Source organism: Malania oleifera, chromosome 4 (genome assembly GCF_029873635.1).
Source record: "Malania oleifera isolate guangnan ecotype guangnan chromosome 4, ASM2987363v1, whole genome shotgun sequence".
Taxonomy (NCBI): domain Eukaryota; kingdom Viridiplantae; phylum Streptophyta; class Magnoliopsida; order Santalales; family Ximeniaceae; genus Malania; species Malania oleifera.
In genome coordinates, this window is record NC_080420.1 from 80,171,155 (window position 1) to 80,243,243 (window position 72,089).

The 72,089-nt window shown below is 37.1% G+C and overlaps 1 protein-coding gene across 4 annotated transcripts; it reads right to left on the reverse strand.

Moving 5' to 3' along the window:
* Positions 1-12,755: 12,755 nt before the first annotated feature.
* LOC131154516 (nucleolin 2-like) lies at positions 12,756-22,465 on the reverse strand. Of its 4 annotated transcripts, none has more exons than XM_058107330.1 (20): positions 22,205-22,465; positions 22,053-22,101; positions 21,757-21,947; positions 20,714-20,794; positions 20,422-20,568; positions 20,234-20,347; positions 20,025-20,156; positions 19,773-19,907; positions 19,313-19,447; positions 19,069-19,164; positions 18,441-18,536; positions 18,226-18,354; positions 17,331-17,399; positions 17,152-17,237; positions 16,960-17,077; positions 14,670-14,758; positions 14,491-14,581; positions 14,310-14,401; positions 13,638-13,924; positions 12,756-13,006 (listed from the first exon to the last, which is right to left on the reverse strand). In XM_058107330.1, the coding sequence occupies exons 1-20, from the start codon at positions 22,235-22,237 to the stop codon at positions 12,981-12,983; spliced, it is 2,196 nt and encodes a 731-aa protein (XP_057963313.1). In that variant the 5' UTR covers positions 22,238-22,465; the 3' UTR covers positions 12,756-12,980. The 4 variants fall into 4 exon arrangements, with proteins under 4 accessions (XP_057963313.1, XP_057963314.1, XP_057963315.1 ...); XM_058107331.1 differs by having other exon boundaries at positions 20,234-20,326; positions 22,205-22,433; XM_058107332.1 differs by lacking the exon at positions 20,025-20,156.
* Positions 22,466-72,089: the final 49,624 nt, after the last annotated feature.

Genomic DNA, 72,089 nt, shown 5'->3' on the forward strand with positions numbered 1-72,089 from the left:
CAACGAGGTGACGTGGCTCGTCGACGAAGGTCAGTGTATAAGTAGCCCTAAATGCGATTTTTCAGCTGATTTTTTACCGCAGGAATTCTCTCTCTCTGCTTTCGGTTTTCCCTCCTTCTCTCTAAGATTTTGGGTCGATCTTTTGCCAATTCAACTATCTAAAGCCACCACGACACTCTTGGGAAAGTTTTCTACAAATCTATTGGAGTGGATCGTTGGTAGGGCTAGTTCGGAATCCATCCCAGATCCATAGTAAGGCTTTCCACTCAGTATTTGACTTTCCAACAGTTGTAGAAAACGTAATATACGTAAAAATACTGAAGTTTAGTTCTGGGGAATATTATTTTCAGGGTGTTGAACAGGGAACCCTATGGGTGCAGGACTGTTTATCTTAGGGGTTTTTCAGGAATCAGGTAAGGAGATAAACTAAACTAGCTGTTTATGAAAATTATAAGTATGATTTTATAGCATTTGATTTCAGAAAGATATATGTGTGTGCATGTGTGTGTGTGTGTATATATATATATATATATATATAATGTTGGGAAATACTGCTATAAATGACGATATGTTCTGAATATACGTAATACCCATTTTGTGTGGCATGAGTAGAATTTACGATGAATAACTGTTTTCTGGGAACATGATAATGATATAAATTTTTTTATAATGAAAAATCGGCATATGGGCCGAGAGTTTTATATGATTTTTCGGTGTATAGGCTGAGCAATGGATATGCTTTGTCGGTATATGGGCCAAGCTATAGATATGATTTGTTGGCATACGGGTCGAGCTATGTTTAATATGAAATGCCGGCGAACGGGCCGATGATTTTCATGATGTATATACATATACAAAATGATATGTTGTTATTAACTTGTCAAATATTAGTATGAAATATCGATGTATCACAGTTTGATTATATGCTATATGTTATCAAAACCTAGTTGGCTTGGTTTAGGCTAGCACTTGCACAGTACCGATGTTATGTGTTTATGATTATCATGATATTGTGTTAACGTTGTCGTACAGGGCGGCTTGAGGACGGTTAGTCGATGTGGTTTATAAGAAGTGTGTATGCTCCTAGTGTACGGACCAGGTCTGGCAAACCCATTGGACTTACAGACTGTACTTTTGACTTGGCAGTGGTCGGCCAACCATTGTCAGGTCCCGCCTTCGAGCCATACAACCCAGTCATATGGGGGTAATACATGACAACAGTCAGCTAACCTACTAGGATTGTTTTCATATTATTATTATATGAGATAGATTATGCTATGAAAATCTAGTATGTTCTGTCATGTTATGATTATACATGTTTTTGCCATAAATGATACAGACATATTTACTAGATATGCTTATATATACTTTTATGCATAACATGGATAAACTCATGTTGTCACACACTAGTATTAGTTTATTTCCTTTACTGAAAGGTGTCTCACCACAAATTATATGGTCATTTCAGGAGCCCCTGATAGGAGAGCAGATAAAGCTCCGCTGAAATAGATGCAGTTAATCTGCCCTTTTAAAGGGTAAGTACTTTGATAGGGTTAGATGGATTTTTTTTATTTAGAAGTGACCCTAGGTCTCTTTTGGGTTGTATATATATAAATACAATGGATGTAGTAACTCTGGTATTGTGATGAGTGATGTTGGGTATATGGTATTATATGATGTGTATGATTTTATGTTTCCTGCTGCTTAGGCTTCCGTGCAGTACTTCTGATGTATCCCTGATACCCATGGGTTCAGGTTGATTATGATCTGTTGGGGTTGTTATAATGGTTATATTATATGTAAAAAAATGTGGAAATTAAGCAAGTCGTTACATAAGGTGTTTTAAGTGCGGGAAAATTGGGCACATAAAATCAAAGTATCTGGAGTGGAAGAAAGGGAATGCAGAAAATCAAGAGGGTTCATCAAAATTTGTAAATGTAGTGAAAGAAGGAGACTCAGATAGCAGTGATGGTGATATGTTTTCTATTTCATCAGGTTCAAAATGCCTCATGGATTCTTGGATCCTAGATTCGGGATATTCTTATCACATAACACCAAATAGATTTGGTTCAACACCTATAGGTTAGTAAATACTGGTTTTGTTCTAATAGGAAATGATGCTTCATGCAAATTTATTAGAATAGGGAATATTAGAATTAAAATGTATGATGGTGTTGTGAGAACATTATGTGATGTAAGGCATGTACCAAATCTACGAAAGAATGTGATTTCATTGAGCATTTTAGATTGTAACGGATATAGTTACAAGTCTAAAAGTGGGATAATGAAGGCGTGTAAAGACGTTTTGATGGTGATGAAGGGACAGAAGTTAGCGGAAAATATTTATGCACTACTGGGTACCACAATTGTATGTGAAGTTGCAGCTTCAGATTTTGATTCAGGTAATACTATTTTGCATAAAACAACCGCGCACAAGACGGAGGATATTCTTAACTACTTTTATTCAGATGTTTAGGGACCAGTGAGGGTAGCATCACAGATTGTACATATGTACTTCATGCATTTATCATGAAAGGTCTTGGTGTACTTCATACAGCACAAGTTAGTCATGTTTTCCAGGTTTAACTTGTGGCTGAGATGGAAAACCAGACCGAGCGAGACATCCTCAGGTCAAACATTAGAATTAAGTACACAAGTGTTCAAGGAGTTTTGTTAGCAGCATGGCAGGTTGTATACAGGGCTTGTAAGGAACTTCTTGGTAAATTCAGTTAGTTTTATTTGTAACTCTTATACTTTTGTTTTTATAAGCATAGAAGGAAGAAGGAAAAACATGAAGGGGGCAGCACAGCAGCCTCATCGACGAGGGCTTATGTTCGTCAACGAGGGAACAGTAGAGGATCATCGACGAAGGCTCTGAAGTTCGTCGATGAGTAATTATCGAGAGCAGGAAATTTTAGACTTTTGGATTCATCGATGAAAGTTTGTTCTCGTCGAAGAAGGGTATTTTTGGTCTCGTCGACAAAGCCCTGTGTTCGTTGACGAGAGGCGCCTGGGCTGCGAGCAGTTTTTCAGAATTTTTGAATTTTGAACGTTGGGTGGTTGGGCAAATAGGGGGAAACCTCCGAGAAACTTTTATACATGTTATTCTGGGCATATATGAGAGTAAGAATGATCATTAGAGAAGTGTATTGTGTACATCTTGATTTTATTAGTGAAAATTTGTATGTCATTGCTTCCGTGGATGTAGGCTTTGCCAAATCACGTAAATCTTTGTGTTGTTATTCTAGTTGTGTATTTTAATTTATTTTTTGTTTAATTTCTGCTGTGCATCTTCATTATCCAATCCATTAGCACAACAAATTGGTATCAAAGCGAAGTTGTTATAGCATCAGGATCATCTTTTGCAAGGTTTGACATCGTTAAATTTGATGGAACCGGAAACTTTGGTTTATGGCAGAGGAGAGTACAGGACATTCTAGTGCAATAAGGAATGGCTAAGGCTCTGCTTGATACTCAACTGGAAGGAATGGATGAGACAACATGGGTAGCTTTGAAAGCAAAGGCAACGTCTATAATACGTTTTTGTTTAACTAACAAAGTTCTCTATTGGGTGATGGAGGAGGATTCTCCAGCGGCTATCTAGCAAAAGTTAGAAAGTTGGTACATGTCTAAATCCCTCAATAACAAACTTTTTCTTAAGCAGTGTTTATATTGGCTTAAGATGGTAGAAGGATCTAATCTATACATTAATGCGTTTAATCAAATCATAAGTGATCTTATGAGAGTTGATGTGAAGTTTGATGGGAATGATAAGGCTTTGATGTTTTCAAATTCCTTGCCCTCAACTCGTACCTATGAAAATCTTGTGACCACTCTTACGTGGGGAAAAGAAACTCTTGATTTAGAAGAGGTAACAAGTGCCTTATTGAATTTTCATCAAAGATTGAAGATTTGTGAGGAAGGAAAAGGACTTGTGATAAAGGGTAGTAATGAGCGAGGCAAAGGAAAGTTTAAGAATGGGTCTAATCAGAAATCCCGAAATCAATCTAAGAAGAAAAAGGAAATTCGGTGTTATAAATGTGGTAAAAAGGGGCATGTGAAACCAGAGTGTCCATATTGGAAGAAGGGAAATGCTAACAAGCATAAGGGGATTTTAAAATCTGTGAATGTTGTTCAATAAGAGGATTCAATGGATGGTGATGTTCTATCAGTTTCAGTAGAGTCGGATAATCTAATGAACTCTTGGATACTTAACTCGGCATGTTTTTATCACATGACTCCAAACAAGGAGTGGTTCAGCACTTACAGGTTAGTAAACTCTGGATCAGTTCTTATGGGTAATGATGCTTCTTGTAAGATTGTTGGCATAAGAACTGTAAAGATAAAAATGTTTGATGGTGCTATAAGAACATTGTGTAATGTAAGACATATACCAGAGTTGAGAAAAAGTTTGATATCATTTGGCACTTTGGATTGTAATGGCTTCAATTATAAGAACAAAGGTGGAGTCTTAACGGTATTGAAAGGTAATTTGACAGTAATGAAAGGGCAGAAACTGGATGGAAATATTTACACGTTGCAGGGAACTACTGTTGTAGGTGGAGTTGCAGCTGTGGATGTTGAATCAGATGAGACCGTCTTGTGGCATATGCATCTTGGACATATAGGAGAACATGGCATGAAAGAACTACACAAAAGAAAATTGTTGAAAGATTTGAAATCATGTCAATTGGAATTTTGTAGATTTTGTGTTCTTGGAAAACAAAATAGGGCAAAATTCAGTTCTGCTTCTCACAAGACGAAAGGAATTCTTGACTATGTACATTAAGATGTTTAGGGCCCAGTTAGAGTTGCATCAAAAGGTGGACATGTGTATTACGTGAGTTTCATTGATGATTATTCACGAAAGGTTTGGGTTTACTTCATGCGTCATAAATCTAGTATGTTTGCCAAGTTTAAAATTTGGAAGGTTGAGTGGAAAACCTGATGGAGAGGAGAATCAAATACTTAAGGTCAGATAATGGGACTGAATACGTTGATTCTCAGTTTATGGAGTTTTTTGTGGAGCAGGCCATCAAGAGACATTTTACAGTTCGCTAGACACCTCAACAAAATGGTGTGGCAGAACGGATGAATCAGACTCTTGCTGCTAGGGTTCGGTGTCTCAGATTGAATGCAGGACTACCAAAGAATTTCTAGGCTGAGGCAGTTAGTATGGCTTGTTTTCTGGTAAACCGGTCACCGAGGGCATCATTAGCGGGTAAAGTGGCGGAAGAGGTTTGGATGGGAAATGCAGTAGACTACTTTGGCTTGAAGGTACTCAGGTGTCCAACCTATGTCCACGTGTCTAGTGAGGAGAGGTCCAAGCTTGACCCAAAGTCTCGTTATTGCATCTTCCTAGGGTATCTAGAGGGTGTGAAGGGGTATAAGTTGTGGGACCCCAGTGGCAGACAAGGTGGTGATCAATAGAGATGTAGTCTTTGATGAGAAGGCTATGGTGAAGCGTACTCAAGAGTTTGATGGTAAAAAAAACAGGAGCCAGAAAGCTGGGGCAGTGATGAACATGTTATGCAGGTGGAGTTGGAAACTCAGGGCAATGGAAATGATCATGGTCCCATGGTTGCAAGGAGCTCTAGCTCAGGAAACCATCAAGTCGACGATATTCCTATACAAAGATCCGAACGTGCTATCAGGCCTCCATCAAGGTTTGGTTTTGATGAGTTAGTATCTTATGTTTTTCTTACTTGTTGTAACAATCCAACTACCTTTCAAGAGGCAGTGCATGGCTAGGAGAAAGATAGTTGGATGGGAGCGATGATTGAGGAGATGGAATCTTTGCATAAGAATCAAACTTGGGACTTGGTGGAGCTTCCAAATGGAAAGAGACCGATAGATTGAAAATGGGTGTATAGGAAGAAGGAAGCAATTTCAGAAAAGGAAGGAGAGAAATTCAAAGCACGGTTGGTGGCAAAAGGATACTCACAGAAGAAGGGAATAGATTATGATGAGATCTTTTCTCCAGTGGGTCAACATACTTCTATTAGAATTGTGTTGGGGTTGGTAGCTCATTACGATCTTTATTTAGAACAAATGGATGTGAAGACGACGTTTCTTCACGATGACTTGGAGGAACAAATCTACGTGGTACAGCCAGAGGGCTTTATTGAATTAGGAAAATAAAATTTTGTTTGCAAGTTGAAGAAGTCTTTTTATGGGCTGAAACAATCTCCAAGGCAATGGTATAAACAGTTTGATTCCTACATGATCAAGATTGGCTACGAACGGTGTGAGTATAATTGCTGCGTTTATGTGAATAAACTTGAGGATGGTTCTCTTATTTTCTTGTTATTGTACGTCAATGACATGTTGATAGCCACAAAGGATTTAACTGAGGTGAATCAGTTAGAGGATTTGTTGTATAAGGAATTTGACATGAAGTATCTTGGTTCAACCAAGAAAATACTTGGGATGGAGATTCGCCGTGACAGGATTGTAGGGAGATTATGGCTATCTCAGGGCGGTTATGTGCAGAAGGTGTTGGAGAGGTTTAGCACGACTGATGCAAGACCGGTGAGTACACCTTTAATGAATCATTTTAAGTTGTCTACTGCAGATTGCCCAAGTTCAGATGAGGAAATTCAGGACATGTCAAAGGTCCCCTATGCTAGTGCTGTGGGGAGTTTAATGTATGTCATGGTATATACAAGACCGGATTTGGCGCATGTGGTAAGCGTGGTGAGCGAGTTTCTCTCTAATCCAGGAAGGCAGCATTGGGAAGCCGTTAAATGGATATTCAAATACTTGCGGGGTACATCAGGATATGGCATCATGTTCGGCAAGCAACAGGGTTGTCTTTTAGTTATGAGATTTGTTGATGTAGATTATACTGGAAATATGGATGATAGAAGGTCTACAACGGAATATGTATTTACCCTTGTAGGATGATCGGTATGTTAGAGATCCATGGTACAGTCTCTAATTGCATTGTCCACAACTGAGGCAAAATATATGGTAGTTGTCGAAGCTGCAAAGGAAGCCTTATGGCTTACTAATTTAGTCAGAGAGTTAGGAATATAGCAAGATGGTGTGGTGCTGCATTGTGATAGTCAGAGTGTCATTTACTTGGCGAAGAATCAGGTATATCATGCTAGAACCAAGCATATTGATGTGAGATTTCACAGGGTTCGGGAGTTAATCTCTTCAAGTGAACTTGTGTTAGAGAAAGTTCATACATCTGATAATGCAGCAAATATTCTGACCAAATCAGTTACTTCAGAGAAGTTCAAGCATTTCTTGGACTTGCTTCATGTCTCCAAGTGATTGAAGGGAGACAAGATCAAACCTAACGTTTTCAAGATTAAGGTGGAGCTGATCATGTTTTTTGGAACTCTCCTAAGGGGCGTATAATCACCAAGATGGAGATTGTTATTTTTTGCTCTTATACTTTTGTTTTTATAAGCATAGAAGGAAGAAGGAAAAACATGAAGGGGGCAGCACAGCAGCCTCGTCGACGAGGGCTTATGTTCGTCGACGAGGGGACAGTAGAGGATCGTCAACGAAGGCTCTAGAGTTCGTCAATGAGTAATTACCGAGAGCAGGAAATTTTAGACTTCTGGATTCATCGACGAAAGTTTGTTCTCGTCGACGAAGGGTCTTCTTGGTCTTGTCGACGAAGTCTTGTGTTCGTCGACGAGAGGTGCCTAGGCTGCGAGCAGTTTTTCAGAATTTTTGAATTTTGAACGTTGGGTGGTTGGGCAAACGAGAGGAAACCTCCGAGAAACTTTTATATATGTTATTCTGGGCATATTTCAAAGTAAGAATGATCATTAGAGAAGTGTATTGTGTACATCTTGATTTTCTTAGTGAAAATTTGTATGTCATTGCTTCCGTGGATATAGGCTTTGTCGAACCACGTAAATCTTTGTATTGTTGTTCTAGTTGTGTATTTTGATTTACTTGTTGTTTAATTTCCGCTGTGCATCTTCATTATCTGATCTATTATCACAACAATTAGTATAACGTGTTTCTTTATTAACTGATCGCCAAGGGTATCACTAGATGGGAAAGTTACAGAAGAGGTGTGAACAGGTAATGCGGTAGACTAGTCCGATTTGAGAGTGTTTAAATGTTTAATTGTGCACGTTTCTACTAAGGTGAGATCTAATTTTGGTGCAATTTATAAACGGTACATATTTCTAGGGCATAAGAAAGGTGGGTTCAAGCTGTATGATACAATGGCAAACAAGTTGGTGATCAATAGAGACATGATTTTTTGTGAGAAATCCATGGTGCAGCATATTCAGGTAGATGAAGAGAAACAAGTGCCAAAAAACTACAGCAGCAATGAGTATGTGAAGCAGGTGGGTTTGGAGAGTCAAGGAAGATATGACATTGTTCATAATGCAAGGGGTTATAGCTCGAGAGACCAATAGGATCACAATGGGCCCAGATGCACTATCAGGCCACCGCCTAGGTATGAATTTGATAATCTAGTGTCTTATACATTCACAAGTTCCTACTATTTTTTAAGATGCGGTGCATAACAAAGGAAAAAATATATGGATGAGTGCTATGGTGGAGGAGTAATGCTATGGTGGAGGAGATGGAGTTACTGCATAAGAATCAAATGTGAGAGTTGGTGGAGCTTCCAGAAGGGAAGAGGGCGATAGGATGCAAGTGGGTGATTTTTCTATTGTTTTATATGAATGACATGTCAATTGTTGGGAAGACTTTGATTAAGGTTAGTCAATTGGAAACTCTGTTGAGAAAAGGTTTTGAAATGAAAGTTTTGGGTACGGTCAAGAAGATTCTTGGGTTGAAGATTCGCAAGGGCAGAGCTGCAGGAAGATTGGGGTTATCTCAAGGTGGCTTTGTGGACAAAACTGCAAGGATATTGTGGTCATCTCAGGGTAGTTTTTGGAAAAGGTGTTGAAAAGGTTTAGCATGGTTAAATCGATCACCGATACACCGTTGGCGAATCATTTTAATTTGTACGTCTACCGCTCAGTACTCAAGGACAGACGATGATGTTTAGGACATGTCAAAGGTCCCCTATGCTAGTGTAGTGGGGTGTTTCGGCAAGCAATAGACTAATATGTTAGTTGTGAGATTTGTGGATGTAGAGTATGCAGAAAACTTGAATAACAGAATGTTTACAATAGGGTTTGTGTTTACTATTGTGAGAGGACCTATTTGTTGGAAGTCTAGGGTACAGTCTCAGGTTACATTATCTACAACTGAGTTGGGGTTTTTGGTAGTAGCCAAAACTGTCACGGACAAGTTCAAGCTTTTCTTGGACTTGATTTTTGTCTCTAGTTGCTAGACGGGAGGCAGTACCAACCTATTGTCCCAAGTGGAGCAGTGAGTTATGTTTTCGATTTTCTCCTAAGGGGCGTATATTCATCAAGGTGGAGATTATTGTAATATGTGGCTCACATGTTGAGGGGAATGCATGTACAATGAGAATACATGGTAGAAAATAGCAGCTGAGGTTTGCAGGAGCAAACCGTCAAAGATTTTGTCAGGATGAGAAGGAAATAGTCGACTATTATGTAGTGTTTTATCCACTGTTTGGTCTCAATATTAAACCGTCAATGGTATGTCTGCAACCATCAATGGTTTGACTCGGTTTCTCAGTGTTGGTTTTTGAATATTGAACTGGGAAGTTACATAGGTTGGGTTTCAAGGAGAAACCTCCGAGAGGGTTATATATGTATACATGTTGTAACTCTCGAGTCTTTTGACAGAAAATAGTGAAAAATACTGCCGTTTGCTCCCGTGGATGTAGGCATTGCCGAACCACATAATTTTTCGTGTCATTGTTTTATTGATTTCATTATAATCTGTGTGATTGTGTTTTCTGTATATTTTACTATTGAGTGCTACATTGTGAGCTCATTTGTTTTCGCTACGCATTGATTTGCACAACAAGTCCTCTGTAGTTTTATCGGCTTAACCCACGAGTTGGTGCAACAAAACTTCACTTTGACTTGTCTCCCCCAGGATACAATAGTCTCATTTGCATCATATGACCCAATCCAATTATGCACAAATGGAAGAGTCCAAAGGTCCATAAAGAACACCTTTCTTAAGTTCTCCACCTCTCTATACTTGGATGTAGGATAGGATAATAATAGTGATGTGAAGGGAATTGTATGTAGAGATGTATCTCAAAACTAACTTCTTCGGGTATTTACAGGCATACAAAAACCTAAAAACAAGGTTTAATTAATATATTGAATTTAAGAAACACCAAAAAAAAAAAAAAAAGGCAACCTAAACAAGTAGATATCTAATTCTAATGTTTGTTTTTTTCAAAGATTCAATTAAATAAGAGTCTTACTTCAAGGTACTTATCCTTTCTAAAGACTTAATTAACTAAAAATCTAACTCCAAGATACGTTCTTTTTCAAATGACTCAATTAAATAAAGTCTAGTTCCAAGATGATTAATCGTCTTTGACAATATAATATTAAAATAAACTTCTTTTTTGATAATATAATATTAAAATAAAATAGCACAAGGGATGAGAGGAAGGGGAACCTAAACGCCATCTGCCTTCTGATGAAATGAGCATTAGCAGATTAGCAGGTAGACTTTTGAGGATGGTCGGGATAATCAGCAGAATATTGAAATTTTCATAGGAGGACAAGGGTATTTTAGCCTTTTAAGTTTCTTTTGATTCATGATCCCACTTCCAGAAAATGATAATTCGCGGTAATCACATTCCCCCGCTGGACAATTTTAGATGGTCGGAATATTATATTAACGTTGTAAGCCATATATGGGTATATTCTTATTTTATGGGAATACTGTATTACTTATATTCACATTACCAAATGTCCCCAAAATTTTGATTTGTAATTTAGCTGCATTTCAAATGTATCTTGCTTTATAAAAATATTGTTAAAGTAAATGATCAGTCTCCATCATTAATGGGATGATTGGATGACGGAGCCCCTCATCTGCGTTTGATACCATTTGCTTCGCCTTCCGGAGGCAGAGGATTGGTTGACAGCAACAGTACGTGGGTTGGGTTCTTTTAACGTTCACCCTTTCCCTGCCCACATTTCGCTCACTGATTGGGGAAATTTAAAAAAATTTTGTTTTTGTTTTTTTTTTTTTAAATCTAAAATTATAAATGCTGCCTTTAAAAACATAAATCTTAAATTTTACAATTTCAAACTGAAACTTGTAAGTTTAAACAAGCATTCGATACAAAATTAAACTTAGTATTATTTAAATTCATGCCATTGTCTTTTAAATGTGTTTGCCATCGTGCCATTGTTCGTGTTTACTGTTTAGGGCAGCAAACAAGCCAAATCACTCTCAGGCTTGGTAGGAGCTTGTTCGAACTCATTTATTATCTAAATGTGCGAGTCTCGAGCTTAATTTTTTTTGCTAGATTTGAAAATGAACCGGTAAAGGACTCGAATAGGCTCATTTATTAGGCTCGTTAAGGAGCTCATTAATAGGTTCATTGAGTTGACCCAATATAAAGAGTCCAATATTGGCCCAAACACCCATGTATAAAAGGAGCAAATCTTGGCCGAAGTTAATGAAATCAACCCAAATTAATTCAACCCAGAACCTTGAAGATGAATAGGGTTCAAAAGTTGAATGTTTGCCCGGTTCACCATTCACGAATCACAGATCACACATCACACTGACACTGTATGCAGCACGCAGCCTACGCCTGCGGGCCATCTTGGATCATCGACAACAAAGGAGATCATCCCTTGAGATCATCCCTTGGGCCTTCTCCATTCCTTCCACTCTTCTACCAACAACCACAAAGTACACTCATCGACTACGAAGGCCACCACGAAGGAGATTGGTCACCATATTAACAATCAATCGTAGATCTCTCTATGAATTGGAGCCTTGGAATTGCAAATCTATAGTTAGTACATTTTCCCCCAGGGCTGCTACTCTCAGCGACTTATTGTGAAATGAATAACTAGGGCATTAGTGTGAAATGAAGAACTAGGGCATCGATTGCTTTCCCATGAACTGGTAAACCCTCTGACGCCTTTATGAAATAATAAGTTCAGCTGAAGGACAAGACAAAACCCTCATTCGGCTGTTTAGCTTGTAGTTGGTAAAATCACTGCAAACCCCCACTCCTGTTCAGGTGAATTTGAGTGCCAGGAAAAATTGACACTGTATTTAACCTTCTGTTAATCTCTTAATTTTTTCAAATAAATTCATGAGGTTTCTCTACAAACACTCGAAACGTCAGCTTGGTCATCTTTCACTTTAGTGGCACAAGACAATTTCTTTTTTGCTGCATTAGTACCTAGAGCCACTTATTTTGCTTGTAAATGATATGTAGATTTTCTATTGAGAAACTAACGCAAAATGGTATTTTGGTTTGAATTACTGGTGGATTTTTTGGTTTTTATTATTTTATTTTGTTTTCTCCTGAGCCCAAGCCTGAGCCGGCAAATGAGTTGAGCCCAAATTCAAGCCCGAGCCAGACTTCAAGAGATCAAAATGCCAAGCCCAAACCAAGCCCAAGCCATTATTTTTATTATCGAGCCAAGCTCAAGCTAGAGCCTGACTTTCCGAGATCCAAATGCCAGGCCCAAGCCCAAGCCCAAGCCCAATCCGAGCATGCAAACGCTCAGCTCATTTGCAGCCCTAGACCATGTTGGGAGGAATTTAATGAGGTTATAACTCTTATATATAATCTCTTCAATTAATTGTGATTATATCAGCCAGCTTCAAGAAAAAAGCTAGTACAAAAATAAGAAGTTTAAAAAGAACAAAAAATTCCAAAAGTAAAAAATATATAAGGATAAAAATCAAAATCTCATTCCAAAAAAAAGGCACAAACATGAGTAGCAGCAGCATAATATAAGAGGCAAGATGTACTAACAAAAAAATTACCCACTGGAGGAAGCCGAAAACAAAAAATTAAAAAACTATATATCCTCCAAATAAAAATTATCATACTGAAACTTGGATGTAAAAACTGGCAGGCAATGTCCGACCTGCCAAGTGCCCCTTGCTACATTCTAATCATCAAAGGTTGTCTTCTTCCCTGCAAGAGTAGAGGGAACCAAGAATCAGTAGGGAAAATTTTAAGATAATATATGGCTGCTCACAGGCGATGGCAGTGATCACAACCAGCAATGCATTAATATTACAAATCTCAATTCCTATACATTAGGATCTGCTATCCTAGGACACAATGGCAGCAGCCATATTATGAGACATGGCATGTAATGTACAATTGGCTATCCAGAAAAAAATTTCTGTTAGTTCATAAAATGCAATATAAACTTCCATTGGAAACTATCCCCATGTTTGGGAGCTAAGGATTCAGATATTTGATTTGGTTTTTGTATGGATTTGAATAAAATGCTATACAAAAGACTGAGTTTCACCCAAATCCACACAAAAATCCAAATCCATGCTCCTAACCGCAACCTTTGTTTCATGGCAGATAATGCCACAATTACTGTAATACATGACAGAATTCACAGCAATCTATCTACTGACCCACCCAAAAAAGAAGGGAAAAGAAACAACAGAACAGAAAACAGATTTTCTTTAAAAAAAAAAAAGTGGTCTCAATGAGAAAATGCACCCCAGAAAGGGGGAAAAAAGAGAGAAACAGCACACAGATTTTGTCAAAAAAAAATGTCTCAATGAGAAGATTAAACCAGTACCTGCAGGAACAGCACTTGGTTTATTGAAAGACCCACGTCCTCTGCCACCAAATCGGCCACCCCCTCTGCCGCCACTCCTCCCACCACCTCCACGCCTTCCACCAAATTGGCCACCATCTCTACCACCACTCCTCCCACCACTTCTGCCACCACGCCCAGCACTGTCACGGCCATCACCTTTAGGCCTTGCCTCATCCACCATCAATGAGTAGCCTCCAAGTTCAGATCCACTAAGTTCCAAAGCTTTGTTGAAACTATCAGCATCTTGAAAATCTAGGTAGGCAAACCTACAATAACACAGGAAAAAGTTGGAAAGAAACAGAAAATCACAAGCTAAAAAGAAGTGTGAATCAGCGAGTGATAAGGGGATGGAAGGTTCTATCCGAGTAGGGGATTGATTTTGGTTTATCATGCTCAAGTTCAATGTGTTTATTTGAGGAAATAATCCAAAATTTTCCTTCAGATTGTGATTACCAATACAAATGCATTACAATTATTCATTGCAATGCACTAACACAGGGCAATTTACAAGTTAATCAGAAGATGATGCTAATAATCATTCCTTAAACTACCATGGATGGTCACATCAGGGTTGCTCCTCTCAAAAGACATAGTTTATAAATAACCATAGCAAACAAATACATTGTTGAAAGGAACAGAAGAACAGCATACCCCTTAACATCTCCAGTCTCATAGTCTTTCGGAATGGATAGCCTAGAAATCTGTCCGCAAGACCCAAAATGCTCTTCAAGGGCACTTCTAACCTGCGATACATGTATATGTTCAGCAGAACCCTCCAAACTAGAGAAGAGGTGGCATTGAAAAGTAGTACATTGGAAATAACTAAGATTACCTCATCCTCACCAACAGATTTATCAAAACCTCGCACAAATACAGTCTGACTCTGACCTTGCCCACCCTTCTGATATGAGTTGCTCTCTTTCCTGAAATTTTTAATACCACCACAAATTTTTAACCAACCAAATTCAGTTGGCACTAATTAAAGTCAAAAGTATGACAAACCAGCAGTACCCGCTATATGGAGTATGCGAGCCCCTTTCACGAGCCATATCAAGTTTAACAGCACGACCAAGCAACTCTTCATTATTCAACTCAAGGGCCTGATATGAGAGAGTATATGGAGTAGAGTTAACAAATTTGCACCACTGTAATATTCAAACAACCAGTTCATTCTTTTCACAAAAGAAAAATGATTCGTTTGATGGAGTGAGGCCACAACTCCACAGCAATACACTATCACAACAAAAGAGAAGCACAGAAACAGTCCGTAATTCAGAACCACCAATGAATCAAAACTACTAACTTGGATACCACAAGCATTTCCATCATAAAAGCCCTCATGGAGAATTTACGGAGTCAATTTCAAATTTCAGTAAAATAAAATAAAATGGGTTGTAAATCAGACACCTAAATTAAATAACAAAATCATTATTTGATCTATTTCTAAAGGAAGACTTGGTGAAATCAGATCATCAATCTGATTTATATCAGGTGCAAGCTCACTGCAATCGCACTTTATTCTGTTGAGAAGCAGGTTTCCTTATAGCTGCAGAAAATAATAGAAAATATGTTTTCATATGGCTATTCACGAATCCACAATATCTAGATCAAAGTAGTCCCCATCCCTTAAAATTTTATGTTCTCTCTATCTCAGAGTCTCGATGCTCATTGTAAGAAGACAACTGTGAGAAGGAATATTATGTGATAAAGGACTTTCCTACAACTTTGATGAATAGAGCAAGTTCATTTGCCTTTTTTGCTTTTTCTGCATTTCCCATTATGATTCATCAAGCCTCCAGTATTGCAACATAAAATCAATCTTGTATTATTAAGGCAGTCAAGGCAGTTACAAGCATTGAGAGAAGGTGACCAGCCCCCTCGCCCCTGAAAATGGCCTGATGAGGTGTCCCCAGTCAGGCATCACATAGGTGAGCACCTGGCCCAGTGTGAGACACATAAACAACCAGGGATGTGCCCCTCTGATTAGATGTAATAGAAGGCATGTGGAAATTTGTGAAATTTACGCAATATGACTAATTATTGAACTAGTTAACAATGCTCCAACATAATCCGATTAAATAACACGTGTATAGCATATATACATGTGCGCGTGTGTGGCCGTGTACCTATATCACAGAAATCTTACACCTTCTCGCCTTCCCAACCCAATACTTCATAAAAATAACATAAGAAAAAAATATCAGCTTGTCTAAATCCATTGGAATTACTAATGTTTTAATAGGCATAGGCGTAGGCGTAAGGCGAGGTGTTTTAGCCCTCCAAAGGCGAGGCGTAAGCCTTAAGGCGTTGGGGGTAAAGCCTTTTGAGAATTTGTTTTTTAAGATAAAAATTTGTTAAATAAATTATATATATGTAAAATAAAGTAAAAATTAAGAAAAAAAAAAGAAAAACTAGATGTACTTCGAAAAATACTTGTTGACCATTCAAAAATTGCTAACTTGAATACATGGCATAAATCATGACAAGAGATAGCTATGTCATTACAAAGTTCAAACTATTTTCATGACTTAAGATACAAGTTCAGTTATTTTGAAAAGGTTGAGGTTCAAGAGTTTTAGAAATAAACTCATATTATGACATTCCTTTTGTACAAACATGTAGTTAAAATTTTCTAACCAATTCTAACTTGAGAATCACACACCCAAAATGCGCAAGCCTCAACTAAAAAGGCGCAAAATGCGTGCTTTTTTGCAAAAATGCGTAAGCCTCAGCATGTAATGCGTCAGCCTTTTTGGGATTTGGTATTTTAGAATGAGCCTCAAGGAGTTTTAAGCATGCCTTGCCTTGAGGCAAGCCTTGATTGAGCCTTTTAAAACACTGGTAATTACAATAAAGTTTGTTGCACTACATAGTTTCTATATTGGTACAACAAGGTTGGGTTGTAGGGGTATTATCAACAGAAGGATTCCATGATGTATCTTTTGTATGAAACCAATAATCAACCAGAATAATGAATAAATGATACTTTCCAACCATTATTACATTTTTTAAATAACAATACTACAATTCAAAACATCAGCATATCTAAATCCATTGTGATTGCAATAAATTATACAGCACTGCACAATTATTATATTGGTATGGCATGATTGGGTTGCAGGCCTATCAAAGAGAATCAGTGCAAGGATCACATGATGTATCTTTTTGTATTAAATGAACAAGCCAGATTAATGAATATATGATAAGGTCTAACCACTATTACTACTGCTATTACATAGAAGACCCTTCTAACTAGAAAAGTTCACGACTATGTTGGAGGCGATAATAAAGAGAAGTTTACCTTTTGTGCTGCTTCAGCTGTGTCAAACTCAACATGACCAAAACCTTTAAACATTCCTTCTGGATTTACTGAGAATCGGACGTCAACAATTTCACCAACATCCTTGAAAAAATCTTCACTGTAGGGATATGACATCATCAGATCAAGGTCATCTATGATCAATGCATCAGAGTTATTTGAAGTAATACATACATGTCAGCCCTTTCAACAGAGAAAGACAGGTTTCCAACAAATAGAGTTTTTCCTCCTGAGGTTTGGGGTGTAGCAGGTGTTGCAGGCTGCATAAAAAAATTGTGTTCAATCTAGTTGTCTGGCAATGTAAGTCAATCCAATAATACAATAGCCAAAAAAATGAACTGTTAATCACATACTGCCTTCTTCCCAGCTAGCTTGGTATCTGATTTTGGCAGCACGGCATCTACCATTTCTATATCTGTGCCCTGCCAAGGAAATTTTCAACCAAGTTGGGCATTTTTGTCAAACAAAAGCTCCTGGAAAACAATAGAAGTTATGACAAGTACACTAACAGTGTTCAGGACAAATGAGGAAAATTACACAATTTCTGAAGTAAAATATCTAGTGAACTTCAAAAGGCTCAGCAACAAATGAACAGCCCATTTCCTTCACACCAGCTAGCAAGTAAACAATATAGACCGCCTCTAAATTCATATGAACCTTTTCACACATATCAGTTAATTGAGCAGTTAAGTCACAATCCTTTTTTGGATATCTATGGAGAAAAAATAGATGTAATAACATATAACCTGATGAAAGACCTATAAATCTAGATTTTGTCTTTTCATGGATAAAAAAAGTCATTAAATATATTCATGAATCACTAATTAACTCATGAATCAATATTTTTCTATGGATGAGCCATCCTAATCATTCAGCTAATAACTTATCTTTTATTTAACAAGCTGGGCTATAATGTGATAAGCTAAGTACAGCACAGGAAAGCAGTTTTAATTAACACAACCTTGAGTGATGATAGCAAATATAATAAATTGCAGTGGAACATGTTAGATATTTAGAAAATCATAATATCAAAATAGTGGGCATCTCACATGATGGCACACATGAAATGCAAACATACTCTTAAATGGGCGAGCATAACATGGAAATGCAGGTCCAATTATTAGGACCTTGGACGTTTATTGAGTGATGTCAGATAAACACTAACATTAGCAAAAACCTCAAGAAATTCATGCATATTTAGGATAAAGTGCAATTTATTAGTAAATGATTTAAGGAGATAAATTTTACATTTTTCTTCGGAGTCCTCGAAGGCTTCTCAGGCTCATCATCAGAACTCTCATCAGAGCTTTCCTCCTCACTACTACTCTCCTTTTGGATGGTCTTTGCACTTGTTTTTCCAGCATTTGATGCAACCAACTACCACACAATTTCACATGTATAAACTCACAAACAATTGAAAGGGCAACAAGTACATGAAATTTTCATAAATTCACTAAATCTACCGGCACTTTCTTCTTTTTCTTTTGAGGTTCTTCATCACTTTCCTCAGAACTTTCATCCTCATCATCGCTGTCATCCTTTTTAAGCCTTGCCTTTTTCTGTAGGCTCCAATGGCAAAAGGGTAAGCAACAAAGTTCAACACAATAGAAACACCAACAACAGAATAAAAAGAGTAATATCTGTCACAAAGTTTTCAGCTTCAGGGATTACTCATAACTTGGATCATCAATTACAATAAAAATAAGAATAATTGTCATGGTAAGATGTAAAATAGATGGAAGTTTCCCACATTTGATTTATCACTCATGAACATATTAGCTACAACACAATCAAGCTATCAAAAAACCTGGCTGGATTCTACAACACAATCAAGCTATCAACCACAAGCCTATGGTTCTTGAATATACATCGTGTAGTATAAAGTAAACAAGGTCAGTGCATTATGACTATAGTCTCTTTGGCGGAGATCTCTTAGCAACAGCAGAAGGTTTGGAAATCACCTTTTGTCACAATTTTTTATCATAAATCTCAACAGACCAAAACCGTTATGAAACTACAGTCTAGGCACTTAAAGAGAAAATGCTAAAATTTATTTGCTGGAAAATGACACTTGAAATAGAAAGAACTCACCTTTTCTTCCTCAGAATCACTGTCAGAGGAGCTATCACTAGACTCTACCTTTTTTTTGGGAGCTGCTGCAGAAGCATTCTTCACGACAGGTTCTTCCTGCAGGGATAATCCATGCAGGTTGATATATTAAAATCATAACCAGCCAAAATATTTTTACTGCATAAAAAATAATTAAACATAAATTTGAACTAGCATAAAAATGAGATTAGTGAGATCTGAGCACACAACCATAATACGTTCTCACCTCATCTTCATCAGAATCGCTCTCATCAGAGCTGTCACTCGACTCAGCCTTTTTCTTAGGCACAAAAGGAGCAGAATTCTTAGGGGCAGAGGCTGGCAACTTTTTTGGCTGAGAAGTAACCTTTGGAGGATGTTCCTACATACATGCAGAACACATGCAAGTTCAGAAGCCAGAGAAGATTTTATTTGACTAGGATTCAGATAGATACACATAATTTAGAGAATGATGAGCTGTCTAAAAAGAAAAATGTTCACAACCCAAAGCAGTAGCTTCTGCATTTTTTAAAGGTACAAGTCATACAGAATCAACAGTAAGAGTAATAAAGTACAGAACAGAATTGTATAACACAATACATAATTTTAAACAGTTAAATTTTCAATTTCGCCAAGAAGACATGCATAAAGCTCACAAAATTATATCAAAACCTCCAAGCCCAGTTCAGAAGTAACACTACACTCACATCTTCGTCGTCAGAACTACTGTCTGATTCTGAACTCTCACTTGATTCATTTTTCTTGGGAACCACAAGAGATCCGTTCTTAACAGCATCAGCAGGCAATTTCTGCGGTTGAGTAGTCACTTTAGTTGATTTATTCTGCATGTTGGACAAATTATTAGCCTCTTCACAAAATACTTGAGCCAATCTACAGAAATTTAGTTTCACATCTGAGTTCCTCTAAAGCAAAGAGTAGTCAGTATTAACAGTCCTCACAGTTTCCTCATCTGAGGATTCATCCGAGTCCGAATCATCACTAGACTCATCACTTGATTCCTCTTTCTTCTTGGGAACAGGAGCCAGACCTTTCCTACCAACAGTTTCTGATGCTTTCTTAGCAGATTTTTTCTGCAAACAAATATAAATATAAATAACAAAATTTGGTGACTTAGTGAACAAGAAACATCCAATGACCAAGCACTTGCATCATCCTCATCAGAATCACTTTCTGAGTCAGAACTGTCACTTGATTCAACATTCTTTTTCATGGGGCCATTCTTGGCTGCAGCAACTGGTGCCTTTTTGGATGGAATAGCCACCTATAATAGAATAAACACTTCAAAATATGGACTTCCAATTTGGATACTACACAAAGAAAATGAAATCTGCTCACATCTTCATCAGAATCACTTTCTGAGGAACTGGAAGAATCAGAACTGCTACCCTGTTCGACTTTAGTAACAGGGGCAGCAACAGTCCCATTTTTCGCAGAAGCTATTGGCTGTTTTTTTGAAGGAATAGAAACCTTGACAGCAGGCTCCTGAATCAAAAGAAGATAATGTTAAATATGTACTGAGCAAAACATTTTCAAAAATATGGTGGGACGAACAGGGCCTGCATAATTTGATTGGGCTAGAAAGGATTGGATTAGAAAGATAATTAATGAAGTTCAAGTAAATGCTCACTTCATCAGAAGATTCCTCACTACTTGATTCTTTAGCAGGTCTCTTCGCCACAATTCCACTCTTGCTGGTTGCCATTTTCACCTGTCAAATTATAAATTGTATTAAACAGAGAGAATAGTAAGTATGGCTATAAAGAGGAAGAAATAATGTCTCACCTACCAATACACAAAAAATGTCCAGATGCTAAACAATCCATAAACGTACACAAAGCCTCACATGATAAACTACTTTCCAAGTTCCTTTGCTGAATTACAATGTACTCATAGCTCCTTTAGTTTGCCTTGCTAATGGCTTCCTAAAATTGCCCCCAAGTGGAGAAAACTTGAGCTACTGTCTAGGTGATATTAAAAAACAATGCAGTATGACTTCTTTCTGTTTATTGTGAATTTACATACAAGTATAATATTAAACCTATGAAGATCTATGTAATTGAAAATTCAAAGCCAAATAATCCACTAGTCCTACTTATCACAGAAAAAATCAATAACACACTCACTTATGCTTCCACCTAGGCATTTCATGAGTATTATTATTTACAATCATGTGTGTCACCTCCTCCAGCAAGCGATTCGCCTCCACTAAGATAATATACTTTAACAAAAGAACCAAAAAAACATAATCTAAGCTGCTTCACAAAAAGCTCATTTCTCGATAGGTGAAAGAATGAGCCAAATACACCAAAGAGAATGTACCCACTTATTTGTCAAAACATTTTAAAATTAGAGAAAGCTGACGCAACTCATAGGTGAAATGCAACCAAAATTTTGGCAACACTACAAAGACAATTAATGGCAAAATTTTAGCATTATTATAAATTATTTTAAGACTCTTCAAAATATTACGTAAAATTATTATTTCAGAAAATGAAGTAATAAAATTTGAATGATGGGTGGAACTTCTGCAAAATCGATTCTTCATCACGTCCCCAAAATATTAAAAATAACACAAAACAATGAATGAACAGGTGAAATTGGAGAGACACGGAACCTAAAATAAATTTCATTCGTTATAATTAACACAAAACAGATAAAAACTAAAAAAACCTTCTGTTCTTGATCAGATTCTGATGAAAAGTCGTCTTCGGAGCTACTAGTCTCCTCTTTCTTCGCCTTCTTATTCTTCTTTGCCTTCACTTCGCTCTTCTGCTTCTTCACAGCTTGCTCTTTTAACCCCACATCAATCTTCTGCTTCTTCGCGCTTTTCTTCTCTATCACCTCTTCCGCCTCTCTTTTACCTGTATGTAAATCATCCCGTATCAACAACCCAAACAACAAACATAAGAATCACAAAGCACTGCCAAACCAACGCAGGAACACTTCCACACATCGAACGGACAAACCTTTCTTTCCAGATTTGACGGGTGGAACCACAGCAGGGGCTGCATCAACCTACACGAAAAAAAACACGTACCAAAAAAATATCAAATTAAGAGAAACATCAGAAGTTACACAAACTGCCAATATTGCAGAGAAAAGGACGAGAGCAGCATACCTTGGGTGTAGATTTCTTGCTTGATTTACCCATTTAAGAGCGTGAGGAAGATCCGAAGGAATTCTTCGAAAAGTTTTAGAGGCAGCTCGAACTCTCTGCAAAACCCTAAATTTCGAGAACTAGTAGGGTTTTAGGCAGAGAAATAAGAGTGAGAGACCCGAACGAGTGTCGCGGACCCTTTATATAAAAGGCATGTCGGCTTCGGTCTTGGCCGGCTGTTAGGGTTTCGCGTTTTAGCTCGAGGAGTGGTGCATGAATCTTAACCTGTCCCCTTTGGTCTCATTTTTATTTTATTTTTTTATTTTTGTTATAATAGAGAAAATAATACACTGATGTGAGTCATTAACTTTTTATTTATTTTAATTTTTTAATTGTTCAGATAATAATTAAATATAAGTTTTAAATTTTTTATTCTTATGATAACTTATAGTCACATTAATTTAATATTTAGAATTCATCCTTTCTTAATATTTAGAATTCATCTCTTTTCATAAATTAAATTGTTATGTGCATAATTTATTGATTAATAATCAACATAAATTTGTTAAATAAAATTTGGAATGAAATTAAAAGATATTCTCATGTTTTTCAAAAAAAATTTGAAAGATAATAAGAATCATATGAAAATTTTTCTTGTTAATATTCAACCCTATATACAATACAATTATTCCTAAAGTACTAAAAATGAGTTTAAAATAATATAGTAGTGAAGTAAAATATCTATACTTGTAATATTAAAAAGCATGTCTTTGGCATGGTTTGCCACAACCTTACCTCTATCTTTAAGGAAAAAATAATTCATCATGATTCCAAAGGCCTTCAAAATGTCGATTTTAATTTTAAAAATTTTTTGAATTATTTTAATTGCCTCCTTATTTTTTGATTGGTTAAAAATATCACTATACAATCAATCACAAATATTGTGAGTCAATCAATGGCAATTTACCTCATCCTTAATTTCTTCCCTTTGGCACTCAATCTTTCTCTCCATATTTATGATACACCCTATGTCTTTTACTCAAATCAATTCTCTATATCAAGCACAACCTACCCCCTCTTGCCCCTCTCACTCTCACATCAACCAACTCTCTATATCAAGCACAACCTACACATTTTCTCCCCCCCCCCCCCCCCTTGCCCCTCTCACTCTCACTTTATCTCTCTCTCACGGGCGATCGGTTGTATAGAAATCTGATTCTACATTGCTATTATTCTCTCACGCGCAATCACATCTAGAGATCTCCCCCCCCCCCCCCTTGCCCCTCTTACTGTCACACTATCTCTCTCTCACGGACGATCGATTGTGTCGCGATGTCCCAGAAGGAGTCCTGGGAGATGAGAGAAAAAAATATATGATTTTTGAAAATTTTGAAATTTGGAATCATTATTAACCTATTTTTCCTTGATGCGGTTATAACACCTAATTACTACTCATTTAGTTGGTCTCTAAACTAAAACTAAGTCGAGGAACCAATAATCTCGGTCTGCATATACTAGGATTGGGATCGGGAATTTGGTTATGCGAGGTAAAGGTATTCGCACCCCCTACACACTCGTTCTACGAATGGTACCTAATTAATTAAAAATTATCCCCAAATTAAATTTAATAACCTTTAATTTACTACTTTTGAAAATTAAACAAAAACAAATAAATGGATGAATGTATAGAATTAACAAGAAATTGGAAAATCCGGGTGTGACTTAGGAATGTCTAACAAGATTTCCAAAAGAAGGGACCTTGTTAGAAAAACCTCTCTTAGAGCCAATACAGGTGAGGTCTAAAAGTACCTCTTTGCCTTTTTCAAAAAAAATAAATAGGGAAATACCCCCTCCCTCAAAAATTGAGAAAATCATTGAAGTATTTATAAGAATGTTTCTAGATTTTATAGAAATTTTTTTTATAATTTTTAAACATTTTTTCATAATTTCCTGGGATTTTTAAAACATTTTTTCCTTTTTTTTTTTAGCTAAAAATGACCCAAAAATATTTTTTTTCTGACTTTCAAAATATTTTTATAATTTTTTATCCAATTTTTTGGATTTTTTCATAATTTTCCCCATTTTCTCCATTTTTAAAACTAAGTAAATAATATAAATAAAATAAATAAGAAAATAACGAACCGATTTGACCGGTATGAACTAGGTCGACTAGTTCGAGAGGGTGGTGGAATCAACACTACATGTCAACTCGTGATGAGGACACGTGGCCAAATATACATATATATATATATATATATATATTATATGTTGACTTTTTGAGTCCAATCCCTATTTTGATGCTGATAAACTATCAGTATCTTATGTGTACATTTAGTGTGTAAATAGGTTTTCATTTCAGTACGAACATAAGATACTAAAAAATGGATGTCAGTTAGAACATAAAACTCACACTCTCCTGGCTTTTTTCATGAAGGTTAAAGAGCAAAGAAGATCAAGAAGAAAACATTTGATTTTATTTGTATAATGCATTCAAGTTTTTATATGTTGATTTGTAATTACTGCATACATCCTGCATGATATATCTTTATGCTTAGGCAGAACCGTAGACAGACCTTATGGTTGACTTGGGTCGACCGATGCCAAATTTTTTAGGGTAAATAAAAATGCCTAGACCTTAGAGAGACCTTAGGTCCTTGCACTTACACTTAAGAAAGTTCCCATTTTCACATATGCTATCAAGGGAAATTTATTTTCAAAAATAGGACTTAACTACACAACTTTAGTGTGTTCGGTCGACCGAACCTCCCCACGGTCAACAGTTGACCATTTGGTTGACCAAATATGAAATGAACTTCAAAGCTGTAGTCGACCGAACTGGGACGTGGGAAATTCCCAACGCTCCGATCGACCGAACTCATAGTTATAAAATGACCTGGTCGACTGAACCTAGGAAATTGGTCAGCCAAACTTGAGCTGGTCGACCGAACCTCAGAGGGTTCAAAATCGCTCTAATATGGTCAACCAAACTCGCAATTCAAATTTTCCTCAGTCGACCGAACTTGTCAATATGGTCGACCGAACCTTCAATATGGTCAACCGAACCTCTTGGGTTCCGAATTTTTTAAAGGCTTAAATGTAATTAACTTTTAATTAAGCAATTTGGAAAATACCCAATGTGTCCCCAACGGTCATAATTTTCGGAAAATCTATAAATAACCCCTCCATAACTCAAATTAGTAACTTTGATTAACTTCAGATTTTTCTCTAATCCTTTGTTAATCAAAGTTCCCCCAAATCAAGTTTTATTTGTAAAATCATTCTTTTGGGGCAAAATTTTTTAAGCAAATCTCTCTCAACTCTCTTTTACTTGTTTATTTCAGAATCATTTTTAAAGAGAGAATTTTATTTTGGGCGTTTTATTTGCATATACTCTCACTTGTTATTTATTTCCCGAAAATCATTTTTGAGAGTATTGATTAGGCTTTCTCCAGATTATTTCTTTAATAAATATTTTCGAGAGAAAATTATTTACAGCGCAAATATTTTCTTGAGCTTAAATTCCTAAATTTTCCAAATATTATTTATTTGCAAAAATATTTATAGGAGAATAATACTTATTTTTCATACATGTATTTTATTTGTACAAAATTATTTGATAACACCTTTACTCTATTGAGCATATTTCATATCATATTATAGAGCATGTATTTTGAGTTTAAATGTGTACATTTCTGCTTATATTTAGAAGCATTTTATCATGTACAAAAATGGTTTTTATTGTATCGGTTAGGTTCAGCTCGAAATTGAACTGGGGAGTCACAGCCCCGTAAGTGAGACCGGTTCAGTTCAGCCCGAAAATTGAACTGGAGAGTTTTAACCCCATAAGTGAGATCGATTCGGTTCAACCCAAAAATTGAACTGGGGTTTTCCTCGCCCCGTAAGGAGAGGATGTAAAAGGCTTTTGCTCTACCCGTTTAAGTGAGCAGGGTTAGTTTAATCCTTAGGGGGTATACCCAATGTGGGGACGTAGGCTGGTTTGGCCGAACCTCGATAACAAATATCGTGTGTCGCTCTCTCTCTCTCTCTCTCTCTCTCTCTCTCTCTCTCTCTCTCTCTCTCTCTCTCTCTCTCTCTCTCTCTCTCTCTCTCTCTCATTTAATTACTACACTTTAATTCTCATATGTGTATGCTTGCTTGTTCACTGCTACAATTATTCGCATGCACACATTTAATTTAAATGAGATATGTTGCTTACGTGTATATCTGCACTGATAGCTTAATCATTTTACATACACGTTTGCATTTTGAATGGGGTATGAACTGTGGTGAATTGGTGTAAATGTTTAAATTAGCTGAAATGTTTTAAAACCCAATTCACCTCCTCTTGAGATCACACCAAAGTCAACATTATATATATTTTTTATTTTCTGAAAAGTGGGGTGACGACATGCTAACGTCACCCAAGACACATGTCAACACCCAGGGGATTCCCCTTTTTTATTTTTGAAAAATCTTCAAAATATTAGGGATGATACCATGCTGATGTCACCCCAACCACGTGTCACCTATTGGGTGGCTTAAACTCATGGCCTAGGATCACTGACGTGGCACAATTCGGGTTGTCTAAAGAAAACATAGATCGGACGGTCCGGAGATGGCCATGTCACCCATAATTAGAACGGACTAGAATATGCCACGTTTGACCCTATGGTGGTGACACATGACCCATTAACCCTTCATATAAAAATGAAAAATTTTCTTTCTCTCTTATTTCTCCTGCATATTTTCTCTCTCCTTTCTCTCTTCGCTATCTCCCTTTTCTCTTGTTCCTTTCCTATTCTCTCACCTCTTCCCTTCTTGCTAATGATTTCCCGAACATCCACTCTTCTATTTCTTTCTCGGTCCCTTGAATCCTTCTCTTTCTCTTCTCTTACTCTCTATTCCCCCTCTCATTGTTTCTCGAATAGGTTCTCCCTTTCTTTTATCCCCTCTATGGTGCATCCAAACCTCCTTTCATGGTCCTTTCCCTAAGATCCAAGAAAGATAAGACCTTCGCGTTTGTGGTTTTTTATTTTAACCTTTTTTTTCACATTTTTTAGAATCACCTTTTTGATTTGGTTTTCGTTTTGCATGTTGGAACAAGAGGAGGGGGGCTTTCGGGACCTAGAGCCTGGGATTAATTTCCTCTTCTTTCTGTTTTTTTTTTTTTTTTTACACTTTTGCATTTGTGCTCTGAGTTTGGGTCTCGGTTAATATTCTGAGTTAAGATTGAGCTGTGTTCCGAGTTGTGTTCGAGTTGTGTTCTGAGTTGTGTACGGAGATGAGTTCGAATTCATGTTTTGAGCCGAGTAGGGTTCAGGGCGAGTTAACTCGCTTGGAACCTGTTTGGGTTGACTCGGGTGAGTCAACCCATTGGGTTGACTCGGGTGAGTCAACCCATTGGGTTGAGTTTGGTTTGGATCTGGGTAGTGTGTTTGTGAACCCTACGGGCTCTAGTTGGCTTGGATTGAACCTAGGGCCTAGACATGGCATAGGCTATTTTGTTTCGTATGTTTAGGCTTGGGTTTGTTTTAAGGGCATGGACTTTAAAAAAATATAGGCCTTCCATTTTGTTTAAAAATGTGGGCTTGGGATTTTTTTTAAAAAAAATTAGGCCAATTTTGTTTTTCAAAACAAAAGGATTGGGCTGGTTTTATGTTTTTTTTAAAAGCTAGGCTGTTTTTATTTTTTTGAAAGAAAGGTGGGACGTGATTTGGTCTTTATTTTGGGCTTGGGGTTTTGGAAAGGTGGGACGTGGTTTGGTCTTTAGTTTGGGCTTACTTGGGGTTTTGGTTTTCAGTTTGGGTTTGAGCTTCTAGGTAATTAAAAAAAGGTTGGGTCGAGATTTTTTTAAAAAAAAATAGCGGGCTGGTTTTATTTTAAAAGAACGGTGAGCCATGGCTTTAGTTTTTAGTTTAGGCTTAGGGGTTTATGGGTTTTTTTAAAAAAAATAAAAAATAGACTTGGGTCGTAGGGTTAATTCAAATTTGGGTTGTGGGGTTAGTTAAAACATGGTCTTGGTTCTGGGTTTTGTTGTTATAGTGGGCTTCTGATTTTAAATGAATCTGGGTTGGTTTATTTTAAAAGGTCTCAGGGGTTCAGGGCTTTAAACCTGGGCTAGGTCTTGATTTTAAAACATGGGTCTGTTTAAGAAATGGGCTTTGTGGTTATGGTGGGCTTTTGGTTTTAAACGAATCTGGTATGGTTCATCTTTAAAAGGGTTGGTTGGTGGATCAAATTCGTGAGTCAGATCTGATTTGGATTAGGTCATTGAATCAGGTCATATGATGGTTTGGATCGAATTCTGCATGCAATTCATATATTAAAATACAGGGAACTTGATTGAGAAATTACCTTTGATCTTTAACTCTACCAACATTGAGTCCTTCGATATGGGATTGCCCTCCTGGGTGGATGCTAGGGCTTTTGAATGTTATTGCTTGTCTACTTGTGTGTTGGATTTGCTTTTTGAATAGCTCCTCTTTGTATGTATGTGGGAACCAACCTTTGAATGTGCCCTTCTGTATGAACTCCTCCAAAATTCCCACACAATTTGCGTGGGAGTCACCCTGCACTAACTATCAATTCTTTCCCTTTTTCTTTGATTTCTCTCTTTTCCTGAGTGTTGGCGTGTGTTTCTTCCTTAGAGAGGCCTCCCATTTATAGGGTTGGGGTCTTCAACCTATTTAGGCAATAATCCCAACTTTCATTCCAACCCTATCCTTATGTATATCTCCCATGTACGTGCCTCCCATCATATAGTAATAAATCCCTTTATGTGTGAGATTTTGGCCGATTCTCCCCTTCCTTATGAACATCTCCCATACGCATGCCCCCCATCCTATAGCAATTGATCCCTTTATGTGTGAGATTTGGCTAATTCTCCCCTTCCTTATAAGTTTGTGGCCGAAGATATGAGGGCTACAGTTCAATCTTTGAAATCCCTCCAATTAATTGCATGATTGTTTCAAATTTGGTTTCCTTTGTAAGCTTGATCTACCCTCTGTTTTTTTTTTTGTGTGCAGGTATCCTTCAAAGATGCTTGGGATATTCCAGTGTGCACAGACTGCTTATTCGATCCCCCCCCCCCCCGGTATTTTTGTTAGGATTTCCTCGAATGTATTCTCCCTATTTGTATTTCCCGCTTGTATACCCCATTGTATTTGTATCCCTTGTACTGTGTATTTCCCTTGTTGTAATAAATACAAGGACTTGCTTTTTTTCTTTTTTTTCAATAATTGCTTTACGGGACCCGGTTACAAAAGGAATTATCTTAATTTCAGGAAACAAAAGGACTCAATTTTAAAACAAGAGGACTCAATAAAAAGGCCTCAATTAAGAGGACTATTAGAATTAGTGTGATCCCAAGAGGGGGGGTTGTTAGCCCTAGTGGCTAAGGGTTCTCATCCCAACTTGTTTTGATGACAACAACTCATTAGTGATACTTAAAGTATACTAACATTTTTTCCTCAAGTTCAGCTCAGATATACAGGAAAACTCCAAGGCAAGCATAAGGGTTAAACATGTATCGAACAAGCAAAGAGCATATGACCATCAGCAAAGTCCAACATACAGCACATCCGGAACTCAACCCTCAAGCAAAGCACTTATGTTTTCTACATATATGTATTGGGTTGTGCATCAGATTGACATTGTAACTTATGTGCATATGGTATGTTCAAGAGTATCCTCCAAGAGATGAGCAAATCACACATGCATATAGTTCATAATAATTTAGAACATAATTATGAGTTCACACATGCATGTCAAGACACTTAAACTGCATAAGATGTCAAAATGGCTTTCAAATGTATTTTGTCAAACCAAGACATCTTTAAAATTGGTAAAAGTTAATTCTAGACAAGATGGAACCTTTACTTAAATAAAAACTAATTTTTAAACATATTCACTTCATATAAGTAAGGGGTTCATCGACAAATACAGGGGATTCGTCGATGAACTAATGAAGGGATTTCGTTGATGTACGCAAGTGAATTGTCGACAAAAAGATACCTAGACCACCTAAAATTTTAGAACAGGTTCGTCAACGAATTTAGGGGATTTGGCGACGAAGATATAGTGGTGGTTTGTCAACGAACACAGGGGACTCATCGATGAAAAGAAACCGAGACCTACTTGAACTCAAAATAGAAGGTTCGTCGATGAACACAGGGTTTCGTCGTCGAAGGCATGCATAAGACTCGTCGACAAAGGTGTGAATTCGACGATGAATGTTAGGCTGCTGACAACATTGAATGCGTATTAACGACTAGTTTTCGAATTGTTTTATGTCTATTAATGCCCAACGGCTCTCCAGCGCATTGCTCGTCCCTTTGCCCTTAAATATGAGTCTTGTGCATTCATTTCAAACTAGTTGAGTACTTGGTGGTTAAACACATTAAATGAGCAATCATTTCTAGGGTTTTCATTTTTGCTCATACTCTCTTGCTCTCTTGCTCTTTACTCTTGTCTTACATACCATTCACAAAGAGAGTAGTGTGAGGTTTTGACTTGTAATATCAGCTCAAAAAGGAGCAATTGAATTTGTATCTCATTGTTTTAATTCGTTGTGTCAAAGGGTTCTTTGTGAGCCTTTGTAAGGTGACTCTTGGTGAGCACCTTATTGTAGCTCTTGGTGAGCAGCTGTATTGTAAAGGCTTCTCCACAGGTGAAGGAGGATTGCTTAGTGGATTTGGGGAACCCTTGATTTGGTCTCAAGGCGTGGACGTAAGCTTGGTGCCGAACCACGTTAATATCACCGTGTTGAGCTTTCCTTCTCCTTCCTCTTTCATTTTGTTTACTTGTTGTTATTTGTCTTAAATATAAATTGTGATATAATACTCTTGCATCTTGCCAAGTTACTTTGTGCTTGTAGAAAAATTTTTATCCGTGAAAGACGTCTATTCCCCCCCCCCCTCTAGATGCACACCCAGGCCAACAAGTGGTATCAGAGTGAGTCGCTAAACCTTCGAAGTAACATCTATAGTGCAAAGATCCAATGGTGGACATGTTTGCCCAAGGACAATCCATTGACTGTACACTCAAGTTCTGCGGTGTCAACTATCCAACATGGAAGGACCGTATGTTAATCTTCATCCAAGCATATGACTACATAATGTGGAATGTATTACATATTTAAGGATAACGATGGTGAGATCATACCAATTGTGAAGCTCCCAGAAGCTGATGCAACGTTGGCACAACTAAACTTTAAAACAAAAAACTTTCTTTATTGTACTATGAATGACAAAGAATACAACTGGATTTGCGAATGCAACACGGCCAAGGAAATGTGGGAGAAGCTCCAAGTAACATACGAAGGTACATCTCAGGTGAAAAAAATCAAAAATCTATATGTTAGTTAAAGAATATGAAATGTTTAAAATGGAAGAAGGTGAGTCGATTACTTCCATGTTCTCACGTTTTACACATATAACAAATGGATTGAAAGCACTTGGTAGGGAATATTTTATGGAAGATAATGTGCAAAAAGTTCTTCATTCATTACCGGAATCATGGCACGCAAAGTCTACGGCGATTGAAGAAGCAAAGGACCTATCTAAGGTCACTCTTGATGAGCTCGTTGGAACTCTCATGACTTATGAGATCAAGAAGAAGAATGTTGCAGTCGAAGTTGAAAAGCCGAAAAAGGCAACAGACATGGCTCTAAAACTAGCAGTAAGAAGGAAATTATGGAAGAAGAAGAAGAGTGTGACAATGATGATGAAGTAGCTCTCCTCACAAGAAGATTTAGAAATTTCTTGCTAAACAAACGGGCTAGTAAGCAAAAGGAGAAAGGAGAATCAAGCATAAGATGTTATAATTACAAGAAGACCGGACACTGAATGATTGATTGCCCAAACTTCAAAAACAGAGTGAAAAACTAAGGTGTAGTCCCAAGAGGGGGGGGTGAATTAAGTTTATAAAATTTTTCTTTTAATTTCTCTTATAAATTCCCAACTTATTTTATATTTAGCAATCACTCAAGAATAATTAGATATTCAATGCTTGTATAGGACAATCACAAATCACACTCAAATAATGAATTGATTTAATATCAACACAAAGTAATGATTCTTAATGAAAATCAACCAATTGATTTACCAAACACAAGTTAATGTACGAACTACAATACTATAAAGATTTGGTAATTAAATAGTAAATTTTAAATATGAATGCTTGCAAAGATTAAGCCCTGTATTAATGAAATTGGTTTTTCAAGATGATAAGTAATATAACATCCAACACTCTTTTCCAAAATTTAGATTTCAAATAAACTTTCAATTAATAGGTTTTGGGTGTTAACCAATCAACGTATTCTCTTATGGTTTCCACAATTTACATTGATCAACCAACGTACTTCCTTTCGATTTCTGCAAGTCCCAGAAGCAAATTAATATTTAATTTATTCAAAGTCCAATCTACGTAGTATTTATGATCAAGAAATTTAAATCAATCATGCAGTTAATAAGTATGCTGGAAATTAAAGAGTGAGGAAAAGAGAGTGAGATCGAGTTTTTTACGAGGTTCAGCTTTTACCTAGCCTATGTCCTCGCCTTAGGCAACAACCTAAGGATTCCACTAACACGTTCCTTTACGGGCGTAACACACCGTTACAATCCCTCCTTCAGTAGGGTGGAGCTCCCTCTCCAAGCGATACCCCACGCTCCGTTACAATGATCTAATAGCCCTGAATAGTCCAAAAACAAGAAACAAGAAACAAGAAGAAGAGTTTGTGTACAAGAATCACTCTCAGATAGAGCAAATTAGTACAAGTGTAAGCACAAAATATAGTTCAACGTAAATCTCAATATAATGAAATTGAAGCTCAATGTAAATCTATCATCGGTATAATCTTTCTATGATTAAAAGATTCAGACTTGATGCTCAATTTCGGTGTTAGAAGTTCAACAAAAACTCAATTGAAAGATCAGCAAGATGTGAGCAAGATAGCCTTTGAGAATTAAGAGCACTTGAGAGTATGTTGATTGCTGAAAATATTTCTTGTTATGAAAATATTTGCCTTGGGGGATATATATAGATTTTAAAAAATGTATTCCTTGTTCCCCAAGTTTACTTGGGCTGTTCTTCAAGTTTGCACGCAGTTTGGAGCCCAAGAAACTAATTTTTGAAACTTTCCCGTATTGTAATTTTTTAAAAACTTTTGAATGGCAGTCGCCTGTCTCATAGGGGCAGGTGCCTGTCTCAGTTTAATTTTAAAAATCAGTATACTGGCAGGCTCCTGTCCAAATGAGGTCAGTCACCTAAATTGACTCGGCAGGCGCCTGTCTGGCTATGCTGAGGCACCTGTCACCATTCTTTTTGCCAATCTTAAAAAAACATAACAAGGTCAGTCGCCTGTGGGTTTTAGGTCAGGCGCCTAAGCATTTTAAAACACTTGTTTTTCAAGATTTTTATTTTAAAAACTCTTTCCTCTTGGGACCTTTATAATATATAACTTTAGAAATTATATTTCAAGGTCTTAAAAAAAAATGGTTTCTAGGTTTTTGATTATCCCTAAAGAGTTTCAATGCATTTATATTGATTTTTACTTGAAGTACGTACACAAGACTTCCTTAACACTCTAAATCCTTCAATTCTTGAAGTCTTCATGTATGTCCTTGATTTGAGTCCATCTTGTCTTGAGCTTCAACATTCTTTGAGCTTTCATTGTATTTGTCAAACTTTGAGCTTTATCACCCTTTGATCTGAGCGTTGCTTGAATCACTTGTTTGTACGTTTTCATTGTACTTTTGTGATTACTTGATCTTGAGCTTTCTAATATTTGATTCCTAAAACATTACAATTTTGAAACATATTAAATTCCATTGATTTGTTATTAAAATAAGAGTTGTAAGCCTTGTTAGGCCAACACAAAGGCAACAACCAGTAAGGAGACAAGAAGAAATACAAAATTATGAATGCAAACAGATGAGATGAACTTGACGGAACTTCAACTGACGAAGAAAACGAAGAAGAAGTTGCAAACTTTTGTTTTATGACAGATGAGCAAAATGAGGTAAATTCTGATGATGAATACCTTTCGAACTTTATATTGAGTTGATTGCTATTAAAAAGAAAAATAGGCTTTTAGAAGAAACTCATTCAAAATGTAAACAAAAGCAAATTTGTTCATGTGATGCTTTAAAAGATGAAAATAATTCTCTCAAAACTGAAAAAGAAAAACTTGTCAAGAACTCCAAAAATGACAAGGAGATCTTTAAAAAAGAAATTGGAAATTTGAAAAACCAAATTGTTGAAATGCTTCAAGAAAATTCAAATTTGAAAAATAAGATTGAAGATCAAAATAACATCATTTACAAATTTACAAATGGAAAAAAAATTTTGATAAGTTACTTGGAATCCAAAGATTTGGAATTTTCAAAAAAGGATTAGAGTACGGTTTATCGTCATCTAAATCAATCGGCTTTGTAAACTTTTGTGCTAAGAGAAGCTCTTTGTCAAGAAAAAGCGCAGCTCCCAAACCAAACCTTTTGCCTGCTAACAAAGTTTGCTTATGTTGTGAAAGAAAGGGACATGTGCGCTTCACTTGCCCCTTTAGAGGAAACAGAGGAAAAAGAATGAAATATGAATGGGTGATTAAGGATACTAACCCCCTAGGACCCAAGACAATATGGGTACCAACACAAATTACTTAATGTTGTGTGCAGGTTTGCTTGAAGACAAATTCCACAAGGAACAAATGGTTTCTCGACAGCGGTTGCTCAAGACACATAACGGGAGACGCTGACAAATTTCTCTCTCTCTCCTACAAGAAAGAAGGGTTAGTGACATTTGGAGACAATGCCAAGGGTGGAATTATCGGCAAAGGTAAAATAGGTAACTCTTCTTTGTCTATCGAAAATGTTGCTCTTGTAGATACACTTAAGCATAATCTATTAAGTGTTAGTCAGTTGTATGATAAGGGACTACATATTATATTTCAATCTACTCAATGGTTGAAAAATGATTTAAATGGAAACACTATACTAGTAGGTAAGCTTGAATATAACATCTACACAACCGAGTTTGATGATATTAAAACTTGTGATGTTAGATGTTTGACTGCAACAAATGAAAACAGTTGGTTATGACATAGGATGCTAGGTCATGCAAGCATGGATTTATTGCATAGGTTATCCTCTAAGGAGCTAGTGAATGGCTTGCCAAAAGACAATTATGCCAAAGACAAAGTATGTGATGCATGTCAATATGGAAAACAAGTTATATCATCCTTCAAAACCAAAAAAATGATATCCACAATATGACCATTAGAATTAATTAATTTTTATTTGTTTGGACCAAATGATATTGCAAGTATTACTGGAAAATTATATGTTTTTGTGATAGTTGATAACTTCTTTAGATTTTCGTGGGCAATCTTTCTTGCAAACAAAAGTGACACTTGCAATGCCTTTATTCACTTTTGTAAAAAAACTCAAAATGAAAAAGGAATGTCAATTGTTCACATTAGGAGTGATCATAGGGGAAGAGAATTTAGGAACAAAGAATTAGAAGACTTTTGTAATGAAAATGGCACACAACTTCTTCACACCAAAAACTCTATAACAAAATGGAGTAGTTGAAAGAAAGAACCGAACACTCCAAGAAATGACTTGGACAATGCTTAATGAACATAATCTTCCAAAATATTTTTGGGCCAAAGCCGTTAGTACAACCTGCTATGTTAGTAATCATGTCATCATTAGATCCAAAATAGGCAAAACCCCATACGAGATATGGAAGGGTAGAAAACCAAACATCTCACACTTTAAGGTCTTTGGATGCAAATGTTTTATATTAAACGATAGAGACCATTTAGCAAAATGTGACTCAAAATCCGATGAAGGAATCTTTCTAGGGTATGCAATGAACAACAAAGCTTATAGATTGTTTAATAAAAGAACTCAAACTGTTTAAGAATTAACACATGTTGTTTTTGATGAAACTAACTCATATACACCCAAAACAGTAGTTGGCCTGGATGATCAAAAGACTACTATGAGAGTTGAAAGGGAACTTGAGCAACTTAAGATAAATGATGAACAAAATAAAAATTCCCAAGAAATAAAAAGTGATCATCAAGAATCATCAACTCAAGAAGAATCTATGAAACCAAAAGAAGAAAATCTAGAACTCCCTAGAGCTTGGAAATTTGTTAAGAATCACCCAACTGATCTTATCATTGGTAGTCCATCCCATGGAGTTAGTACTAGATCTCACTTGAGGAGTGGATGCAATCATATAGCTTTCATGTCCCAATTAGAGCCTAAGAACTTTGAAGAAGTTGAAAATGACGAAAATTGGACATTAGCCATGCAAGAGGAACTTGATCAATTCGAAAGGAACAAATAATAGGCACAAAATGGGTGTTTAGGAATAAGAAAGACGAAGATGGTAACATTGCAAGAAATAAAGCTAGATTGGTCGCGCAAAGGTATAACCAACAAAAGGGTATTGACTATGATGAGACTTATGCCCCTGTAGCAAGACTTGAAGCCATTAGGATGCTACTTGCCTTTGCCTACTATAAAAACTTCAAGTTATTCCAAATGGATGTAAAGAGTGCTTTTCTAAATGGATACATCAATGAAGAAGTCTATGTCAAACAACCCCTAATTTTTTAGAGTCATACACAACCTAAATATGTATTAAACTCTCAAAAGCTCTTTATGGACTTAAGAAAGCACCAAGAGCTTGGTATGAAAGATTAAGCAAGTTTCCTCTGGAAGATGGCTTCTCAAGAGGAAAATTTGACACTACCTTATTCTTAAAATATAAGGAAAATGATATGCTAGTCATACAAATTTACATAGATGATATCATTTTCGGTGCCACAAATGAGAATATTTGTAAAGAATTTGCCCTAACTGTGCAGGAGACATTTGAGATGAGTATGATGGGTGAATTAACCTTCTTCCTTGGGTTGCAAATAAAACAAATAAAGAATGAAATTTTTATTTATCTAGCCAAATACATCAAAGACATGCTTAAGAAATTTGGTCTCGAAATGGGAAAATCTAAAGCAACCCCTATGAGCATAACAATAAAACTTGACAATGATGAAAAAGGGAAGAATTTTGACTAAAAACTATACAGAGAGATGATTGGTAGTTTGTTGTACCTCACTTCTAGCAGACCTGATATTATGTTCAGCGTTTGTTTATGTGCTAGATTCTAATCATGTCCCAAAGAGTCTCATCTTAATGTCGTCAAGAGAATTTTTTACCTAACAGGAACACATGACTTAAGGCTCTTTTATCCTAAGAATGCCCCATTTGATCTCACCTACTACTCAGATGCTGACTATGGATGATGCAAAACCGATAGAAAAAGCACCAGTGGAACATGTCACTTTCTAGGACATTCACTTGTCTCATGGTTTTGCAAGAAGCAAACTTCAGTTGCTCTCTTAACCACCGAGACTGAATACATTGCAGTTGGTAGTTGCTACGCTCAAGCTTTATATATGAAGCAATAGCTTGATGATTTTAGAGTTTTGATTAAGGGTACACCAATTTGTTGTGACAACACTAGTACCATCAATATCTCAAAAAACCCGTGCCTGCACTTTAGGACCAAACATATTGAGATATGACACCACTTTATTCGAGATCACGTTCAAAAGGGGGACGTTGAGTTAGTATACGTAAATATTGAAAATCAACTGGCTGTTATTTTAACAAAACCCCTAAATGAAGAAAGGTTCAGCAAAATCAGGCATGCCTTAAGCATGTGCACTTCCAAGAACCTATCTTAGTTTTTGCCCTAAGGAATGGCTTTAGATTACCAAGTTGCAAACGAGCTCCTTAAACCATAGTTTTCACTGGCATCATCGATGAACATAGGGTAATCATTGATGATCAATAAACATGACTTCGTCGACAAACATCTGGGATTCATTGATGGACAATTAAAATCTCTTCGTCGATGAATTTTGTCGGGGCTACTTAAAATTACCAGCCTAACAGACTGCTCCTTTCATGCCCTAACCCTCGTTCTCACGATTCCTTCCCCTTTTTCGTCCCTCTGATCTCCCCACTTCTCCCTCCATCCTCCTTGCCACACTCTTTCTCCACTTTCAATCCCACTCTAAGCCTCCACAGCCCCTCACCGCCCCTCGCTTTCTCCACTCACAGCTCACCATTTTTCCTAGCCACCCGACTCCCTCGCACACCCTTCTCTCACCCTTTCTTCCTCTCATTCAAATGGCACCATGCTCGTCCATGAGTTTTATGCTAATTTTGTTCCGTCTGCTCGAGGTTGTGCGGCATACTCTACGGTTCAGGGGGCCGTAATTTGGTTATCCGACAACACCTTCTCTCAAGTCTTAGGTTGCATATTTTATTTGATACAAGGCCTTCCCAAGGCATCATGGCCTACTCGATATAACTAGTTCAATTCCCACGAGGCCCTGAAATTGATCACTGGTGACCTCCACATTCCTCTAGTTGCCCGACCCAAATCAAAGGACCTTACAGTTGAATTTCGTGCCCTGCACCATATGATTACATACAACTTCTCAACATAGACAAGTGGGTGCGACTGGGTGACTTTGGGTGATATTTTCTGCAGGTATTGTCTGTGGCATGGCAAAGGAATTTACTTGCTGACAATTGTTATTCAACATATGGAGGAGATTCCGAAATGACAACGGGGATGTCTGTCGTATGGTTGTCTACTCACTACCTTCTTTGATCACTTCAACCTTATCCACACCGGGATGCCTTCTATTAGACCTTCTGTGGACGATACATACACTAAGGCTACTCTTCGCCAGATGCATTTTGAGAAAGATGAGGACACTCATACCTGGGCAAAGGCCCATGAACAGGGCAGGGCACTAGTGGACGAGGTGTAGGTTGCCATGGAGGAAGATGAGGAGGCCGAGGAACCTTCTGTTGATCCCATCCTGGAACGCCTAGATGGCCTACAGCTCGCCATGGCACAATCAAATCAACGAAATCGTGCCCGTTTTGATTCTATTGATGCGGCCATGGCACTGCAAGACAATCAAAATCATGCCTGATTTGACTCCATTGACGCTACCTTAGCCGCCTTCCTAGCCAAACTGGATCGCCCCCAGGAGTAGCCTTCGGGTCGACACCCCTTATTTTTGAAAATGGAAAAGGGGGAGATGATGATGTAGGATGATGGTTCTGTTTGTTTTAGATGCTCTTTTGTTAAAACATATTGTTGAATTTGCATCACTTTTGATGTTTTGATGCAAATTACCTTACACCTATTATTTACTTTACTTTTGCACTCACGAATGAACAAATGCTGAACATGATTGTAACTGAATGCCTTAATGATACTTCTACTGAACTGCTTGTGATTGAACTATGAAATGATGAACTGTCTGTTTTGAATGGAAATAATGAACTGTTTGTGTTGAATGGTAATACTGAATTGATTGTGGAACTACTAAACTGCTTGCATTGAATATTGAATTGGTTCAGGTTTAAAAATATAGAAAAATATTCCATTTACAAACGACATGCTGCCAAACTTTTTATTGGTTTTCCAAACATAAAAAGGGTCCTAAAAGTATATACGTTAAGGGGGAGAAAATGTTAAAATTTTTTTAAACATATTTGCATATTTTGAGGGGGAGTATTTTTAAGAAACATTTTTTTTTAAAGAACATCAATTGTTTGCCATCATTAAAAGGGAGGAGAATGTTAGCCCTAGTGGCTAAGGGATCTCATTTCAGTTTGTATTGATGACAACAACCCATTACTAGTTCTTAAAGTATACTTACATTTTTCCCCAAGTTCAGTTCAGATATGCAGGAAAACTCTAAGGCAAACTTAAGGGTTAAACATGCATCAAAAAGGCAAAGAGCATATGACCATTAACAAAGTCTAACATACGGCACATCCGGAACTCAACCACTTAAGCAAAGCACTTATGTTTTCTACATATATGTGTTGGGTTATGTGTATCATATTGACATTGTAACTCCTATGCATATGGTATGTTCAAGAGTATCCTGCAAGAGATGAGCAAATCACACATGCATATAGTTCATAATAGGTTAGAACATAATTATGAGTTCACACATGCATGTCAAGTCACTTAAACTACATAAGATGTCAAAATGACTTTCAAACGTATTTTTTCAAACCAAGACATCTTTAAAATTGGTAAAAGTTAATTTTGGAGAAGGTGGAATCTTTACTTAAACGAAAACCAATTTTTGAATGTATCCACTTTATATAAGTAAGGGGTTCGTCGATGAATACAGGGGATTCGTTGACGAATTAATGAAGGGATTTTGTCGACGTACATAGGGGAATTGTCGATGAAAAGATATCGAGACCACCTAAAATTTTAGAGTAGGTTCGTCAATGAATACATGGGATTCGGCGACAAAGATATAGTTTGGTTCATCGATGAACACAGGGGACTCATCGACAACAAGAAACTGAGACCTACCTGAATTCAGAATAGAAGGTTTGTCGACGAACATAGGGTTTCGTCGACAAAGACATGCATAAGACTTGTCAACGAAGGTGTGAATTCATCAATGAATGTCGAGCTGCTGACATCATTTAATGCGTATTAATGGCTAGTTTTCAAATTGTATTATGTCCATTAATGCCCAATGGCTCTCCAGCGCATTGCTCGTCCCTTTGCCCTTAAATATGAGTCTTGTGCATTCATTTCAAACTAGTTGAGTACTTGATGGTTAAGCACATTGAATGAGCATTCATTTCTAGGGTTTTCATTCTTGCTCATACTCTCTTGCTCTCTTACTCTTTACTCTTGTCTTACATACCATTCACAAAGAGAGTAATGTGAGGTTTTGACTTGTAATATCAGCTCAAAAAGGAGCAATTGAATTTTTATCTCATTGTTTTAATTCGTTGTGTTGAAGGGTTCTTTGTGAGCACCTCTTTGTAGCTCTTGGTGAGCAGTTGGATTGTCAAGGCTTCTTCGCCGATGAAGGAGGATTGCTTAGTGGATTTGGGGAATCCTTGAGTTGGTCTCAAGGCGTGGACGTGGGCTCAGTGCCGAACCACGTTAATATCGCTGTGTTGAGCTTTCCTTCTCCTTCCTTTTTCATTTTGTTTACTCGTTGTTATTTGTCTTAAATATAAATTATGATATAATACTCTTGCATCTTGCCAAGTTACTTTTGTGATTGTAGAAAAATTTTATATCCGCGAAAGACATCTATTCACCCCTCTCTATACTCACACCCGGGCCAAGAGGGGTGAATTGGGTTTTAAAGACTTTTTGGCTAATTTAAACATTTTTCCGATTCGCCACATATCTTATCCCATTTTCATGTGTGTATGTAAATTAATAAAACTATAAATGCAGACATACATGAGGAACATATCTCATTTAAAATAGAGGTGTATATACAAATAATTATAATGATGAATGAAAGCATACCCGTGCAAAAATTTAAGTGCAGAAATATAAATGAGATAGAAAGAAAGCGACAGAAGATTTGTTATCAAGGTTTGGCCAAACCAGTCTATGTCCCCGCCTTGAGCATACCCCCAAGGATTACACTATTCTTACTTACTTAAACGAGCAGAGCAGAAACCATTACAACCTTTCCTTATGGGACAAGGTGAACCCCATCTCAATTACCAGACTAAGCCTAACTGGTCTCCCTTACAAGACGAAGATACCTCAGTTCAATTTTCGAATTGAACCCAATCGATCTCACTTATGGGGTTGAGACTCCCTAGTTTAATTAACAGGATGAACCCAACCAATACATTAAAAATATTTTTCGTACATATAAACATGCTTCTAAATATAAGCAGAGATGTACATCATTAAAACTCAAGTTCATACACTCTAATATGATATTAGTTATGCTTAGTAGAGAAATGGTGCTTATCAACTAATCTATGCATAAATAAAATATGTGGAAAATGAGCATTATGTTCTCTTATAAATATTTTTACAAATAAAGAATATTTTGAGAATTTAGGAATTTAAGCTCAAGAAAATATTTGTGTTGTAAATAATTTTCTCCCAAAAATATTTATCAAAGAAATAATCGGGAGAAAACATAAGTAATACTCTCAAAAATGTTTTTCAAAGATTAAGTGCTAAGTGAGAGTATATGCAAATAAAATGCCCTAAATAAAATACTTTCCCCAAAAATGATTTTGAAATAAAAGCATGAAAGAGAGTTGGAGAGATTTGTATAAAAGATTTTGTCTCAAAAGAATGATTTTAACAATAAAAAACATTTCGGGGGAACTTTGATTAACAATGGATTAGAGAGAGAAATTGGGCTAATCAAAGTTGCTAATCTAAGTTGTGGAGGGGGTATTTACAGATTTTCAAGAAATCTAACCGTCGAGGGACACACTCGTCATTTTGAAAATGTTTAAGTGAAAAATTAATAACGATTAAGAGTTAAAAATTAAGCCAACTTGAGAGGTTCGGTCGACTAAGGACAAGGTTCGGTCGACCACTTTTATAAATTCGGTCGACTGAGGCAAATTTGAACTATAGGTTTGGTTGACCATATCAGGGTGTTTTTGAACCCTTTGTGGGTTTGATCGATTAAAACAAAGGTTGGTTGACCATTCATATAGATTCAGTCGACCAAAGACAATTTGAACTATAAGGTTTGGTCGACCAAATAGTTGGAGTGTCAGAGGCTAATGATTCGGTCGATCGAGGACGGTGCATTCAAATCAGTATGGTTGACCGAGCGAAGTCAACACGCAAAGTCAATATGTTGACTTCTGACCTGTTCAGTCGACTGAGACATTTATACTGCCAAGGGTTCAATCAACCGAGATTTTGAATTAAGCCCAAAAATCTAACATGGGTCGACAACCTGTTTTTGCCCCAATTTAAACCCTAAGGACATTTCAAAACCTTTGTATGATGTTAACTTTTATGAAAAAGGTTTTTAATGAAAATTTCATTGTCCTAAGGTCTGTCTATGGCCTTTGGTTCCCTACAATCTATCTATGGCTCTGTCTGAGCATTCAAATCAAATCATGTAAGATGTATGCATTATTACAGACCAAATTCTAAAAATAAAACTTAAATGCATTACAAGATAAAACAATAAATGTCATTTTCTTCTTCTTTGGCTCTTCTTACTTCATGGAATGCGCCTGATCGTATAGGCTTTAAGTCTTGTAAGCTTCCATCGTCGTTTCCTTACGTGTGTGTTAAATTAATGGACCTGTTCACATGCTAAATACACACATAAGAAACATGTGCTTTGTCCACATTAAAATAGGGATCAGACTCAAAAAGTCAACAATCTCCTCTTTTTTGATGATGACAAATGCAACAGAGGAAAATGTGTACGACCTAAAAAGACTCCCCCTAAGAATATGCATAATTTAAAAATGTAAACAATATAGCGCAAGCCTATTCACAAAAGAAGACATTTCAAAACATATGTATTTAAGTTTTGCATTAAAGCGCATGCTCGGATATTTGCCCATATGGTTTTGCCCCCTAAAAAAAACTTCCCCCTTTTGGTTATTATCATTTTGCTTATAAAAATTCTCTCCCTTTTGGCATCAGCAAAAAGGACTAAGCTAAGTACAAACCAATTTTATCATTTAAAATAGACGTAGCAAAGAGAACTCCCTCTTTTTTTTGAAAATAATTTTGGTTTTCTTAGAAAAAAAAAAAGCTCTCCCATTTTTTGGTATAGGATTTGGGCATAGAAAATTTTAAACTATTTAAAAAAAAAAAAACAATTAAGCATACAAAAAAGTTTAACTAGTCATCTAAAAGATAAAAAATGACATGATGAACAAGGTCAAATTAGAAATATGCAAAAACCATTTAATTTAAGCACAACATAAGACCCCACAAAAAAATGGAATTTAAAAGCATGCGGCACATAAAAAATTGGTTTGAGCATAAAAATGATCTAACTAGTTCACATGCATTTCATGTAAAATCCATGAACCAGTTATGTAACGCAACACCCTCTAAGAAAGTTAGAATTTCATGACATAAAGATTTAATACAACGAAGCACAAGTCACGAAGGCATTAAAGCACATAAGCAAGAGCTAAAATATAATATATAAGTTCAATTTTTGCGTATATAAATGTATATATAAAAATAAATATATATGAATAAAAAAAAAATATGTATCCCCTTATAATTTTCAATAAACACTGGGGATGATACTAATACTTGCTAAAAAAGAAACTTTAATTAAAAAATCAAACAAGTAATGTTTTTCTGGTATAATAGATAAGCATAAAGCATTTCAATAAATACCCAGAAAAACCAACCATATAGATCCTAAAAATATTATGATAATTTTAAAAACAATGACCACATGGCAGAACAAAGAGTTGTGTCTAAGTATTATATTTTAATTAAAAATTTTTAATAAAATTATCACATTTAAGCACAAGCCACAGAAAATTCAAAAAAAAAAAAAAAAAAAAAAAAAAAACTAAGCCTTAAATGTTGGTGAGCAACACAAGATAGGATTTTATGTTTAGATGCTCTCCCTATCAATTTGAATACGCGTTTAGATCTTGTTAATACTTATATTGATACTAATTGTAAAAATTCATTAAGAGTTTAAAACTATATAAGTACTATTCTCATTCTTAAACAAATTTTACTAGATATATGTTAAGTAATTTTGTATTTTACCAATAAAACTGTTCCTAAAACACATATGCACTATAAATTTATCTTTAAGTCAAGTGCAAGGTGTTCATATGCCCCAAGAACAATCCATGTCAAATATTAATTCAATAAATGCAAAAAATGATGTTCAAGGTGCCTAAAGAAACTTTGGACTCAAAAAGTAAAAACAATAATAATGTAAGTCCATGGGGCCAATGACTTTTAATTCTTTTCTCAATGATGGGCCTTAAACTCCCCAATATAGTCTCAAGCACACATAAGTGCATTTAAGTTCAAGGATGAATTTTATTTAAGCATATCCATTATATGTTCACCCTTATTGATAAAACTTAGCATGTAAGAGATTATAGACATTAAGCTCTTATTGATTTTGTTAAAAATGTGGCTTACGCTCCCCTTGTATATTTGTATGCATACATACTTGCATTAAGTTCAAGGATGATGTTCATTTAAGAGCAATCATCATATATTCATCCTTTTAAAGGATTTTAGCATGCGTCAAATATAAGTCATTCAACACATAGCATGACATATTGCATTTCAATTTAAAACATGATAGCCAATCAAGGCTATACTTCAAAGGTAATGCAATAGGGGTTCAAAATAAGAATAACACAACTCAAAATACTCAATGAGTGTGTGTGACAAAAACACTCCCCCTATGTCATGCAATTCTCCTAGTCACATGGACTTGAAATTTATGGCGTGATCATTAACCATTTAGGTCCAACATGAAGTTCATGACTTAAAGATTTTAGACCAAACGGTGTCTATGAACTAAGTTATCTTAGGACAGTAAAATGTGTACACATTTTCAATTTAGCGCAAGCATATATGATTTAATATGTGATTGCCTATTCAATTATCTAGCAACCTAGGAAGGAGAATTGAGTGGCTTATATTAATCAAAAATTAATTCCACTAAGTAAACCAGATAGTATAAGCATTCCTTTTAACATAACTACATTAGTTATCTATTAAGGCATTTTATCATATGACCATTGCAGTCTTCCCTATACGTTCTTGTGCATGCATTTTTAACTAAGGATGAAAAGTTAATATTCTTTTATGATTCACTCATCCTTTCAAAAGTATTTTAGCATGCATTAAATACCTTTCTTAATACATGATTTCATTTTTGGGAAAAAGTTCTACCAAAATTTTGGCAGCATACATGCCGTCTGTAAATTGAACATTTTCCCATTTTACCATGTACCTAAAACCTGATAAATTTATGCAATCAATTTATAATTCAGCTCAAGCATGCGAGAACCTATAAAATCTACCAGCATGCAATTTACATCACTGCATCAACCATACAGGAGGCATTCAGTACAGGCATGCACATTCAGTAGTGCAAAAAAAAAAAAAAAAATTTGTCCATTAAATGAAAATATCATTTAAGTGAGGAATGGATAGTAAACATTCAACTCAAATAACAGAGTATCCAAAAATAGATCATCCATCAAATAAAATTAATCTTTGGGTGAAGGATGGATTATGAGCATTTAGTGCAGTGATTATAACTAACTATCCATCAAAAGATGTGATCATTTTGCGAGTAATGGATAGTGGCATTCAACTGAAAGTAGATTAAATTAAAAAAATATCATCTATCAGAAAATATATTCATTTAGCACAAATGGATAGCAAACGTTTAGTTCAGAATATCATACAATTTGAAAACTAAGGTGTAGTCACAAGAGAGGGGGTGAATTGGGTTATTAAAATTTCTTCCAAATATTTTTATGAATTCTTAACCTCTTTTAAATTCTTTTAAAGATTTCTTGACTTCTTATTGATTTATCAATCACACAAAATTCAATGTTCTTTTATTCAATCCACAACCACATAATCATTCAATTAATCAACCAAACCAATTTACCACAATATATTTAAATAAGATATAAGATTCAACTTTTAGCTTTGTTAACAGTCAGTATATAAATTTGATTTAAGCCCCGTAATAATGAAATTTGTTTCTTCAATGCAAACCACAACTCAAATTCCGAACAACTCAGAATTTAAATAAACTCTTAGTTAATTTGTCTTTGGGTGTTAACCAATCAACGTACTCCCTCTGAGGTTTCCGCGAAGTATTAATCAATCAACGTGCTTCCTTTTGGTTTCTGCAAATCCAAAAACAAATTAAACTTTAGCTTATTTAAAATCCAATCCACGTAGTTTTTATGATTAAGAAATATAAATCATCCACGCAGCTAATCTATGCTGAAAATAAAGAGAGTAAGGGAAAGAGAGTGACATCGGGTTTTTTGACGAGGTTCGGCTTATCCCCAGCCTACGTCCTCGCCTTAGGCAAACCACCTAAGGATTCACTAAACCAGTTCCTTTCTGGGCAGAACAAGACTGTTACACACTCCTTCAGTAGGTTAGAGTAATCACCTCTCCAAGCGATACCCTATGCTTGGGCACTCCTTCAATAAGCTAGAGTAATCACCTCTCCAAGAGATACCCCATGCTTGGGCAATGAGCCAACAACTTGGAATCGTCCAAGAACTATAAGAAACACAAAATAATTGCTGCGTACAAGAACACTCTCTCAAAGAGCAGATTAGTACAAATTTAAAACTATATACTTCAAAGTAATACAATATGAAATTGAAATTGAAGCTCAAGGGAATTTATCACCAATTAATTCTTTCAATGAATGAAACACTCAAAGTTAAAGCACAAACTCAGTGATTGAAAGTCAGTAAAACTTAGTAGAATTTGTGAGCAATATGTGAGCAAGAGAGCCTTTGCAAGATGAGAGCAATTTAGAGAGTTTGAGGGCTGAAATTGATGCTTGGTGTTTAAAATCAATGGCCTTGGGGGCTATTTATAGATTTAGTAAAGCATTTAACTTGATCCCCAAGTTTACTTGGAGTAGTGCCCAAGTTTTAGATAAGTTTGAGCTCCAAGCAATCAAATTTTAAAAACTTTCCCATTATAAAAATTTGAATTTTACTGCGTGGCAGCAACTTGTCACTTTAGGTCAGGCGCCTGCCACTTTAAATCTTAGTTTATTTTGAAAATCATTAGGGTGACAGTCGGCTGGCAAAACACAGTCAGGCTTCTCAGTTAACTCGTCAGGCTTCTGTCAAGGTCTGGTCAGTCACCTAACGACCTTTTGTCTGTCTATCTTAAAAACATTAAATATTTCAGCCTACTAAGGGTGTTCAGTCAGGCTTCTATCTACTTCAAAAAGTTGTCTTTAAGATTTCTTTTCAAAAACTCATTTTGCTTCTCAAATCTTGAAATTTTGTTTTGTTTACTTAAAAAAATATTTTTTAAGATTAAAAGTTTAGGTCTCTAGGTCTCTTATATCTAATGAGCTTCAGCAAATTTCATATCAATGTATACTTGAAGTACTTACAAAATATGTCCTATGAACTCTTTCAACTTTTCATTTCTTGAACTCCTTGAAGTCTTCATGTATGAACATGTCCTATAGCTTCTTTCAAACTTTCAATTCTTGATCACTTGAATTTGATGTAAGCTTTTGAAAACATTCCATGTGATCATTTTCTTCAAACTTTATTAAATCATCCTTGAATCCATGCTTTAGGCTTTATATGATCATCCTCCTTTGAAATATAAGCTTTCATGAATCCTTCTGAACACTTTACCTTGCTTTCTTATAGTTGAGTCATGAAATGTCATCATTTAACCAAATATGTTAAGTTCCACTTGTTTGTTAGCATCAAAACAGGATGTTAAACCTTATAAGGCCAACACAATTCATTTTAATTCAATTAATAAACTATCCATCAAACAATTCACTATCAATGGATAGTAACATTCAGCTCATACAAATCATCCAAAAAGTGTAAGCACAAATTAAATATGTTTATTGGATGAATTTTAAGCAAAGCTACTCCCCCTCAATTATGCAACCAAATCATTAAGTTTCTTAGCCAAAAGTTTTAGATTTTCAACATACACTTATTTGGCATAACAAATATATTCTAATATGGGGATGAGCTTTGAAAGCATTTTAGCTCCATTATGAGTGTAGGGTTATGATATGGTATTATGATAAATTCCCTAGACCCCATTGCCTATATTTGAAATATTTCTACTTAAGCATATATATAACTCATTAAAAAAAATATTGTCCATTTGAATGAGATTTATTTAAACATGCTTATGAGATTTAATTTAAGAACTGATAATTTGATATAAGCATGTACTAGCCAATATTATTGTTGGCCTAATAAGGCTTACAATTCTTATTTTGATGATAACAAATTAAATGATATATTTAATATGTTTCAAGTAAAAGTTTTTCAAGAAAACTCAAGTGCATAAGGAAGTTTATGGATTACAAAGAATCCTTGAAGAACACAAAGCAAAGCTTATGGATTATAAAGAGCATAAAGAACAAAGTTATATTGTGAAAAGCTCAAAGGAAAGATTGCAACAACAAAGATGATGGAAGAACAAGTTTTAAAGACCAAAAAAATTATATTTTTTTTAAATGTAAGTACTTCAAAGTTAATCTCAAGTATAAAGTGGTTTGAAGCTCATCAAAATTTAAAAATATGTTTTTATATATATACTCTAAAGATTTTTTTTATCAATAAAAAGAAAGGGTTTAAGAAAAGAAAATTTTTTTGAAATAATGAAGGGCCAGGCGACTGTCATGATGAGGCAGGCGACTGCCATGATGAGGTAGGCGACTGCCACATTAAGAAAATGATTTTTCAAAAAGTCAGTAGCTAGACAGGCGACTGATTAATCTGCCAGGCGCCTGCGTGAACAAGCCAAGCGACTGCCAGCATTCTATGTTGAGAGTTGCTCTGTGACAGGTGACTGCCACTCAAACGTTGGCATTAAATCTCTCAACAGGAAGATTTTTAAACCACGTTTTTGGACATATTTATTTTAAAATACCTGGAAATGATTTTTAGGAATCTTTGGGAGTAATGGATGGCTTCTAAAGCCTCTATAAATAGTTCTAATCTCCAAAGTTTTTTTTTTAAGAGAGAACATTGGGGAAATATTCAAAGGGTTTTGAAATTGAGAAATCTTCTAAAGTTTTTCAGATCTAGCAATCTTCAAAAGTTTTCAGATCCAGCAACATTCAAAGGTTTTTAGATCAACGCAAATTTTCAAAGGTTTTTAGATCAACCAATCTTCAAGTATTGAAAATTCTCAAAGGATCTAAAACTCTTTCGAGCTTAAATTTCTTATTTGATATTGATTTATATTTTTGAAGCAAAGCTTTCAAAAATCAGAACCTTTCATTTTTCTTTGAAAAATTATTTGGTAATTCATACTAAGTATTGAGCTTCAAATTTTTTATATTTGAATTACCTTGGAGTATAAGTGAGCTGATCATTGTACTAATTTACTCTTTTGTGAGAGTTATCTTTTGTACACAAATTTCTTTATCATCATTCTTAAACGATTCAGAGCTGTTGAATCGTTGGACCAAACAAGGGGTTATTGTTTGGAGAGGCGGGCTCTAGCCTAACAGAAGGAGTGTGTTTGTAAGTAGGTGTTGTTCTACCAGGAAAAAAAACTGATATAGTGGAATCCTTTGGTGATTTGCCAAAGGCGAGGATGTAGGTTGTGTTGAAGCCGAACCTCGTAAAAATTCTTGTCTCTTTCTCTCTGCTTTACTTTACATTCTTTACTTGCTATTGTTATATGATTTATAAGTGCAGGTTGCAGGTTCTAAATTGAGAAAGATATAAAGGTACTTGATATTTAGAAAGTACGTTTTGATTAATCGTTTGCGGAAACCCAAAAAGGGAGTACATAGTTATTCTGCGGAAATCTTGATCAAGTAAAGTGTACACTAAGAATTTACAGGGAAATCAACAAAAGTTTTTGTATTTTGGTTAAGTGATTGAATTATCATGAGTTCATTGATTGACTTGTAAATTTAAATTTCAGTATTCTTAAGTGTGATTATTGTTCATATATATCTTGTTTTCTGGGTTATTAAAAGCAAAAGTCTAAAAATCATTAAAATAGAAAAAGAATCCAATTCACCCCCCCTCTTGGAAGCTATTCCTAATTTCAATTGGTATCAGAGCCTAGTTATAGAAATTCCTAACAAGAAACTATACAAAGATCTAATGGCAAATATTGGAGTAGCACCCTTTGGTGAAGAACAATCCTCAACCCGTCCACCAATCTTTTGTGGACACAATTACACTTTTTGGAAAAAGAGAATGGAAATATATCTCCAACACATGGATTGGAAAGCTTGGGAAGTTGTTATGGATGGAAATCTTATTCCCACTAAGTTAGTTGATGGAAAACATATTCCAAAGGAAAAGAAAGACATGACAGACTTAGACTATAAAATGCTTCAAATAAATGCAAGTGCTATAAATGCGTTATATTGTGCATTAGATGCAAATGAGTTTAATCGAGTCATGGCTTGCAAAACGGTTAAGGAAATTTGGGATAAATTAGAAGTAACTTATGAAGGAACCGTTGATGTTAGAGACAATAGGATAGACATGCTAACAAGTGAATATGAAGCATTCAAAATGAATTCTGATGAAATGATATCAAGCATGTACACTAGATTTACTCACATAATAAACTCTTTAAGTGCCTTAGGAAATACCTATACTACATATGAAATGATCAGGAAAATTCTAAGAGGTCTACCCTCTATTTGGGAACCAAAGGCCACAACTATCACGGAAGGTAGAAACCTTAAGACTACTTCTTTGGATGAACTTATAGGTTCACTTCTTATATATGAAATGGCACTGAAAGAAAGGAATCCCGAACCAAAGCATAAAAGATCCATAGCTTTAAAAGCATCTAGCCATAGCTCTAGTGAAGAAGAAAGCGAAACAAGTGACTTAGATTAAGATGAATTGACATTCATTACTAAGAGACTAGGAAAATTCTATAGAAGAAATAAAAAGTTTCCTAGAAAATTCTACAAAAAGAAAACTGAAAAAGGAGATACAAGTAGGAAAAAAAATAAAGGTAAGAATGAATTACCAATCTGTTATCATTGCAAAAAGCCAAGACATATTAAACCAGAGTGTCCATTGTTCAAGAAGGACAAGAAGAAAAAGAAGGAAGCAATAAAAGGTACTTGGGACGATTCAAGCTCCAACAAAACTGAAACTGAAACAAATGAACAAGAGATGGCAAATATATGCTTCATGGCTAATGATGAAGAGGTAAACTCTTATTACTCTTCAACAGAATCTCAAAAAGTGTCTTGTGATGAGTCATATGATAGTTTGCCTTCTTATAAGGAATTACAAACTGAATTATTTTTATTACATAAAAGATTTATAAAAGTGTCTAAAAGAAATATAACTTTGAAGGATCAGAATCAAGAATTAGTAAAGCAACTAGAATCATTCAAAGTTATTGAAGAAGAAAGAAATACTTATATGAAGAAGTTGGAAGAAGAAATAAAACAAGAATTAGATAAAACTCATAAAAATGGTTTGAATAAGAAAGATTTAGAAATAAATGAACTCAAAAAGATAGTTGAAGATAAAGAAAAAGATTATCTATAATTTTACTAAAGGTAAAGAAAACTTTGAAAAGATGATTGGACAACAAAGGCTTCATGGAAACAAGGAAGGAATAGGCTACAACGATAAGACAAATAAAAAGAATAAAAAGCTATACATGGGATATTTTGTTAAGGAAGCTAAGTTTTATGCTAGCACTTCATCAAATAACAAACATGAACACACCACTTGCTACATGTGCAAGACTAAAAGTCATATAATGTTCAATTGCCCATTAAAGAAAAAAATATGTTAAAGTTCAAGGAGAATGGAAAATAAATAGTGGAACCAACAATAAAACAATGAGAGTCAAAAGAATTTGGGTTCCAAAAACTAACACATAGTGTCCCTCATTATAGGTTTGCCTTAGGACAACAACGACAATGGACAAATGGTACTTGGAAAGCGGATGCTCAAGACATTTGACTGGTGACAAGACCAAGTTCACTACCTTAGAACAAAAGGATGAGGGATACGTCACCTTCGGCGACAATGCCAAAGGTAAAATTGTTGGTATAGGTAAAATTGGTAAAGAATCTTCACTCACTATAGATAATGTGCTATTAGTGGAAGGACTAAAACATAATCTTTTAAGTATTAGTCAATTAAGTGATAAAGGGTTTGAAGTAATGTTCATGAAAGAAAAATGTGTTATCCAAAATCCCAAAAATAAAGAAACCTTGTTTATGGCTCATAGAATAAATAATGTTTATTGTATAAATCTTGAGAAAATAGCAAATCAAAACATAACTTGTTTAATAGCTGTGAATGAAGTGAGTTGGTTATGGCATAGGAAATTAGGACATGCTAGCATGGACCTACTATCTAAACTATCTAAGAAAAATCTTGTAAAAGGATTATCAAATGTTAAATATGTAAAAGACAAGATGTGTGATGCTTGTCAAAAGGGAAAACAAGTAAAAACAAGTTTTAAAAAGAAAAAATTCATATCCACCAAGAGACCCCTAGAACTCCTACACTTAGACTTGTTTGGTCCAACAAGAACCTTAAGCTTAGGTGGAAAATAATATGCTTTCGTTATAGTAGATGATTTTTCAAGATTTACTTGGGTAATCTATTTAGTAAACAAAGATGAAGCTTGAAACCAATTAATAACCTTATGCAAAAAACTACAAAATGAGAAAGGCTATAATGTAACAAGTTTTAGAAGTGACCAAGGAAGGGAGTTTAAAAATAAGGAAGTTAATAAATTTTGCAATGAACATGGAATAACTCACAATTTCTCTGCACCTAGAACTCCACAACAAAATGGAGTTGTTGAAAGGAAAAATAGAACTTTGCAAGAAATGGCAAGAACAATGCTCAAATAGTTTACCTAAATATTTTTGGGCAGAAGCTGTAAATACAGCATGTTATATTGTAAATAGAGCATCAATAAGATCAAAAATAGATAAAACACCATATGAACTTTGGAAAGATAGAAAACCAAATATATCCTACTTTCATGTATTCGGTTGTAAATGCTTTATATTAAATACTAAAGATGACCTAGGAAAATTTGATGCAAAGTCGGATGAAGGTATCTTCTTAGGTTATTCTACAAATAGTAAAGCTTATAGAATTTATAATAAAAGAACTTCTACAATTATGGAATCAATTCATACAACTTTTGATGAATCAAATCATTATAACATTAAAGATATGAATGATGAAAAAGAAGTCACTTCACAAAAGGAAGAAGTTCTTGAAATAAAAGAAGAAAAAAACAATGATGCATTAAATGAAAACCTTTCAGAGAAACTGAAACTTCTTAAAGAGTGGAAATATGACAAAAATCACCCTAAAGAACAAATTCTTGGTGAAACATCAAAAGGAATAACCACTAGAGCCTCACTAAAAAATATTTGCAATCATTATGCCTTCTTATCCCAACATGAACCAAAAAATATTGAAAATGCCTTAAAAGATGATTCTTGGATTATAGCTATGCAAGAGGAATTATATCAATTCGAAAGAAGTCAAGTATGGGAACTAATACCAAAACCTAGAGATAAATCAATCATAGGAACTAAATGGGTATTTAGAAATAAGAAGGATGAAAATGGAGTTGTTGTAAGAAACAAAGTTAGGTTAGTGGCACAAGGGTACAATCAAGAAGAAGGAATTGATTATGATGAAACTTTTGCACCTGTGGCAAGAATGGAAGCTATTAGGATGCTTTTAGCCTATGCAGCCCATAAGGATTTTAAGTTATATCAAATGGATGTGAAGAGTGCATTTTTAAATGGATGTATAAATGAAGAAATATATGTAAAACAACCTCCAGGGTTTGAAAATTCTAAAAATTCAAACCATGTATTCAAACTAACGAAAGCTCTTTATGGTTTAAAACAAGCTCCAAGAGCTTGGTATGAAAGATTAAGTAAATTCCTACTTAAAAATGAATTTACAAGAGGAAAAGTTGATAGTACCTTATTCATTAAAACTAAAAACAAAGATATGTTATTAGTTCAAATATATGTGGATGATATTATATTTGGAGCTACAAATAAAGATCTATGTAAAGAATTTGCTACATGTATGCAAAAAGAGTTTGAGATGAGTATGATGGGAGAAATAAATTATTTTCTTGGATTACAAATCAAACAAGCTAAAAATGGAATTTTCATAAATCAAACTAAATACATCAAAGACATGTTAAAAAAATTTGATATGGAAGAAAGTAAACCTATAGGAACTCCTATGAGTACTTCAACTAATCTTGACAAAGATGAAAAAGGGAAACAAGTTGATACTAAACACTATCGAGGAATGATACGAAGTCTACTCTATTTAACAGCAAGTAGGCTAGATATTATGTTTAATGTATATATGTGTGCAAGGTTTCAATAAGCTCCTAAGGAATCACACCAAACAACAGTCAAAAGAATCCTTAGGTATCTATTAGGCACACTTGAACTAGGTTTATGGTATCCAAAGGAATCTGGATTTGAAATGATTAGTTATTTAGATGCAGACTTTGCTGGATGTAAAATAGATAGAAATAGCACAAGTGGAACGTGTCATTTTCTAGGACATTCTTTAGTTTCACGGTCTTCAAAGAAACAAAATTCTGTAGCATTATCCACAGCAGAAGCATAATACATTGCTGCAGGAAGTTGTTGTACTCAAACATTGTATATGAAACAACAGTTAAAAGATTTTCAAACACAATATCAAACTATCCCTATCAAATGTGTTAACACAAGTGCTATTAATATTTCAAAAAATTCAGTATCTTACTCAAGAACAAAACACATCGATATAAGACATCATTTCTTGAGAGATCATGTACAAAACGAAGATATAGTACTGGAATTTGTAAATACACATGATCAATTAGCAGATATTTTTACAAAACCTTTGTCGGAAGAAAGATTCATATTTATAAAAAGAGAATTGGGAATGCTTCATAGTCGTGAAGTAAGCTAAACATTGTTCTGGTTGGTAGGCGACTGCCACCAGGGTGCCAGGCGACTGCTTGGCTACTGTCTTTTTGAATTCCACATAGACAGGCGCCTGCTACATTCAAGTAGGTGACTGCCTCGCGGCGGGTAGGGTTTAAAACCCTATTTTAAGTCATTTTAAAAACCCACCAGGCGCCTGACCATTCATTTTCTCTCTAACACCTTTCATCTCCATCACTTTCCATACACAAATCTTGCTAAAAGCATCTTGCAACCTACTATCAAATCCTTCCTCCACACAAAAACCCGAACTTAACTTAGAGTTTCCTTGTTTTTCTTCTTCATACAAACATGCCTAGATCAAAATCCGTTGGTGTTAAAGGATCCTCATCTTCCACAAGAATCAATAACGATGAGGTGGAGAAATGGTTGGTTACTCCACACACCAAGAACCTTTACCGAAATCAAATTGCTTCAGCTGAACCGATATTAGGTAAGGTTCTCGACATAACGTTCTTCAATTCCGATTTTCTCGAAATCATGGAACTTTTCAAGAACATTGGATGGGATAAATTTATCACCTACCAGACTAAAGGCTATTATCCCAATGTTGTACGTATCTTTTATGCAAACATGGAGCGATGCGAAAATGGAATCAAAACAAATTTGCTTGGGAAAGACATCCACTTAACTTCAATATCTTTGGGAAAGATTCTTCGAATTAAGCCAAGAGATTTTGAGGTTCATATTATCGATAAGCAATGGATTATGGCTCAAGGCTTTACACCACAAGAGTTTTTGCCTCTGGTTATGACTGACACTCCTGTAAACTTTGGCCATCCTCCACTTTATAAGTAGTTTATTTTGAAAGCCTTAATTCTGTACAAGCTCATTATAAACAATATTTTACCACGATCTGGTTCTCACGATCACATTTCGTTTCTAGACTATTTTGTAATGTGGTGCATTCTCAAAGGGAAGAAGATGGATCTTCCAAGTTTGATCATTCAGTGGATTATCATGAAAGTTGATGCTCCCCGTGTTGTTCTACCATATGCCTAATTCTACACAAGCTCATTACAAACAATATTTTACCATGATCTGGTTCTCACGATCACATTTCGTTTCTGGACTGTTTTGTAATGTGGTGCATTCTCAAAGGGAAGAAGATGGATCTTCCAAGTTTGATCATTCAGTGGATTATCATGAAAGTTGATGCTCCCCGTGTTGTTCTACCATATGCGGGAATGTTGAATATGGTTTTCGCTTATTTTAATGTTTTAACACCATCATTCAACTTCACTAGCAAGACATACTATGATATCTTTTCTGATATCGTTCTAAAACGAATGGGCTATAAAAATTCTCCTTAAGGGTGGTTCCATAAAGGACATAGGAATGTCTCATCTGCACCACCACCTTCTTCATCTTCCATCCAAACACATTCAGTTCAACCTGATCCAGATACTCCTTCATGGTTTGTTCCATTTTTTAACCATTATATGAAGTTCAGTGATGGTATGAAATCTAGCCTTGGTACTTTACAAGAGAAGGTTACATCCCTAGAATCTCATTGTTCACAAATTGATAAGCGAGTTGAAAAGATTGAGCAATAGTTGATCAGTTCCTCTAAAGGAAAATCTCCTATGAGTATTAGTTCTGCTACATCCAGTGAGGATGAATTTGGAGAACAAGAAGAAGGAGAAGATGAAAGTGAACAAGAGGAAGGAGATAATGAATCTGGAGACCAAGAAGAAGGAGATGAAGAAGAAGAAGGAGATGATGAAAGTGAAAATATGGAAGCCTCTGACTGATGTGCTCTTATGTATCACTTTTATATGTTTTTATGTATTCAAGTTTTATCGGATAAACAATCTTTGGTGTTCTAAAACTAGTACTTTGACTTGCAACATTTCTCTGTTCTTGTATTTCTTTCTCCTTTTTGATTGATGTCCAAAGGGGGAGAATGTTTAAGAGGAAGTTATGAGTGCAAAAATACAATACACTTATGGTTTGTAACACTTATGGTTTGTAAACCTTTATTATGGTTTGTGAATTTTAATGGATGGATGAATATTCTTTATACTTATATGTATGGTTTATTCCAGGATTAGTTATACCTTTACATATATCAAGCTTATTGAGCCATGAATATTAAAATCTTACTTATTATTTTTGCTCTCGATTTGTCATCATAAAAAAGGGAGAGATTGTTGGCCTAATAAGGCTTACAATTCTTATTTTGATGATAACAAATCAAATGATATATTTAAAATGTTTCAAGAAAAAATTTTTCAAGAAAACTCAAGTGCATAAGGAAGTTTATGGATTATAAAGAATCCTTGAAGAACACAAAGTAAAGTTTATGGATTATAAAGATCATGAAGAACAAAGTTATACTGTGAAAAGCTCAAAGGAAAGATTGCAACAACAAAGATTGTAGACACTCCAATTTTAACCAGGCCTTTCTGAGGAGACCTCATGGCAAACCTTCCCACACTATTCGTCGACCCCACACATCCTTGTAGGTCCCACGCTGCTTGTGGACCCCACATATCTTCGTTGGGCCCCACATGGTTTGCAGGCCCTATATCTCCTAGTACGCTAGCTCGGATTCCTACCTCCGGTGCACGTTACCCCTCCTGGTACGCTAGCTCGGATTCCTACATCCGGTGCACGTTATCACTTTTGGTATGCTAGCTCAGATTCCTACATCTGGTGCACGTTATCACTTTGGTACGCTAACTCGGATTCCTACATCCGAAGCACGTTACCTCCTTTGGCATGCTTGTGCCCGCCAACTCGGATTCCTACATCCGGTGCACATTATCATTCTAGTACGGTAGCTCGGATTCCTACATCCGATGCACGTTACCTCCTTTGGTTTGCTTGTGCCTGCTAGCAAGTTCCTATAACCCTCAAATGGCTCGTGGACCCCACACATCCCCGTTGGGCTCCGCACATCTTCTAAGACCCTCATATTATTATTATTATTATTATTATTATTATTATTATTATTATTATTATTATTATTATTATTTATCTAATTTGTCAAATGCAAGCATGCTTTGTTCCCCAATCATCACTCACTACATGTCATGTTTCCTCCCTTTATCATTCTTCCCATGCTATATACCCTCCATCATTGTTCATCCTATACTTTGTTCCCCCATCATCACTCACCACATGTCATGTTTCCTCCCTTTATCATTCTTCCCATGCTATATTTCCCTCGTCTTCTTCATCCATACTTGTTTCCCCATCATCCCACTCATCACAATGTCAAATTTCCTCCCTTTATCATCTTCTATGTTATATTCCCTCATCATTTTTCATCCCATAACTTGTTCCCCATCACACTCACCACATTTTAAGTTCTCCTCCCTTTATCATTCTTCCCATGCTAGATTCCCTTCTCATTCTTTCACCATCGTTTTACTCCCCCATCATCACTCAACCACATGCTGTGTTCCTCCCTCTTTATCATTCATCACCTTCTTATATTCCCTTCATCATTCTTCACCCACCCAACAACTGAATACCATTGTGACGAGCTTGAAAAGCTATTGAAAGCCATTACAGGGGACCTCGCAACGGTGCCAATTCCTCTCAACCCGATTGTCATGGATCTACTACTGCTGTAGTGCCCTGGTTGGTGCCCCCACCTAAATTTTAAGTGCTTTTGTGATTTTCGACGTGGAAGTTGATAGAACTCAATGCCTCAAACCCACCTACGTTTTACTTGCCAGCGATGGCCCCTACTCCATGAACGAAAATTTTGATGATTTTCAATACACAGTTTCCAGAGCAGTTTTGACTGGGACATGTCGGCTAGTTGGGTATATCCACCAGACAAAACATGGGTCCACGTGGGAGACCTAGCTACCGCATTTTGTAGCCAGTATTGACATGTTATGGAATGGGCCCAAACCGGATGCCCCTCTTTGAAATGGAGTAAGAAGGATGCTGAGAACATTCCGAGAATAGCCTACAAGATGGCGGAGACCTAGCACCTACTAGCAGTCCAAAGTTCGCCCCCCGGGGGGGGTGACCGAGAACAATTTTCACTTTTTGTAACACTTTGAAGACCCACCAAGGGCTTTGAGGGGGGCACTCCCCACTACTTTATGGACAAATTGGTAAATGCGTATGGGGAAGATCTAGACCGACATTGAAAAAGCAGGGCCGGTCAATAACATAGCATGAAAGTGGTCCGCAGTATTGAAGTGGGTCGGCAAAAAAAGATGAAGATACTCAAATGGTTCAGGGACCATCGAACAAAAAGATATAATGGGTCGTAGCCCATGGTCCAACCAAACTTTGCAGTCAAACCGCAGTGAATCAAGCAGCATATGTAAGCACCAGGGTGCCCCAGTTATGTGTCCTCTCACGCTGTGCCTGGCCTAGCCGAACTACCAGCATAGGATGTCGCCGCAGACCCAGCAACCTTGGTGTGGGGGGGTTCACACAGAAATACACCCAGGAGTTTTTAGAGGGTGTACCCGATTTCCCATTGCGAATGCAAGACTATTTCCCTCAGCTCTAAGATCAAAGAGGATATCTCCACCCCAGGATTCCTCTCACCAATCCTCCCCCGCACTGGTATTGTTTTATACTTGGCTGTTGCTTCTATTAGGTCCGATGCCGTACCAGGCGCCAGGTTTCTCCGTGCACTCTATGGACCAGTGTTTGGGCCGTCACATACAAGTGCAAGATCTGAGGGATGGTTTGGTGGGTGGGTTATCCTTCATGGAAGTCCAGTTTGGTTTCAAGAAAATCCCTTGCCTGACCATTGAGGGACAATGTTGGAATGATCGAGTGAAGAAGCCAAGAAAAATCGAAAGAAGATGGGAAAAATGACGCTAGACTGTGTAATGGTTATCTTACATCTTCAATACCTAGCAGACCTGAAAGGGCCCCGATGGTCTCATGCTAGAAACCACGAAAAGATCAGTTTGTGTTTCACAAGGTTTGTGTGGTGGTGTTCTTTCTGGTTGTGTTTTTCTAAGTAACTTGATTGACAGAAACAATGGAAAAGTCAGTCGCATTCAGAAAACGAATGAAGGGCAGTTAGATGAATCTACCATCAACCAATTCAGCCAACAACATTTATCCCCATCATGGGAAAACCCCACATGATCTGCTTCTCTGTGTCGATGCCCCGGTTCGGGTAGTTGAGGTCGCATCCCCTCGCCACTTCGCATAGAACCTCAGTGACTCAGGCAGATAGCCCGATGAGGTTACAATTGTGAAGTATATGCATCGAAAGAAGGAAACTAGATTGCTGCTTGAAGCAAGTAAGAGGGATAGCAAGAAGAAGTGGAAATGGAGTGGAATAAGGTTTTATATGTCGTGAGGGTTGGATAAAGTGCAGCCTAGCTAAGAACAGAATAGGAATACCTGGATTAAGCCGAGTTCAATCTCAAGATGCCGATATTGGGAATTATTGAAAAATAATTAAACACAATGAATACAAATCATTGACCATTAAAGAAGATGCCAGCCCATATCTCTATCTTGTCGCTGTGTTGTTTAGCTCTGGTTATTTCGCCATCGGGAAGCTCTATTAAAGGCCCTTAATCAGGCCTATATTCCCCAAGCATCATCATCGACAATTTTAACCATGTGATGGTGGTCTGTAAATTATACTACTACCAAACTACATTACATTCGCTGATGAGGAGATCCGTTTGGTGGAGGACAGGGGGCATAATCAGGGGGCGTTGCACATTTATGTTAAAGTGCCGAGATCACATGATTGCAGGAGTGTGATTGATAGTGGTCATCTTTTGAATGTTATGCCCATTGTGTTTTTTTACGAACCGTTTTAGTTGTCAAAAAACTGCCATTGACCTCCTCACACTAAAGGCAAAACAATCTGACTGATGCGGGCTGGGGCGTTTTCGATGGCACCTTTTTTTCTTTCGCAAGGGAATCGGAGGGATCTATTGAAATTCCTGTGCAAATTGGACCGGTCACCTTCGACATTACATTCCAAGTCATGGCTATAACCCCATCTTATAGCTGCTTATTGGGGAGGTCGTGGATACACAACACCGGGGTAGTTCCGTCTTCTTTGCACCAACGGGTCAAATTTGTAGTGGATGGGAAATTGGTTTGTGTATATAGAGAAACAGACTTGATGGTAACCAAACCCATTTCCACCCCTTATGTGGAAGTCGCTGAAGAAGCCCTAGAGGATTCATTTCGAGCCTTTGAAATAATCAATACAGCGACTGTGGTCGAAGGGTTCCCAATCCCACAACCACGAGTTTCCTCAACAGCTCGCATGATTGTGACAGAACTGATCAGACATGGGTATCATCTGGGTCAAGGGATGGGAAGATATTTATAGGGGATTCCAAAGCCACTGGTGATTCTAGAAATGAAATACAGATACGGTCTGGGATATAGGCCTACATTTGCATACAGGAAAAAGAAGAAAGCAGAAAAAGAAGATCAGAGAAGGGAAAGACTCAATGGTGAGACCAACGCTCGATGGAGGTCAGGCGTCCCTTATATCAATTAGACATTCATAAAAAGCAGTCAGGATGATCTTGAGTCTGAAATGAGATAGCTAAGCATATTTGTTCTAGATTAAGAGGTTTCATCAGCCACCTCAAACAAATGGGTTTGCCATGTTCAACCAGGAGAGGAACTACACAATTGGAGTTCTTTTGATTGCCCCATTTTCTTCATGTAATGATTTCTTTTATTTTTGATTTTTCATTTTAAATTATAGTCATGGGCAGTTTCTTCTTAGTTAATAAAAATTATGCACTTCTTGACATTCGTTTGCATCCCTGGTTCAACTGTCAAAATTTGTTTACTATGACTTCATACAGGAATATGAGAGACAATGACACCAATACCCTTAATAAAGAAATTGACATTAATTTTGAAAATATGATTTATGAAACCGAAATTGAAGAAGGTGAGGTGAATTTATCCCCTGAAAAGGAAAGAATGTTGAAGTCAGATGAAAAGCCAACACTGACTAGTAGCGACCCCACCACTATAATCAACTTGGGAACTAAAGAGAAGCTTAAATAAGTAAAGATTGGAACTCTACTGAGTGGTGAGGAAAGGAGCAAAATAACTAAACTGTTAAAAGAATACCAGGATGTGTTTGCTTGGTCATATCAGGACATGCCCGGTCTAGACATGGATTTGGTAACCCACAAGATTCCCCTCTACCCAAGTTAGAAGCCGGTCAAGCAAAAGTTAAGAAGAATGCAGCCGGAGATGTTGCTTAAGATAAAAGAAGAGGTGCAAAAACAATTTGAGGCTGGGTTTCTAGAGGTAGCCCAATATCCTGAATGGATGGCCAATGTCGTTCCAATAATGAAAAAGAATGACAAAGTACGAGTTTGCGTGGACTACCGGGACCTAAATAAAGCTAGTCCCAAAGACAATTTCCTGCTCCCGCACATTGATGTGTTGGTGGACAACACCGCGGGGCATGCTTTATTTTCCTTCATGGATGGTTTTTCAGGGTATAATCAAATCAAGATGGCCCCGGAGGATAAGGAAAAAACCACTTTTATTACATTATGGGGGACTTTTTGTTATAAGGTCATGCCATTTGGTCTAAAGAATGCTGGGGCTACCTACCAAAGAGCTATGGTGACTCTATTCCATGAATTAATGCAAAAAGAAATTGAGGTGTATGTGGATGATATGATCGTCAAGTCACGGAATGACGGTGACCACATGATGAACTTGGAGAGGTTATTCAAAGGCTCCGAAAATGCCAATTAAAATTGAACCCGGAAAAGTGCACCTTTGGTGCTACTTCTAGAAAATTGTTGGGGTTAATTGTAAGTGAGAAAGGAATCAAAGTCGACCTAGATGAAATTAGAGCCATTCAGGAAATGCCTAGTCCCAAGACCAAAAAGGAGGTACGGAGTTTCTTGGGTAGGCTCAATTATATAGCTCGATTCATATCCCAACTAACTACTACCTGTGAACCAATCTTTAAGTTGTTAAGGAAAAATAACCTGGACAGGTGGAATGAGGAATGCCAAGAAGCTTTTGAGAAAATAAAGGAATACCACCTGAACCCCCCGGTGCTAGTACCCCCGGTGCCGGGAAGGCCGCTGATTCTGTACTTGGCAATATCGGGAAATTCCATGGGTTGTGTATTGGGCCAACACGATGAGTCAGGAAGAAAGAAAGGGCATTTATTACCTTAGAAAAAAGTTCACGGAATATGAATTTAAGTACTCGAACTTGGAGAAAACGTGTTGTGCTCTAGTTTGGGTAGTTAGTAGGCTGAGACAATACACATTGTATTACTCGACCTGGTTGATTTCCAAAATGAACCCAATCAAGTTTGTATTCGAAAAGCCCGTGGTTACAGAACGAGTTGCATGGTGGCAGATATTGTTGACTGAATGTGATACCTATGTGACTCGGAAAGCTATTAAAGGAAGCATCATTGCCGAGTATCTGGCAGATAGAGCTGTGGAAGATTACCAGCCTATGAAGTTTGACTTCCCAAATAAGGATATCGATTTGATAAGCCAAGAAGAAGAAGATTATGAAGGATAGATGGTTTTATTTGATGGGGCGGTCAATGTGTGGGGACATGGAATAGGAGCTGTACTCATATCACCAGAAAGGAGGCATTATCCGGTCGTAGTCAAGCTGACTTTTCCGTGCACCAATAACATAGCAGTGTATATTGGGTTTATAGGCCGCCATGGATTGAGATATCAAAGAATTAATCGTGAAGGGAGACTTAGCCTTGGTCGTTCATCAAGTGACAAGAGAATGGGAGACCCGGGATTCCAAATTGGTGCCATATTAAGAGTACATTCAAGAGATGATCAAAGGATTTGATAGCATCAGTTTCTCACACCTACCAAGGGAAAACAATTTAATTCTTGATGCCCTGGCAACCCTAGTAGCTTTGATCAAAGTAGAACCTGGAGGGGAGATTGATCTGATTCAAATCAGAATACAGTTAGAGCCCGCTCACTGTGCAGTGGTAGAAGAAGCTGACGGAAAGCCCTGGTTCCATGACATTCGGACATACATCCAGCAAAATGAGTACCCTGAAGGAGCAACCAGCAATGACCGAAAGACAATCAGGAGGTTGGCCATGGGATTCTTCTTGGACGGTGAGGTGTTGTACAAAAGGAACCACGATATGACCCTCCTACGTTGTGTAGAAGCGCAAGAAGCACGACATATCATGCATGAGGTCCACAAGGGAGTCTGTGGCACTCATGCTGGGGGGCACTTATTGGCGCGGAAAATCCTTAGGAGTGGATATTACTGGATGACAATGGAAAGGGAGTGCATTGAATATTCCCGGAAGTGCCATAAATGCCAAATTTACGGAGACCAGATTCAAGTTCCACCAGCCCCACTCCACGCCCTATCTGCACCTTGGCCCTTTTCAGCCTGGGGCATGGACGTGATTGGACCGATTACTCCGAAAGCCAGCAATGGGCACCGTTTCATCTTTGTGGCAATTGATTATTTCACAAAATGGGTAGAGGCGGCGTCATACTCTAGTGTCACACAAAACGTGGTCAGTCACTTCATAAAGAGGGAGTTAATTTGCCGGTATGGAGTTCCCGAAAGGATAATCTTGGATAATGCCAAGAACCTGAATAACGAAGTAATAACAAAGTTGTGTAATCAGTTCAAGGTTAGGCACCATAATTCGGCTCCTTACAGACCATAAATGAATGGGGCAGTGGAAGCAGCCAACAAGAACATCAAGAGTATCTTGGAAAAGATGACGGAAACCTACAAAGATTGGCATGACAAGCTCCCTTTTGCCCTAATGGCGTACAGAACCACAGTTCGAACCTCCACAGGTACCACTCCTTTCTCACTAGTGTACTGGATGGAGGCTGTGGTCCCGATAGAGGTTGAAGTCCCGTCCCTAAGGGTGCTAAAGGAAGCAAAGTTAACCGAAGAAGAATGGATACAATCTTGGTATGATTAGTTGAACTTGATTGAGGAAAAAAGGATGATGAGGGCATTCAACAAGAAGATGCGACCTCGGCAATTCCAAGAAGGAGATTTAGTATTGAGAAAGATTTTGCCAATCCATATGGATCCCCGCGGTAAATGGACGCCTAACTATGAAGGGCCTTATGTGGTAAAAAGGGTATTCTCAGGAGGCGCCTTGTTGCTAGAAGACATGGATGGAGCCGAGCTCCTACACCCTATTAATTCTGTTGCTGTAAAGAAATATTATGCTTAGAGGCCTTGTACACTCTTGAAAGAAAGTACTATATTGATCATGTTGTTATTCCATGCTCCCTCTATTTGTTCATGTTTTGATTAGATGATAGATGACCATTTTTGGCCGACTAGTTACCCCTTAAATAAAAAAACCTAAAATTCGTCTATCACTTGGAAAACCCTTTTGAACTTAAAATTCAAGCCATTTTCTTCAAAAGTCATTTCCCAAAATTTAAACTGGGTTGAGATTTTCAAAGGTCAAGCAAATCATGCGAGGCAATAATGCAGTGCCAAAATGACGGCAGGCCATTTTTCTGCTACCCAAAAGTTAGAGAAAGAAAAGACCCCTTGATACCCTCTATTGTGCCTAAGAATGTTTAATCTTTCGTTTAAACTTGCAAAGGATCACACCCCACACTGGGGCATTTTTGGAAAAACCGATCTCGAACAAAGCTTAAATGAATAAATGGAGGCACGATTCCCCGTGAAAAAAAAATAAATGGGAAAATGATGCAAAAGAACAAGGGGAAAATCAAAGCACAAGAAAGGTAGGAGATATTCGTCGTTTGTGATCTTTGGCCAATTCACCATTTGGTAAAATTCATAAGTTTGAACCTCATGCACCCTTTCTTCTTTAACCAATACCCACAGCCTACATTACAACCCGAATGAAAAGACCTGACTAGATTGGCATATGTTGTTGCCTCAAATGATTTGTCAGACTCAATATTGAGTTTGAACTACGTAATGACCTGATCCTGTAAAGGTACATAGGCAGCTTGTTCAAATTAACAAGCTCAGTCAATGTTTAACAAAAACCCCAAATTGGGGGAGAACACGTTCATCTGGGGGTGGGACTTTGAGCTTTGGTTTTCCCATTCTTCTAAAAGTCCTCATTCTTAAAAGCCAATGATTTGTCCCAAGTCTTAAACACCATCTAGAGATCGAAACATGAACAATGCCCAATCGAGCCATGGACAAACAAATAAATGAAGAGTATCATTTGGTCTTACAGTGTCAAAAGGAGGAATGAGTTCTTTTCGGTGAAAAAGGGCGGTTCTTGAAAAGGGAAGAGTTGTTTCGGTTTTATAAATTGACGTCATCACCTTGACAAGGGGCACTGGTGTCGAGTTTACCCTTTTCCCAAAATAATTTTTGAACATAGAAAAACAATTATTTTGCACAGTCTAATACACTGAGTCAGCAAATTAATGTCATAAATGCATAATCAAAAATCCTTTCATTTTTCAAATCACTAAAAAATGGACAGTCAATAAAAAAAAAAAAAAAGAGTTCTCGATAATGGGGCAGATTTTGGGCGTATGTCGAATTTGAATGGGGGGACAGGGCTAGCAATGACGGTAACTGGGGCAAATTTTGGGTTGAGTTTTGTTTAAACTGATTCTGATACCTTCATATCAAAACACAAGATGAAGATATAGCCAAGATCAATGGCAGGTAAACATTGGGGTAGATTTTGAGCACTTTTGGAATTTGAAACATGTCTAGAATCCTCGGCTACTTGGGATTTGAAAACATGGCCAAGAGCAGGCACAAACTAATGTAATTTGGGAAAATGACGAGATGAATTTTTAATGAATCAATTCAGGAACCCTCATATTGGATTGGAATTTGAAAATGGCCAAGGATAAGGGTAGGGTTGTCTATTACAGGCATGTTGGAGGAAGGAAAGTTCATGCATTAGCATGCATTCCTTGCATTGCATAAGGAAGAAAATACGAAGGACATCTCATACAATATGCATACATCTTTGCACTGATGCATTATTATGCACACGTACACATAGTAACATATCACTGCATTCTGGCATCTCAGGTAGCAACATGCATACATATAGCAATGGAGTACCATTCATTTATACTTGCCTAGTTAAATAAACTTTTGAATAATCCTTTTGTATCCTTGATTAAGCCATTCTTGTCTTGAAATATTTGAAATCGTGGCAGTTGACCCCAAGAATCAATTGAGGCATTGGTTGTTAAGTCTCAAAGCAAGTAATCTAAAAAAAAAGAAAAAAGAAAAAGAAAAAAAACCCAAATTTTATTAATTACCCTCGCTTATGGCGGAGGAATGCCGTGGTTACAGTCACGGTTCTGGGAGATTACAACCAAAACTCTCCCAAAACCACCAAAAAAAAAACAAAAGAAAAAAAGAAAAAAGAAAAAAAAGGGGGGGGGGGGTGTACATTTACAGGCCACGTATGGCAACATAAACACATAACATCATGGCTTTTCATTTCAGGCCGAGGAACAAGAAGTCTGGCCTTTTTCTTGCACTATGGTTTTGAGTCGTTTATGCTCCCACTGGATGTCCTCCCGACTTTTCTCCAACTCGGCTATTTTAGGCCCAAGGCCGTTGGAGTAAACAACCACCATTCTTCTCAAATCTTCGACCTCCCGTTTCAGCATCTTATTTTCTTACTTTAAGTCCCTCATCTTCTATTGTTCCTCTTGGTATTTCTGCCGTAAGAGGTAGACTTCATTTTCGAGAAGGGTCGTGGTTTCGTTCTGTTCATGCAAATGACGGGCTAAGTGAATTGTCGAGGTCATTGCTTGGGCACTATGATAGAGTGCCTGGGTAGCTACGCCGGCGTTAGACATCGTGACCAGTACTGTCTCATTCCTCAGCATTTCATTTTAAAACTGAGGAGGGAGCTGGAAGGAGCCAAGGACACTAGGACGAGTTGGCACCTCCGGTGCCACATTCAAATCAAGAACCTGTTTGGAAGATGAAGGCCCTGCCATGAGAAATGATTGAGAGTATTTTTTTTAAATGGTTAAGGAGCAGTTTCTGTAACAGAGGGTGGCCAAAGATGGTTTGCAGTTACACGGGCAGTTTGCCCATAGTGTTTGGATGTGAGAGGAAGTGGTTTAAATATAACAATATTGAGACTGCCCGGCTGTGTATGTTTTAAAGTGTGCGAATGATAGGAGGAAGAGAGGGTTGATGTGCATTGAGAAGTCCCCCTGCTATCAGTGGAGGATTATGTTCACAAGGCGGTAGAAAAATCCTGAGACAGATTTTGAGAGACATGGAGCAGTCATAATATCTAAGCCCGAGGAAAAAAAAGAAAAAAAAAAAGAAAAAAAAAAAAGGGGGGGGGGCACATTTATTCCCAGGGCCTGTTTTAAAAGAACTCGAGGCCAATTGTTTTGTACAAAACCCAACCATTTAAATAAACATGGGCCTTATCTTTTAAAAGGAAAGTGGGCTGGCCTGTTTTAAAAATGACTTTAACCCTGTTTTTTCTTGAAGTGGGCTGACCCGTTTTTAGAACTCAATCCAAGCCCAACCATTTAAATAAACATGGACTTTATTTTTTTAAAGGGAAAGTGGGCCGGCCTATTTTTAAAACTCAAACCAAGCCCAACCATTTAAATAAACACGGGCTTTATTTTTTTAAAGGGAAAGTGGACCGGCTTGTTTTAAAAAAATGACTTGGGTCCTGTTTTTTTTTCTTGAAGTGGGCCGGCCCTTTTTTAAAACTCAATCCAAGCCCAACCATTTAAATAAACATGGGGTTTATTTTTTTAAAAGGGAAAGTGGACCGGGCTATTTTAAAAATGACTTGGGCCCTATTTTTTCCTGAAGTGGGCCAGCCTTGTTTAAAACTCAATCAAAGCCCATTTTTCAAAAACAAAGTCAGGCCCGATTCACTCTAGCCCATTCTCATAAGTCCCAAGGGCCACACGTGACCTAGACACATGATAGAGCCCATGTGGCTTGCTTGTGATCCTCTGAATTCACTTAACTCACTCGAGTCGAAGATGAGTTGACTCATCCTCAACCTCACCGGCCAACTCATAACCCTAACTTCTAAACCAGAAACCTTAATACCTCAAGCCCTAAATTTCCACGCAAATAACAACCAGCAATCAAGCATACACAAAATTGAAAATATATATATATATATAAATATAAAAGAGAGCTTATCTCATTTGGAAGTGCGAAAGAACTCCCCGTGCATCTGTGCTGATCTTCCCTATCGAGGCACTTCTAGTGATCATCATTTGTTTGGGCTTCGCCAGATCTCTCCAGATCTGGTCGCGAAGACAGAACAGGAGGTCAGTCGGAGCTGGTTCACCTTTAAATAATTGTGCGATGTTTAGGATTTTAGGTTTGCAAGGATCTAAGGTTTCTGAAGAAAGGTCTAGGCTCTTGAAGTAAGATCAAAGATTGGGACAGTTGAGAGTTAGGGATCAAATACTGAAATGGTGAAGAATGGTAGAGAGAGAGGGAGAGAGAGTTTGGAGGTAGGCGAGAGTGGGAAAGGAATTACAGAGGGGCTAGGGTTTCAAGTTCGCAGCGAATGAGAATAGAGAAGGGGAAAGAAGAGAAGAATAGAGAAGGGGAAAGAAGAGAGGAACAGAGGAGGGGAAAGAAGATAAGAATAGAGAGGGTGAGAGAAGAGAGACTGAAAGAGAAGAGAGAAGAGAGAGAGAGGGCATTCGGATGGAAAAATGAACAGAATGAAAAAAATTAGGATTAAGTATCTAAAGCCCTGGAGCCACAAGATTCAACCATGTGGCATTCCATCATCCGTTCGATCGAAGAAAACACGTGGCTCCTTGCATCCGTCCATTTCTATTCCCCATCAACGGCCTTGATCTCACTGTGTTAGTACTCTGAATAGCCGTCCGATCCTCGCGGATCAGCAATGGTTAGGATTGCCTCATTCAAAGAGGAAGCCATCATGACTGTCGACACGTTTCTTCACTTGCTAGGTGACGCGTGGCAAGTGCGTGGCCCGCATCATTATTGCATATAGAAGCCCGCGAGCCCTCTCCACAAGCCATCGGATTGTCCCTCCATTGGACGGATCAGATTGTGCCACGACAAGAGATCTACTTGGGTGAAATCTCTATCGTTTGATCGCTACAGTGCACCAATGGTCCAGATCACTCCGTACCAGCACGTTAGCATCAGGAGTCTACGCCCCCTCCTCAACCGTCCGATGTGTGTTTTCTGGAGACGATGAGTATCTCTCCACGTTAGCAATCCGAGCGTGCCTCATCTCCACCGTTGAGTCCCACTTTTCCAAGGACGGCTTGGATTGAGCCACATCATCAATCCACACTTGCACAAGCCCACCAATTGGGCCACCGACACATGGCTCATTTTCCCCAACACACAAAGAGTCTACGTGGCCACCCTGATCACCGTTGGTTTTGTGTTCTTCGAGGATGGTCAGGATTATGCCACGCTTAGATCCGGGTCACATCTGACCAACCACTCAGTCACTGACACATGGCACCCCCTCCTTAACCGCACGATCCATATTTTCCATGGACGGCTTGGATTGTGCCACATTATTAATCCACATCCGCATACACCCACCAATCGGACACCGACACGTGGCTCATTTTCCCTAACACACAAAGAGTCCTGCATGGCCACCCTAATCACCATTGGTTTATGTTCTCCAAGGACGGTCAGGATTGTGCCACGCTTAGATCCGGGTCACATTTGACCAGCCACTCGACCACTAACACGTGGCACACCCTCCTATACACGGTTATATGCTACGCAGTCTCTTGTGAGCCATTCGATCTATGTTTTCTCAGGACGGACCAGATCATGCCACGTCTTTGATTAGGGTTACCATCCATCTTCCTTTTTTCTGGTCAGCACATAACCTTACTCAAAAGACGACATGTGGTCAGTTATATGGCTTGGCTAAAATAGGTGTCTTTTATCTTTATAGACTTGTTGCTATAAATAACATAGGAGAGTTCCTACTGTTACCCCAAAGCAACAAGACCTAGAAAGAGGGGCAGTGGTAGACACCCCAATTTTAACCAGGCCTTTTCGAGGAGACCTCATGGCAAACCTTCCCACACTGTTCGTGGACCCCACACATCCTTGTAGGTCCCACACTACTTGTGGACCCCACACATATTTGTAGGTCCCACATGGCCATTGGACCCCACATATCTCCATTGAGCCTCACATGGTTTGTGGGCCCCATATCTCCTGGTACGCTAGCTCGAATTCCTACATCCGGTGCACGTTACCCCTCCTAGTACGCTAGCTTGGATTCCTACATCCGGTACACGTTATCACTTTTGGTACGCTAGCTCGGATTCCTACATCTGGTGCACGTTATCACTCTGGTACGCTAGCTCGGATTCCTAC

Bases quoted from the DNA above. Each gene is read 5' to 3' on its own strand.
- LOC131154516 (XM_058107330.1), bottom strand. From the start codon at position 22,237: ATGGGTAAATCAAGCAAGAAATCTACACCCAAG. The intron at 18,537-19,068 runs GTGAGTTCTTTC...TGGAGCCTACAG, and splicing joins GTGATTCTGAGGAAGAAAAG to AAAAAGGCAAGGCTTAAAAA. The intron at 17,238-17,330 runs GTATGTGATTAA...TTTTTTATGCAG, and splicing joins AGCTAGCTGGGAAGAAGGCA to CCTGCAACACCTGCTACACC.